The following is a 70663-nucleotide window of genomic DNA, read 5'->3' as shown; positions in this document are numbered from 1 at the left end:
ATTGTAAACGCCAGCCTCCTTTCACGTTATGCAAATAAAGCTTATGCACTCAGAGCAAATTTACACTATATTAAGGGCAACTTTTTTTAAAAAAAAATAAAAATAAAAATGTGTCAGAGAAATTAGTCAGGTTGTCAGGATCCTTTTACGAGTTGCAAATTTTGGGAGGAGGCGGGGTTTAAGTCAAGAGACGTCTTTTTCTCTGGGCCTGTCAGCAAGCTTCATGTGCGCCCTCGCTGGAAAATGAACCTTTTAGGAGCAGAAATGGAACATTCCACAGCCTCACTGGATGCGACGCAGCTGAGGAAAGCGCCGTCAGTTGCAAAGAGGGTAAGAAACGGGGGTCATTCCATAGAAAAAGAGGTGCCAGAGCTCATTAGCACAACTCATTTGCATGTGTCACATACCCCTGAAGTCACCGGAAGGCATACTCAATTATATCAGCTCAGCATCTACCTTAAAAGGCTCCTTGGATTAGAATTGTCAGAAGAAAACCTTACTCCCATCCAATGTTCCCTCTAAGCTGAGTTAGTGTGAGCTAGCTCACAATCTTTTAGCCTCCAGCTCACACATTTTTGTCTCAGCTCAGGAAAAATGGCCCTATAGCAAATGAATTTATGCAGCAGCTCACAAACGTTAATGCCAGGAGCTCATAACTTTAATGCCAGGAGCTCACAAAAGAGAATTTTTGCTCCACAGGGAACATTGCTCCCATCCAGGGTTCCCTCTAAGCTGTGGAGTCTTGTGAGCAGAAATTCTACTTTGTGAGCTACTAGCATTAAAGTTGTGAGGTACTAGCATTAATGTTGTGAGCTACTGCATCAATTAGTTTGCTCCGGGACCATTTTTTGTGAGCGAAGACAAAAATGTGTGAGCTGCAGTCTAAAAACCTGTGAGCCAGCTAGGCTTCCCAAACCCCCCCCCCCCCGCCCTGCCGGGGGACCCCTGGAATAGCAGCCTAATCCCCCGCTAGCCAAAAATGTGGAAGCGGGGGGCTGGGGGGTGGGGAAACGGCGCAGTGTCTCTTTCCTTGCCTGCCTTCCTCCCTTCTCCCTTCCTCCGGAAAACAAAGACCTGCCCACCGCCGGCCTGCTATTCGCTCCAGTCCGGCCTCCCTTCACGAGGTGCATGCTGGGACTCGTAGTCCTTGCGTCCTCTCCGGCTGCCACAGGCGTCTCCTCGGGGAGTCTGGCCGGCGGAGGGGGGGGAGCTCCGCCCCCAGAGGACCATGTGTATTTCTACCTCCGGAGGCTTCAGTCGCTGATTGAAAGGCTTCCTCTTAGGCTTCCCAATCCCCAGGTCCCAGAGGGGGATCCCCCGGTTTTACAGGCTTCCCTCCTTCCCCAGCCAGCTGGCCGGCGGGGGAAGCCCCGCCCCCACAACCATCATGCACCTCCCATAGGGAATGATGGGGAATTGATTCGCGGGTATCGGGGGCTCTGGGAGGGCTGTTTTTTGAGATAGAGGCACCAAATTTTCAGTATAGCATCTAGTGCCTCTCCCCAAAATACCTCCCAAGTTTCAAAAAGATTGGACCAAGGGGTCCAATTCTATGAACCCCAAAAGAAGGTGTCCCTATCCTTCATTATTTCCTATGGAAGGAAGGCATTTAAAAAGATGTGCAGTCCCTTTAAATGTGATGGCCAGAACTCCCTTGAAGTTCAATTATGCTTGTCACACCCTTGCTTTTGGCTCCGCCCCCAATGTCTCCTGGCTCCACTCCCAAAGTCTCCTGACTCCACCCCCAAAGTCCCCAGATATTTCTTGAATTGGACTTGGCAACCCTACTTGGGATGGGGTGTCTGTGTTACTTTGAAAAAGTTGGCAGCAACTCGTGAGTCCCCCTTTAGTGCTGCCAGAAATGGGGTGGGGGGTAGTCTGCTGAGTACTTCATTATTCTCTAAGTGGAGATCGATTCTCATAGGGTATAATGGGGAATTGATCTGGAGGTTTCAGGGGCTCTGGGGGCGCTGTTTTTTTGAGGTAGAGGCACCAAATTTTCAGTATAGTATCTAGTGACTCTCTCCAAAGTATTCCCCAAGTTTCAAAATGATTGGACCATGGGGTCCAATTCTATGAGCCCCAAAAGAAGGTGCCCCTATCCTTCATTATTTCCTATGGAAGGAAGACATTTAAAAAGGTGTGCGGTCCCTTTAAATGTGATGGCCAGAACTCCCTTGGAGTTTAATTATGCTTGTCACACCCTTGTTCCTGGCTCCGCCCCGATGCCTCTTGGCTCCACCCCCAAAGTCTCCTGGCTCCACCCCCAAAGTCCCCAGATATTTCTTGAATTGGACTTGGCAACCCTAGAACCAGCTCACGCTAACTCAGCTTAGAGGAGACCCTGACCACCGCCCCCCTTCAAAAAAGGCTGCAAAAGGGCATTTGATCAGGGCCCTCACACTAACTCAGTTTAGAGGGAACGCTGTTCCCATCAGACTTTTTAAATTCCTTTCTCCTATGTTGCCACAGTGGCATGGTGAAGATTTCCATCTGTCTGCTTTATAAATTTTGGCTCTTTTTCTATTTTTTTGTGGGAAAGAATATTAGAAAGTTTGTCAAATCTTAGAGTTCAGAAAAATTCTCACAGGGGGTTTGAAGAATGGAGCCCAGAAGCAAGAGGGGGTTTTTTTGGGGGGGCGGGGGGAGTAAAATAGAAAGGTCACAATAAAATTTAGGATTCGGAGCTCCGCTCCTGTGAGCTCCTGCCCCAAATGAGGCCCGCTAAGAAAAAAACAACAACCCTGGCGCAGCGTTGTGGAATAAGACCACATCCTCTTCTGCTTTGGAGACTCGGGGTTCAAATCTTAGCTCAGCTGTGAATCTCTTGGGAATCTTATCAAAACACCATTGGATCACTTCCCTCCACCCAGATTATACCACAATAATCCGGGATGTCTGCCTTGAACGATAAAGGAATAGCATTTTTTTTTTTACGCTAAAGAAACGGCGATATCTTTTTTTCAAGAACTTTATCGAAAGTTGAATACAAAATGAATACAAAAAGAATGTTCGAAACAAGAACATTAGCATATACAAAAGTAGAATATTACAAAAATAATAATTCCCCCCTTCTCTTCTGGTAAATAATATTACTAAAAATGTTTGCAAGTCAGTAATCATCATCTTAACAGATGGCATTAGTAGCTTAGAGTAACATCTGAACACTGAAACTGCTATATAAATTCATCTCCGAATCAACAGTCAAAAGGATGACTATTTACATATTTCATTGCAAATCCTTTCAATTTACGTAGTTTTATTCTAGTCAGCGTTGGGAACGTCTAAAAGACAGATAATCCTTTTTTATGAACAAACAGTAAGAAATAGGATTTTAGTCCTAATGGCCCACTTAGAATGAACATATGAAGCTAAAACGTGTAGCTCGGACCTGTCTGCATAGTTCTAGGGTCTCCAGTAGAGAAAGGTCTTTCCCGGGGTGGCCAAACTTGCTTAACATAAGAGCCGCATAGAATAAACGTCAGATGTTTGAGAGCCATAAGATGTGAGCATCAGATGCTTGAGAGAAGGAAGGAAGGAAGGAAGGAAGGAAGGAAGGAAGGAAGGAAGGAAGGAAGGAAGGAAGGAAGGAAGGAAGGAAGGAAGGAAGGAAGGAAGGAAGGAAGGAAGGAAGGAAGGAAATGGAGGGCAGGGAGGAGGGAAGAAGAGGGAAAAGAAAGCAGCTTTAACTTTAAATGCATTCTCCAAGCTGCTGGCTGGCTTGCCTTGGAGAAGTGATTTAAAGAAACAAATGGCTTCTCCAAGCTGGTCGATAGGGTGGGGGTGGGGGGCTTTGAGAGCCACACAATATGTGTGAAAGAGCAACATGTGACTCCGGAGTCACAGTTTGGCCACCCCGGGGCTTTTCTAACATTTGAAGTTACCTGAGATCTTTCAGATGGAGAAGCCAGGGACTGAACTAAGGAGCTTCTGCATGCAAAGCAAATGCTTTGCCACTGAGCCATTCCCCTCCCCACCCCCACCCCGGTGCAGGGTTTGAGCTCGTTTTCGACTCTGGGGTGATGTCGTATCATGATGTTTTGGGGGGGGGGGGTTGCATTTATTTATTTATAGACTTTAATTTTTTTACGGGGTGGTTTGCCATTGCTTTCCCCAGTCAGAAAGCCAGTTTGGTGTAGTGGTTAAGTGTGCAGACTCTTATCTGGGAGAACCGGGTTTGATTCCCTACTCCTTTCCCCTGCATCTGCTGGAATGACCTTGGGTCAGCCATAGCTCTCCCAGAGGTTGTCCTTGAAAGGCAGCTGCTGTGAGACCCCTCTCAGCCCCACCCACCTCACAGGGTGTCTGTTGTGCGGGAGGAAGGTAAAGGAGATTGTGAGCGGCTCTGAGATTCGGAGTGGAGGGCAGGCTATAAATCCAATATCATCATCATCAGTCATCCACGCTTACCCATTTTATCAACCTCGGAAGGATGGAAGGCTGAGTCAACCTCAAGCCGGCTCCGTGAACCCAGCTTCCACCGGGATCGAACTCAGGTTGCGAGCAGAGCTTGGACTGCAGTACCGCAGCTTTACCACTCCGTGCCACGGGGCTGCTCTTTCCCCTCCCCTAACTGTCTGCAAATAATTTCTCTACACCCCTAGCAACTCATGTCAGCGAAAGAGCCTCCCTCGACTCGACTCTCCTGCAGATTGATTTAATAGATGGATGAATTGATCAATCGGCTGGAAAGCATGACAATCAATCGGGGGGGGGGGAGAAGCTTCTTAATCAGTGGATGGTTCTGTCTGGGGGGAGGGGAATCACAACTTTCCCAGGATCAATATTTCAAAGCAATAATAACGCTGCCCAAATTAATGAATTGAAGGGGGGGGGTGAAATGGAAATGGACTTTGTGTGTGTGTGTGTGCGTTAATTGCAAAATCCACGTGAACACCTCGAACGAACAGCCTGCAGTCTGTGAAATCTCATGGCCAAATTGGTCTGGAGAATAAAGTTTGACTCGAGCATTCAATGCAAAGATCAAGGGTGGCCAAACAATGGCTCAGGAGCCACATGTGGCTCTTTTACACACATCGTGTGACTATCGAAGCCCTCACCGCCCCATCGGTTAGCTTGGAGAAGGCACATCACTTCTCCAAGCCAAGCCAACTGGTGGCTTGGGGAAGGCATTGAAAGTTAAAGTTGCTTTCTTTCCACCTTTCCCTCCCTCCCCATCTCCCAGAGGTTGTCTGCTCATGACCTGAGTTCGGTCCCGGTGGAAGCTGGGTTCACGTAGCCGGCTCGAGGTTGCCTTCCTTCCTTCCCACCTTCCTTCCTGTCTTGCAGCTCTCAAACTTCTGATATTTATTCTATGTGGCTCTTTCATTAAACACGTCTGGCCACCCCTGGCAGAGATGTTCGATGGGAAGGTCTTCAGAGTGGACCAAGTGCTGTCTGGGCCTCTCGGATTCCTTTCGAAAAGCTTCCATTCAACATCACCTAGGTTCAAAATTGGAGAAAGGGAAAATGATGTATCCTTCTCTGAATTCCTCAGTGGAAGGACAACCGGTGAGGGTGAAGCAGCTTGCTAGACTAGAGAGACCAGTAGTCCAATCCAGCAAGGATGGTTCTCTTCTGTTATGAATGAGAGCCCGTTTGGTGTAGTGGTTAAGTGCGCGGACTCTTATCTGGGAGAACTGGGTTTGATTCCCCACTCCTCCACTTGCACCTGCTGGCATGGCCTTGGGTTAGCCATAGTTCTAGTAGGTGTTGTCCTTGAAAGGGCAGCTTCTGGGAGAGCTCTCTCGGTACCACCGACCTCACAGGGTGTCTGTTGTGGGGAGGAAAGTAAAGGAGATTGTGAGCTGCTCTGAGATGATTCAGAGTGGAGGGTGGGGTATAAATACAATATCTTATCCAATATCATCTTCTTCATAGCATGATGAAAGAGACCAAAGAAGGTGAGGCCCTTTTCTTGGACCTACCTATTTGGTATCTATGAGCCCTGTGGCACAGAGTGGTAAAGTTGCAGTACTGCAGTCTGAGCTCTCTGCTCATGACCCGAGTTCAATCCCAGCGGAAGCTGGGTTCAGGTAGCCGGCTCAAGGTCGACTCCACCTTCCATCCTTCCAAGGTCGGTAAAATGAGTACCCAGCTTGGTGGGGGGGGAAGTGTAGATGACTGGGGAAGGCATGGCAAGGAAAAGAAAGGTCCCCTGTGCAAGCACCAGTCGTTTCCGACTCTGGGGTGACGTTGCTTTCACGTTTTCATGGCAGACTTTTTACAGGGTAGTTTGCCATTGCCTTCCTCAGTCTTTTACACTTCCCCGCCAGCAAGCTGGGTACTCATTTTACCGACCTCGGAAGGATGGAAGGCTAAGTCAACCTTGGGCCGGCTACCTGAATCCAGCTTCCGCCGGAATCGAACTCAGGTCGTGAGCAGAGAATTCAGACCACAGTACTGCTGCTTTGCCACTCTGCACCACGGGGCAATGGCAAACCACTCCATAAAAAAGTCTGCCGTGAAAAAGTCACGATGCGACGTCACCCCAGAATCGGAAACGACTGGTGCTTGCACAGGGGGCTACCTTTTTTATTATTATTTGGTATCTAGAATGGTACCATGATGGAATAGCACAGGAGATGATATTTAAAAAGGACAATGTTGGAGCCGATTGCAATACTCATTGCATTGCTTCCCTTTTCTCACTACGGTATTCTCCACCTTTGTCCCTTCTGCTGTATCCTGCCTTTGACGGACACTGTTGGTTGCCTGAGGCGGCTTTCCATTTCCCTTGCTTTGCAAATCCTGTAATCCTCCTGCGTTGTTGAAGGGAAGCCCTTGCTATCTGGTTGACTTGCTTTTCCTTCTTTTGTAGCCCGTCTTGAGCCTCAGTGAGAAGAAGAAGAAGATATTGGATTTATATCCCGCCCTCCACTCCGAAGAGTCTCAGAGCAGCTCACAATCTCCTTTACCTCCCCCCCCCACAACAGACACTCTGTGAGGTGGGTGGGGCTGAGAGGGCTCTCACAGCAGCTGCCCTTTCAAGGACAACCTCTTCCAGAGCTATGGCTGACCCAAGGCCATTCCAGCAGCTGCAAGTGGAGGAGTGGGGAATCAAACCCAGTTCTCCCAGATAAGAGTCCGCACACTTAACCACTACACCAAACTGGCTCTGGAACAAGAGCAATGATAGCTATAACGATAACAGCGATGGTTTCAGATTTCACTCTGCAGACTACAGGACTGTTCGTTGGGTGGCGGGAAGGGCCATTGTTGAGTCACAGCTAACTTGTGGGGACAACATCGGGTTTTCAAGGCGATCTAGCAATAGTGATCCATGCTACGGTCACCTTGAGGTTGGACTACTGCAATGCCCTCTACATGGGGCTGCCCCTGTGCCGAACTCGGAAATTGCAGTTGGTGCAGAATGCCGCGGCCCGGCTGTTATTGGGGCTTCCAAGACGGGAGCACATTCGGCCGGGTCTTCAGGTTCTGCACTGGCTGCCAATAATATACCGAGTCCGGTACCAGGTGCTGGTCATTACCTTTAAAGCCCTATATGGCCTAGGACCTGCCTACCTGAAGGACCGTCTCTCCCCACATGTTCCCCAGAGAGTACTTAGATCGGGAGCCCAAAATCTTCTCGTTATCCCTGGGCCAAAAGAAGCCCGCTTAAAATCTACTAGGGACAGGGCCTTCTCTGTTATGGCCCCTTCATGGTGGAACCAGCTGCCGGAGGAGGTGAGGGCCCTGCGGGACCTTTCTCAGTTCCGCAGGGCCTGTAAGACAACCCTCTTCTAACTGGCATAGGAAACTAAGTGTAGTTCTATCAGATTCTTGTTATGCATACTGCCGCAATGCTTAAATGTTTTAAATGTTTAAATGTCTTAAATACCTAATTTAAAATGTTATGTTTGATTTATCTGTTGTAATCCACCCTGAGCCACCTTGGTGGGAAGGGCGGGATATAAATCATAAATAAATTAAATAAATAAATAACAGCAGAGGTGCTTTGCCATGGCCTGCCTCTGCATAGCAACCCTAGGTGGTCTCCCAGGGTTGCCTCTGCATAGCAACTCCTTGGTGGTCTCCCAGGGTTGGATCGACTTAGACCTGATGACATTGGGCCAGCCTGGGCCAGCAAAGTCAGGGCGCTGGTTAGTTTGTGGGTATAAAGTGTAAAGACTTACGGAGACCCCGGCAAGGGATTTTCAAGGCAAGTGAGAAGCAGAGGTAGTTGGCCATTGCCTTCCTCTGCAGAGCCTTCCTTGGTGGTCTCCCTCGGAAGTACCGATCCCAACAAGGGGGCTTCCAAGGCAAGTGAGAAGCAGAGGTGGTTGGCCATTGCCTTCCTCTGTAGAGCCTTCCTTGGTGGTCTCCCTCGGAAGTACCGATCCCAACAAGGGGGCTTCCAAGGCAAGTGAGAAGCAGAGGTGGTTGGCCATTGCCTTCCTCTGCAGAGCCTTCCTTGGTGGTCTCCCTCGGAAGTACCGATCCCAACAAGGGGGCTTCCAAGGCAAGTGAGAAGCAGAGGTGGTTGGCCATTGCCTTCCTCTGCAGAGCCTTCCTTGGTGGTCCCCCTCGGAAGTACCGATCCCAACAAGGGGGCTTTCAAGGCAAGTGAGAAGCAGAGATGGTTGGCCATTGCCTTCCTCTGCAGAGCCTTCCTTGGTGGTCCCCCTCGGAAGTACCGATCCCAACAAGGGGGCTTTCAAGGCAAGTGAGAAGCAGAGATGGTTGGCTATTGCCTTCCTCTGCAGAGCCTTCCTTGGTGGTCTCCCATCCAAGTACCAACCCTGCATAGCTTCCAAGATCTGATGATACCATGCTGCTTTTCTCTGCCTCTAAGCTATTATGCAGCCTCAAAAGTATTAATATCCATGATGCAATGTAACTGTGATATTCCTAGTGATAAGAAATATGACATCTATAAGCTACTGCAGAAAAGTGTAAGAGTTCAAGAGCACCTTAAAGAGTAACTAAATTTGGGGTAGATAATGAGTCTTTGTGAGTCACTGCTCACTTCTTCAGATATCTGGAGCTCATACCCTACCACGATTTTTCTTAGTCTTTAAGGTGCTGCTGGGCTCTTACTCTTTTCTGTTGCTGCAGACAGACTAGCATGGCTCCCCATTTGATCTGTATAAAATGTCATCAAGTTGCAGCTTGTGGCGACCCCAGCAAGGGGCTTTTAAGGCAAGTGAGTAGCAGAGGTGGTTGGCCATTGCCTTCCTCTGCAGAGCCATCCTTGGTGGTCTCTCATCCAAGAACTGACTCCAGCAAGGGGCTTTTGAGGCAAGGGAGAAGCAGAGGTGGTTGGCCATCGCTTTCCTCTGCAGAGTCTTCCTTGGTGTTCTCCCTGCCAAGTACCAACCCCAGCAAGGGGCTTTTGAGGCAAGGGAGAAGCAGAGGGGGTTGGCCATCACTTTCCTCTGCAGAGTCTTCCTTGGTGTTCTCCCTGCCAAGTACCAACCCCAGCAAGGGGCTTTTGAGGCAAGGGAGAAGCAGAGGGGGTTGGCCATCGCTTTCCTCTGCAGAGTCTTCCTTGGTGTTCTCCCTGCCAAGTACCAACCCCAGCAAGGGGCTTTTGAGGCAAGGGAGAAGCAGAGGGGGTTGGCCATCGCTTTCCTCTGCAGAGTCTTCCTTGGTGGTCTCCTTTCCAAGTACCGATGCTTCTTAGCTGCTGACATATTACAATCGTGGGCTATACCATGCTGCCTTCCCTCCCTAAATGGAGCTGGCTACCAAAAAATTGTTCTTAAGCTTGAAGTCTTACTGTGCTATCCTAAGCAGAGTTATACCCTTCTAAGCCCATTGAATCCAATGGACTTTGAATGGTGTAACTCCGTTTAAGATGGTGCTAAAGTTCAGCAAGGCCAAGATGTTGTCCTGGAAACAGCAGACGCTCTGTGCCACAGTTCAGGGTGCAGATTAGAGAGCCCAACTAGGGAGAAAGGAGACCTGAGTTCTAATCTCTGTGTTGCCCTGATGCACACTTGGTGGCATGAGGGGAGAATTACTCTTGCTTAACCCAACCTACCTCACAGGATTGTTGTGACGGTCAAAAGGGAGCCCCAGAAAGACCTGTCTGCTTGAAAACTGAGCATGATAAACATCTCAGAGCCAGGTTGGTGTCATGGTTAAGTGTGGGGACTCTTATCTGAGAGAACCAGGTTTGATTCTCTACTCCTCCGCTTGCAGCTGCTGGAATGGCCTTGGGTCAGCCATAGCTCTGGCAGAGGTTGTCCTTGAAAGGGCAGCGTTCTGGGAGAGCCCTCTCAGCCCCACCCGTCTCACAGGGTGTCTGTTGTGGGGGAGGAAGGGAAAGGAGATTGTGAGACGCTCTGAGATTCAGAGTAGAGGGTGAGATATAAATCCAATATCATCATCATCATCAGGGCTCTTTTTCTAGCAGGGGCTCCTCTGTATATTAGGCCACTCACCCTGATGTAGCCAATCCTCCTGGAGCTTACAGTAGGCCCCGTACGAAGAGCCCTCTAAGCTCTTGGAGGATTGGCTACATCAGGGGGCGTGGCCTAACATGCAGAGGAGCCCCTGCTAGAAAAAGAGCCATCATCGTATGGTTTTTCAGATGGAAGAGAGGGGTTCCAAAAGTAGCTTGTGGTCCGAGAGAGAGGGAGAGAGTGGTATGTGGAGAAGTTTGAAGAGACGGAGATTGTACACAAAAGGACCCTGCCAAGAGCATCCTCTGGAAAGCAACTGTCCTGTCTTAGCACTGCTTTGTTGTATTTTTTTCTGGCAACTAAACAAGATTTCTTTGCAACACAGATGTGTAAATATATGCTGCCGGTTTCAGCAGCCCCCCACCCCCGCTGGTATCTGCCCTCTTAAATTTCAGTCTTCCTATTCACAGCAAGTTTGAATGTCATGCAGTAATGGTGAAGTTAACAACCTACCTGAGAAACAGATCCGTTTCAAAATCGGAGGAGAGACGGAGTGCTTATTATACAAGCAGGAGATAAATTTAAAAAAATAGCTTTTAAAAAATGTATTTATATGCATTTTTTAAAAAGTATTTCTCATTTTAAGTGTGTGAGGAAGTGGATTTTTGAACAAAACGTCTATTTTGTTTTTTATCTTACACGTGAGAGATGTGAGAGACTTCCCTTTAAGACTTGGCATATTAAAAGTTATAGCTAGTATGCGGAAATGATAAAACATGTAACACCGAATATGCAATAACGACGAAATGAATAATATCGCTGCAAAATAATCGCCTCTGAAATGTAAAGTGTTCGGAGCAAGGATCATTGTATCCTATAGAAAATGTCTTAAACATTATAATGAAGGGCGTACTGGGGGGAAATACTTGCTTTTTCTGCTCTGTCTATAATGCCTCACAATCTTGATATACAATGTGTGATATAATCCTTTTTTTCCTTCTGCAACCCGTCTACGTTATTCCCTGTGTAGGGCCCGGAAGACCAAAAGGTTTCCACCAGGTATACAGCTGAGGCTGCGATCACTTAGTCTGAATCGGCCTCCCCGACTCTTCCCAGGCCACCAACTCTGCCCCAGCAGCAGCTGTAACATCTGCTGACTCCCAGGATGCACCGTCTTTACCTAGGCAGGATGTGCTATATGGTGCTTGATGTGCCGTCCGCTTGGTTTCTTAGCTGCATCAGAATGTGCAGGCGTATCGATTGCATCGGAATGAATTCTAACAAAAACTGTATTTATTGTTTCAATCGTTGTTACCCAAGGGAGGGGCTGGTTGGAAACCAAATAAAACAAGTCAGTAAGTAAATTAAATAAATAAATGCATTCTATGTTAGAACAAAGCCGTTCTGTTGCCCACGCGGATCTATCTATGTTGCTTTCCAAACTTCTGTTCCCAGCAAGTTGCGATGCCTGCAATGTTCTTCGATCAGCAGGGCTTTTTTGGAGCGGGAATGCAGTTCCGGCTGGCTTGGCACCAGGGGGTGCGGCCTAATATGCAGATGAGCTCCTGCTGGGCTTTTCCTACAAACAAGCCCTGCGTGAAACAATGGTGACATTAGGGGTGTGGCCTAATATGCAAATGTGTCCCTGCTGGGCTTTTTCTACCAAAAGAGCCCTGAGCAAACTTCAGCTCTCATGTTTGTTTTATTTATTTATTTATTTGACTCCACTTGTTTCCCCATCTTCCTCCCCAAGGGAAACCCAAAGTGACTCCTTTCCTCCATTTTATCCTCACAACACCCCTGTGAGGGAGGATAAGTAGAGAGTGCGTGACTGGCCCAAGGTCAATCACTAGTCCATCCCTCTAGCCCAGGGTTGGCCAATGGTAGCTCTCCAGATGTTTTTTTTGCCTACAACTCCCATCAGCCCCAGCCATTGGCCATGTTGGCTGGGGCTGATGGGAGTTGTAGGCTAGAGCAGGGGTGGCCAAACTTGCTTAATGTAAGAGTCACATTGAATAAACATCAGATGTCTGAGAGCCGCAAGGAAGGAAGGAAGGAAGGAAGGAAGGAAGGAAGGAAGGAAGGAAGGAAGGAAGGAAGGAAAATTGATGGGGAAGGAGAGGTGGAAAGAAAGCAACTTTATCTTTGTATGCATTATCCAAGATGCTCGCTGGAGAAGTTATTTAAAGAGACAAATGCCTTCTCCAAGATGGCCGACAGAGCATCATGGCTAATTCCCATAAGAAACAGTGGAACGTGCTTTTTACAGTGTAATTCTGCAGATGTTGATTCAGGGATCCAACTGTGTCCACCTGGGCTTACTCCTAAGTAAATGCCCAGGACTATAGGCTCAGTCATGACAGAATTGTCTCATGATTTGCGTGGGACGTATGACTATTCCCTCCCCCCTTGATTATGCCCCACATTCTATCCCACAATCTACCCACACGCAGTATTATATCACAAACATTCCCTCTAAGCTGTGGAGTCTTGTGAGCAGGAATTCTACTTTGTGAGCTACTAACATTAAAGTTGTGAGCAACTAGCATTAAAGTCGTGAGCTACTGCATCAATCAGAAGCACTGTTCCCTTTAAACTGGCATTCTCACATTCTGACATGTTACTGTTTTATTGGTTTCCCATGCTTATGCAACCCAGATCAAAAGTTTTCTGAATGTGTTCATTTTACTACTCTGCTATTGGATTAGAGCCCCGTGGCGCAGAGTGTTAAAGCTGCAGTACTGCAGTCCTAAGCTCTGCTCATGACTTGAGTTCGATCCCCGGCGGAAGCTGGGTTTTCAGGTAACCAGCTCAAGGCATATATGGGGGTGGGAGAGAGTCTGATTGATCGGGCATGCGTGATTTGATTGCTTTTCCTGCAGGTTAAGAGTTGGGGCTGTAAATCTGGAGGCGATCAGGTGGGAAAAAAGCAAATAGATGGGGGGGGGGAGAGGGAAGAAGAAGGCAGAGGTGGAAAGAAAGCCACTTTAACTTGAAATGCATTCTCTAAGCCACCAGCTGGCTTGGCTTTGAGAAGCGATTTCAAGAGACAAATGCAAGTGAGCAGCCGGGTTGGTCTGAAGCCGTTGAACAAAGCAGGAGTCAAGTGGCACCTTTAGAGCCAACCCATTTTTATTTAGAGCGTAAGCTTCCGTGTGCTCTTCAGCACACTCCATCGGACGAGTGCTGGATTCCTCGTCCAATGAAGTGTGCTTAAGAGCACACGAAAGCTTAGGGTTTGTAGAATCTTTCGGGCTCAAGCGCCGTGCTCTACTGGAGAAAGTTTTCCTTCCAGACGTTTCGTTCTCAGCTGCGGAGAACATCCTCAGTGGCGTTGCAGCCGGAGCAGGCACTCTGACCTTCTTGGCTGCTGTGCATTGAGTGGGTAAAGAAGCCAAGAACGTCAGCAGCCAAGAAGGTCAGAGCGCCTGCTCCGGCTGCAACGCCACTGAGGATGTTCTCCGCAGCTGAGAGCGAAACGTCCGGAAGGAAAACTTTCTCCAGTAGAACACGGCGCTCGAGCCCGAAAGATTCTACAAACCCTAATGATGTTACCAGCCCTGAAAAACTGAAACCTTTGATAAATAAAAATTGGTTGGTCTTCAAGGTGCGACCTTGACTCCTGCTTTGTTAAAGAGACAAAGGGGGCAGGGGGGGGAGCTCTGAGAGCCACACAATGTGCTTGAAAGAGCATATAGGGAATGTATAAGCGCAGTTTGGCCACCCCTGCCTTCGATGTTTCCCCCGCACTCCCACCCACCCACCCACCTTGATCAACTGGCATTGCTTATGATTCAATTATAGGCCTAAAAGCTGAGCTGGGCAGACCAAGGATCAATTATTAGTTGTCAGTAATAATGGCGAAGCATTCGATTGGGGTCCTCCGCCTTCCACAGGACGATCATTAGGAAATAAATCAAAAACGCGGCGGGGAGGGGGTCGGCGTTGGAGAGAGGGGGGGGGGGACCACAGAGATGCGGCTGGCGCGGCTTCCCCTCCCCCCTTTCCTCCAGCCCAGGGGGTGGTCGCCAATCGCTCGATCCCGCTCTATTGATAGGGAAACAGAAACCCACCCCCCACCCTTTCCTTGCTGGGGGCGAATTGCAGACAACTTGTAGCCAGCCTGAGAACTTGGGCCAATGGCGCCTTTGGGGTAGCTTCAAGCCAAGCGGAGATGTCTTCTTTTAAAAATGGTGTGGAAACTTCTTTTTTTTTTGACCCGGGGAGGGGGGGGGGTCTCTGCATGAATCAGGTGCAGAAATTGCTCCCGAAGCTTCAGGCGTTTGAGACGATTAAGCAGTTCAGAAAAGCAAATTAGTACAGTGTGGGGAGGGGGGGTTGGGGGGGGGAGAGAAAACTGTTTAAAAGCTGGAAGAGGCGGTGGGGGAACAGTCCGCAGATCTTACAGGCAAGTGTTCCCTCGAAGCTGAGTTCCTGTGAGTTAGCGCACAGGTTTTTTTAACCTCCTGCTCACCCATTTCTGTCTTAGCTCAGGAAAAATGGCCCCCCGAGCAAACTCGTGGATGCAGGAGCTCACAACTTGAATGCCAGCAGGAGCTCACCAAGCAGAATTTCTGCTCCCCAGACTGTCTACAGCTTAGAGGGAACATTGCTTCTAAGCAATGTTTTCTTTAGGCGGCAGAGTCTTGCGAGCAAAAATTCTACTTGGTGAGCTCCTGCTAGCATTCAAGTTGTGAGCTACTGCATCAGCTAGTGTGGTCTGGGGCTGTTTTTCCTGAGCTAAGACAAATCAAAAGGTGCCAGCCAGAGGTTGACAAATCTGTGAGCCAGCTCAGGCGAGCTCAGCTTATAGGCGATCATATGAACATATGAAGCTGCCTTCTATTGAATCAGACCCTGGGTCCATCAAAGTCAGTATTGTCTACTCAGACTGGCAGCGGCTCTCCAGGGTCTCAAGCGGAGGTTTTTTCACACCTATTTGCCTGGACCCTTTTTTGGAGATGCCAGGGATTGAGCCTGGGACCTTCTGCTTCCCAAGCAGATGCTCTACCACCGAGCCACCGTCCCTGCCCCCAAATATCTCAGAGGATATGACAGGGAAGCGATGTTGAATAAAAGCAGAAATCTCTGGATACGCATCGAATAGAACAGAGCAAGGTCATCATTTCGATTGGCAGAAAAAGGCGACTCTTGCCTTTTCTTTTCTTTTTTTCCCCCCTCCTTGCCGTCAACGCGGAACGTTACCAGGAACCAAAGGACAAAATCTGATAAATAAACAAACCAAAAACTCGATTTTTAATGTTAATTTAATTTTATTTTTTTCACATCGAGAAAACGTCTCTGATCGCTGCCTGGGAAGTCGAATTCTTCTCTAGATAACCCCTGGACGCCAGGCTGCTGAGTTTCCAGACTCTAAATGCGAGGGGGGGGGGGGAGAGAGAACTGTTTCATGGAAGCATTTGAAAAATAACATTTATTATTATTATTATTATTATTATTATTATTATTATTATTATTATTATTATTATTATTATTATTATTATTATTATTATTATTATTCAATCCAGCTTCTACCGGGAGGGACGAAAAAAAAGTGTGGCTTGCTTAGAAGACCTGAATAAATTTTGGATCAAAGGTAAGTGGCGGCGGCGATTTGCAGCAACTCGACGGGGTTTGAGGGAGGATCCGACCGCGCTGTTCTGCCTGCCTCGGGCGGTGTTCCCTGAAAGCTGAGTTAGCGTGAGCTGCCTCACCGGTTTTTAGCTTCCAGCTCACCCATATATGTCCCAGCTCAGGAAAAAGGACCCCAGACCCAGAGCAAACGAATGGATGCAGCCGCTCACAACTTTATTGGCAGCAGCTCACAAAGTACAAAGTTTACTCGCAAGACTCGGCAGCTTAGAGGGAACCCGGGTGTTGGAAGTCCTTTGTTCTCCCGCAAGCCGTCGCGGGTGGCTTCTTCCAATCCGGAGCGATCTCAAGGTTGTTGTTACGTCTCACCCTCCAACCAAGTCACAAGCATCCCGGGCTCCGCTGCTTCGCCTGGCCCGGAATGAATTGCAAATTCTCTCTCTCCTCTCCTCCCCGCCCCTGTTTACCATCATCTCCCTCCAACGCTTCCTGCGCGATCGATCCCCCGGCGCGGATGTCTCCCAACCAGCCGCTGATTTGCATTGAGAAGAACAGAAGGGAGATTCCTTCTCTTCCTTCCCCCCCCCCCCCACCTCCGGCACTTTTGCAAAACAGAGAATCGTCCCCGCAAGGGGGGGAGGGAGGAATCTACCTGGAGGAGGAGGAGAAGAAGAAGAAGAAGAAGAAGAGGAAGGAAGAAGGAAGGAAGGAAGGAAGGAAGGAAGGAAGGAAGGAAGGAAGAAAGAAAGAAAGAAAGAAAGAAAGAAAGAAAGAAAGAAAGAAAGAAAGAAAGAAAGAAAGAAAGAAAGAAAGAAAGAAAGAAAGAAAGAAAGAAAGAAAGAAAGAAAGAAAAAGAAAGAAAGAAAGAAAAGAGGAAGGAAGGAAGAAGAGAAGAAGATTGCAGATTTATACCCCGCCTTTCTCTCTGGATCAGAGTCTCAGAGCTGCTTACAATCTCCTTTAACTTCTCCCCCCACAACAGACACCCTGTGAGGTGAGTGGGGCTGAGAGAGCTCTCACAGCAGCTGCCCTTTCAAAGACAACTCCCGCGAGAGCTATGGCTAACCCAAGGCCATTCCAGCAGGTGCAAATGAAGGAGTGGGGAATCAAACCCGTTTCTCCCAGATACGAGTCCGCGCACTTCACCACTACACCAAACCAGCTAGAGGGGAGGGGTGGAGGGGGGGGAGTGAGAAAGAGACGGCGATCAGACCCTCGCGTTTTGTGGCCTGCGCTTTCTCGCTGGAGTGGAGAAGGCGGGGGTGCCGGATCGCGGCGATTTCCGGTGTAAACGCTTCCAAACCAATTAGGAGGAAGGGAAGGAGGCTCGCCGTCCTCGATCCCGAGCGATTCTCCCCCAAACTCGCCTTGGAAAAGACGTCGTTTTCCGCCCCCCTTTCAACCCGCTCCCCTAGGCGACCCCCTCCCGCCACCCTCTGACCCCCCCCCACACACACACACACACAGCGAAGGGGGGAAAGGAAATCACACAATAAAGAATCCATCGAAAGGCTCTTGGACACATCGTGGGCAGGTTTACCCAGGGCTCCCGCGCGCTCAGTTCAAGCGGACTTCTTCGTCCCAAGTCGACCCGTTGGGGGGTCGGGTCTCGCTTTCCGAGCAATACAACCCAAGCTGCCCCAACTTCCTCCCAAAATATTTTCGCCCTCCCTCCGCGCTTGCATCGGCTTCACTTTGTCCAGACCCGCCTTTTTTCTCTTTCTCCCACAACTTTCTTTTGCTTTCTTTTGAGCTTTCTGCAAGATGTCCCCGCGCTGCACTTTAATTTGCTCCACCCCACCCATCCCGTCTCTTATTTGTTTTAACCGAAGAAGAAGAAGAGCGCAGATTTATACCCCGCCCTTCTCTCTGGATCAAGAGACTCAGAGCGGTTTACAAAAGGCAGTCTCACAATTCGAATCACATGGGAATCACTCAGAAGGGGAGGGGGAGAGGCGATCCGTCCAATTAACAACAAGCCCAAAAAAAAAAAAAACGGGAGGGGGAGGGGAGCGCTCCTGTCTAATGAGCATGTAAATACGAATTAATTTCCAGCGCATAACTCGATTGCAAGACATCGGGGGAGAAATCTAAGGCTGCGATCACACACGTTCTGTAGTGCACTTTCAATTAACTTTCTAACACGCTTTCCAACTGGATTTGGTCAGCTCACAGAGTCAAATACAGTCGAAAAGTGCCTTGAAAGTGGATTGAAAGTAGCATTAGTGTGTGTGTGTGTGCGTGTGTGTGTGAGATCGCATCCTAAGGGCTCGAGACCGGGATCCGAAGTGGGCCTGCGAGTGGACAAGAAGGAGAATAGGAGCCGTCTCGGCTGCCCCGTCGACTTTCCCAGCGTTTGCAAACGGCCCGATCGTTCAGCGCCGGCGAACCCAACAGCGTGTCAGTTTCTCCGCAGGTTGAAATTGACACGAGCTCGCCTTGTTTCTTGTCTCGGTCTCCCGCGCGAGCCGAGAAAGGCGGCTAGGGGCGGGCCGCCCACATTAGTCTCTCCACCGAAGGGATGTCTTTTAAACATTTAGTGCCAAATCATGACATCCGAAGCGACGTTATGAGCTTCATTTTTCAAACCTCTTTTCTCCCTCAACGTCGAGGGGCTCCGTTTGTCTCTGGATCTTGACTGTACTCAAAAAATACTGCTGGCAGAAAAGGCAGATAAGTCGCAAACTGGGAGGGGGGTTGTTAACCATCCATTCAGTTGTAGATCAGGACGACGATGGTGGATTTCTGGATCCCCGCCCCTCGTGGTCTTGGTAGATCCGAGGTGCGTTTGGCTTCGAATTTAGTTCTTAATTTTTTTTTTAAGAGGAAACGGGCCCAGAGAGGTGTAGGAAAGGCGGGAAAAGTTTTAACAATTTAAGATCTTTTTTTTCCTCGCCCCCCCCCTCTCTCTCTCTCAAACCGGCTCATTTGAAATTGAAATGAGTCGTATCTGATCAGCGCCCTTGCTTTTTTACTGAGAGTTTGTTAATATTGATACCAGCAGGGAAGAGGGAGTCGTTTCAATGGCAGAGTAAATAAACCAGGCAAGAGGGTTGGGAAGGAGAGAGAGAAGAGAGACGCCGGTAGAGAGAAGCCAAGGAGGAACCCGAGAACTCTTTCAGACCCGGATTCCCGGCTCCGTGTAAACGCCAAAGGCCAGCTTAAACCGGATCAAGGCGACTCCTCTTAAATCTCCACACGAGAACCCGGTTTCGTGAGTGCCAGAGAGCGAGCTGCTTTCTCACGCGCCGAGCGATGCAGTTTCAATCCGGTTTGCAAGTGGATTTGGCCGATTCACAGGGTCCAACCCAGTTGCAAAGTGCACGGAGAGCAAATAGAGGCTACGGTCACACACCCTTAACCAGGCCGTTTCAATCCACTTCCCAACTGGATTTTACTGCGTGAACTGGCAAAAACCAAGTTTGAAAGTGCATTGGAAATGGATTGAAAGTGCGTTATTCAGCATGTGTGACTGAAGCCAGTAAGCGCCTCTCGTGCGGTGTGAAAGTGCTGCAAATCTCTGGCTTCTTGCCTCTTGCCATAGATACTGAGGCTGCCCAAGTTTGGGGAGTCTTGCGAAAGGGACGCTCTTGCTGGCCAGTTCTGCAGGCTTGGGGATGGCGGTGTGATGCAGGCTGGGGAAAGAGAAATTAGGGGGCAGAACGGTGTGGGGAGGGGGAGGGAATCAACAGCCTGCAAAGCGATGCGCACGCATGGATGCGCCCGGCCCGTTGGTGTTATGTGCGTAAGTGGGCCACGATTAGATAGAAGAAGACTGCAGATTCATACCCCGCCCTTCTCTCTGGATCAGAGTCTCAGAGCAGTTTACAATCTCCCATATCTTCTCCCCCCACAACAGACACTCTGTGAGGTGGGTGGGGCTGAGAGAGCTCTGACAAAAACTGCCCTTTCAAGGACAACCTCTGCCAGCGCTATGGCTGACCCAAGGCCATTCCAGCAGCTACAAGTGGAAGAGTGGGGAATCAAACCTGTTCTCCCAGATAAGCGTCCGCGCACTTAACCACTGCACCAAATAGGCCAAAACGAGAAGCGTCAGGTGTAAAGCGCGGTTGCCAACAGCCCCCTAAGGACTCTGAGAACTCAGCAAAGCGCGGCTGGACTCAATCAGATCTCCGCCTAGAACGAGATCTCCCAAATTCTCCATCCCGACGCCTGGTCAGATTGGCCCGCGGCGCTTGCCTATCGCCGGGTCCGATTCTCCCAAATTGATCCGGCGCATTCGTTCGGGCGGTGATCCGAACCGGCCTTCCTAAAATAAACTCGGGGAAACTCTCTTTACCTGAATTGGTCCAACTCAGTTTCCCTGCGCGCCCAACCCCGCTCGCTCCGGAGTCAATCCAGTTGCCATCCTTAGCGGAGGGGAAAACGGTTTCGGTCCTAAACTTTGGGATGAAACCGGTTCCGCGGGTGGGCAAACCGGAGCCCGCGTCCGCAGTCCCGGACGGGCTTTCGGATTCCGCCTGGAACACACGCCGGAGTCAAAGGACACGCCAAAAAAGGAAAAAAGAAAAAGCAACTGTTGGCAAGAGAAGCGAGAAAGTGTCGCCAAGTGGGGCGGGAGGGGGAAGGAGGAGACGGCGCCCCCCCACACACACACACCCCGACTGGGCTCTTCCTTTCTCCTCCGCCCCCCACCCCCCCCCCCCCCAAATAATGCAGGGCTGGAGAGCCCAGGCAGACATGCATTTCTTTTTCTTTTTAAACTTAAATCCTGGGGAAAAGAAAGAAAAATCCGATCTGGAAACAGAAGGGGGGGGAGGGAGGGGGGAACAGCATTCAGCCGGGGGGGGGGGAGTTGAAGAAATAAAAAGAATGTTCCAAAAGGGCAAAGAATGAAAGAAATGTTATGGGGGGGGGGAGGGGACAGAGCGCCAGAGGGGGGGTGATGAAGAAGCCTGCTAAAGCGAGCCCCGGACTGGAAGTGGGCGGTGGCCTTCCCCCGCGCAGGCCCCTCCTCCTCCCCCCTCCCTTCGCCCCGCCCCCTGCCTGTCCCAAGGATCCGGGAGCCCCCACCTTCTGCCAAGCGCCCGCTGGCGCCGACTGACTGAGCGCTCAGCCAACCGGGCGCCGCCGCCTGCCAGAGTCCCGCCCTCTCCTCCCCCACTGCCTTCTCGGGGTTGGCCCCGCGGGGCGAGAAAGTTTGCAGCCAGGGTCCCGGGAGTTGGCAGGCAGGGGGTCGGGTGAGGGATGGATGTTTTCAGCGCCCGGCTGGATGGGTGATGGATGGAGTGTGTGTGCTGGGGGAGGGGGGGGGAGAGAAAAGGTGAACTGTTGGGGGTGGGGGAGGGGATCTCAGAAGCAGCCAAGATCTGGCGCGGTGGCCGCTGGAGAAAGGTCGCTTGTGCGCCCTAGCAAAGGGTACCCAAGGATAGCCCGGCCTGAGAGAGGGAAGCCCGGAGATCCGGGGGGGGGGCGGGGGCTTGGGGGAAAAGCCCCTCCTTCCTAACGCGTAATGTTGGGGGAAGCATGAGTGGAGAACGTTTGCCTGAGCTTTCTCATCTTTGCCCCCCGATTCCAAACTTTTCTGGAATCGAAAGTCGTCCCGCGGAGTCCTCAAGCTCAGAGCTAGCCTTGCGGAGAGACCCAACAAGCGCACTTCATGAAACAGGAGACTTTGGGACAAACGCGTTCAGATGGGTTCTCTTTCCTCCCCCCGCCCTGCCCCATACGCCCAGTCCTTTGGGGAAACCGGACTGCCGATTTACTCGGAAGTAAAGCGCCACGGGCATCGCCGCTTTTAATCCCCTCCCTTCCGTGCGCGTTTGGGGGGGGGGCAGAGAGAGAGGCTGCCGGCAGCCTCAGGACAAAGTTTGCAGTTTACTCTTCTTTAAAAAAAATAATTTGCAAGGGGAAGCGGGAGAGCCCCTCTGCCCTCAGCCAAACTTAAAAAAAAAACAACAACAGCGTGAAGTGGGGGGGGGGGGGGATCACCATTGCCAACCCAAAAAGAATCAGAAATGCACGGGGGGGGGGGGGGAATAAAACCACAAGTGCAAAAAAAACCAAACCACCCCAACCAAAGAGAAAATAAGACTCACAAATGCAAAAGAGAGAGAGCGTATCGCGAATGCAAAAAGAGAAGAGCGGGAATCACAAATGCAAAGACGGAGCGAATCACCAATGCAAAAACAAAGCAGGAGTCAAGTCGTACCTCTAAGACCAACCAATTTTTATTTAGAACGTAAGCTTTCGTGTGCTCTTAAGCACACTTCATCAGACGATGAATCCAGCACAGCGAGCAAAGCCATACATAGCTAATGCAAAAGAGAGAGAGCGGCTCACCGATGCTCAAAGAAAAAGAGAATCACAAAAGCAAAGTGAGAGAGATGCAAAAAAAAAAAAGATATGCAATGCAAAAAAGAGCGAGAGCGAATCGCAAACGCAACAAAAAAGAGCCAATCGCAAATGCAAAAAAGCGAGCGAATCACCAATGCAAAAAAAGAGCGAATCGCAGATGCAAAAAAAGAGAGCGCATCGCAAATGCAAAAGAGAGAGCGACTCACCAATGCTCAAAGAAAAGAGAATCACAAAAGCAAAGTGTGTGTGTGAGAGAGAAATGCATATGCAAAAAAAGGCCCCAAACAAACACAAGAAAAGAGACTCAGAAGCGCAAACAAGCAAAGCAGAAGAAAACCGAAGCACAAATGCAAAGGGAGGAGGGCGGGAGGGGGAAAGCAACAACGACAAGAGACCGGGGCAGGGGGGGGCGGGGGGTCGGAAGAAGAAGATCCCAGCTAAGCCGCTCGGCCGTCCGGGTCTGCGTGCAAGTTTGCAAACCGGGCCCAAAGTTCCCCGGGTCGCACCATCCCTCCATATCCTCCCCGGGCCGGCGTGCCTGACGCCCAGCTGGTTGCTACGCGGGTGGAAAAAAAAGTGTATCCAAACAGCTCGGCCTGGGGAAGGGGTGGGAGGGAGAGAGGGAGAGAGATGGGGGGGCGGGCCTCGGTCCCCTTCTCGGGCCTTCGGATTGGGCGGGCGGGCGGGAGAGACAGGGCCGGGGAGCCAATGGGGGCCTGGCCGAGGCCAGGCGAGCAGGGTTTGAATCGGGCTGGCCGCCTGCCAGGGGCCTTTCAAAGCGCCCCCTGTATGATTAATCGCAATGCATTATTGATCATCACAATTAGAGGCAGACACATGCGCGGTGGATCGGGGGAGGGGGGAGGGCAGAGGAGGAGGAGGGAGGGGGAGGGCAGGGGAGGGGGGAGGGAGGGAGCCGGGAGCTCGATTTCCGTAATTTTGAGCAGATTTTTTTTCTCGCAATTTTTTATTCTGCCCCAGCTGATGCGGGAGCCAGCATGTCGCGCAGGAAGCAAGCGAAGCCGCAGCATTTCCAATCCGAGCCCGAGCTGGCCTCCACAGCCCCGCTCAATGGTGAGTTTGGAGGTTGTTGGGTTTGTTTTTTTTTAAAAAAAGGGAGGGGGTTCTGGAGGGGGGGTCTCGCTTACCCGGTTTGGGGGGGGAGGGGGGCAAAAAAAGCCCCCAGCTGCCAGACCTCCCCCCCCCAACCTTTTGCACGACGAAGGCAACAAACTTACCTCTCTCTCTCTCTCCGGGGCGAGATGGAGAGAGAAGGAAAAAGTCCGCTCGGGGGATTCTCTGGTTTGTTGTTGTTTGCGCTTGTTCTTGCTTCGGCTTGCGAGTGGAGCGGCCGGCTGCCGGTTCGAGTCCCGGGAGGGGGGTTGTGTCCTCTCCTTTTTGCCCCTCGGGGGCTCTTTTCTCCCCGTGGCTGGATCTCTTTCGATCTGACGAGCCGGGACCGGATCTCTCTCTCTCGGTTCTTCACCCTCCCCAACCTCTTCTCTTCTCTTCTCCCTCCTCCTCTTCCTCCGCTGCTCTGAACACGCAGGCGACCCGCTCGCACGTTCTCAGGCCGGGGACGGCGCGCGGGACCCGGGAGCTGCGGGAGGGGGGCGGCTTTGCCCGGCCGAGATCCCGGGACGCGGCGGGCCGGGCCTCCCTCTTCCAGTCCTGGTCACTTGGAGGAGGGTTGGGGGGGGGGGGTTCTTCTCCTTGCTTGGAGAGGGGGGGGGTCTCTCGCTGCCGGGCCCTGGGGAGCTTCGCGGGAGGACTGCGCTGGAGGTCTCCAAACGACGCCCCCTTGAAACGGCAGAGGGGGTGGGCGTCCGAGCCGTGCGACCCCCTCCGCCTCCCCCGGCCGTCGCCTCTTCGCTCTCGGCCGGCCCCGATGGGTGAGTGGGGATCCCTTCGGAGCGCTGCTCGCTCCTCGCCTGCCTTCGCGTGGGAGGGGGGGGGGAGAGCACTTGGCTCAGTCCTCTCTCGCGTCCTCGGCCGGCCTGGCCCACCCCCCCCTCTCTCTTGGAGTGGGGGGGGGTCCCTTGCAGCAGCCGCCACCGCAGATCCAGTTCCGGGCCCAGGACCGTGTTTGCCCACCGCGGGTACCCTTTGGACTTTGCGCGGGTCTAGGAGCGCGGCGGGGACTTGGGCTCTCGTGGGAGATTTCCAGCTTTGCGGACCAGGGAGGGGGGGTTACTTTGCAGTGGACGGCGATCTGCCTTTGGGGGGGGGGACTTCTGATAACGGGGGGGGGTCACAAGGGTCACTGAGCCTATTCAAAAGCCTGTCAAAAAGCCCCAGGAGTTGCAATATGGAGGATTATTTTTTTTGGGGGGGGGAGTTTGGCAAGTTTGCAAAGGCCTTATGACCTGGGGAGGGCGAGGATCTCGGAAGAAGGGAGACGCCGCGAAGGCAAGGCGGCCGGTGGCCCGTGTCAATTTCACCAGAGGAAATTGACCAGCTCTTGGGAAGGAAGTGGAACGGACCGCGCGGGCTTTTAGGGGAGCCCCGCGGTTCTTTTAGGGAAGCCAAGTCCCCGGCTGGCGAAAGGTGAAGAGTTTATGCCTGGGGGGTGGGGAGGAAGAAGGGGGGGGGGGTCAGAGAGAAAGCAAAAGCGAACGATCGGCCTTTCTCACTGAGCCCGGGGGGCTAGAATCTAAAGTTTGGGCACTTTGTGGCTCTTTCTGTTTCAAGTAAATCGGCTCAAGTGGAGGGGGGATCGCCGCCTCTTTATGCGTTGGGGGGAGGAGGAAATGGGGGGGGGGGTCAGAGGGAAAGCAAAAGCGAACGAGCGGCCTTTCTCACCGGGCCCGGGGTGGGGGTGGGCGAGAATCTAAAACTTTGGGCACTTCGTGGCTCTTTCCATCTCCAGTCAATCGGCTCAAGTGGAGGGGAAGAGAGGGGGGGGCGGATCGCGGCCCCTTCGGTAACTTCTCAGCCTCCTCCGGGTTTCTCTTTCCCCGACTCTCCTTCGGGACGCTTTTCCCCTACCGATTGTCCGGCCTGCGAGTTTCAGCCGGCGCGGTTATATAAAAGGGCAATAAGCGAAGGTTATACGGAGATAGAAACTTTAGCTTTTGCGAGAGATCATTTGTGCTCCGGCTGATTTAGGAAGAGCGGTGGGTCGGCTCGTGGGTTGAGGTGAGGGGCAGAGAACTTGATCTGAAAGACACACACACCCCCAAGTAAACTCAGGCGGGACCCTTCTCCCCCCCCCCCGTCCCCACCTTTGGTTGTGGGTCTCAAGGCGACCCAGGATCTGCCCCCTAGAATTTCTGCAAGGAAAGGACCGAACAGCTCCAAAACTATCTCTTTCCATAGCCTTTCCCCCGATCTCTGGAGTGGCGCCACAACCCCCCAGCAAAGGTCTCCTAGAGGGACATACTTTGGCCTGCCTGGGGGGGGGGGTGTGATTTGGCCGAACCACTCTTCGCTGTGAGTCATCACCACTACAAGCTCTGCCTCTCTGGCTGTCCCATTTTAGTCCCCCCACCCCAAACAATTTAGTCATTAAAGTAGCAGCCAACAAACAATCCCTCTCTAACTCCCCAATTTGTTTTTGAAAAACCCACCAGGCGAATCGGAATAGGCAGGTTGGGGGGCCACGGGAATGCTTTGAGCTGTCCTTTTACACGCCGGCTTTAAACGCCGCCACCCCCCCATTTTTTTTTTGCACTTTTCACCAGCTCTTGGGTCTCTTCCCTGGCCTTCCTTCCTCTCCTCCCCCCCTTCCGTGGGGCGGAGGAGGCTTCAGAAAGTTTGGGAACAAACGGAGCTACCCCAAGGAACTGTTCCCTTGATGCTACATATCTCTCTCTTGGTGACTTTGTCCCAAGTCATATTTTTTTTTAAAGAAATGCTTTGCTTAGAAGGTTTTTTTTCCATGGGGGGTTTTTTTTGGGGGGGGACACAAATATTAGGGTTGTTGTACAAAATCTTTTAACCGCGGATTTTTAAAAAGTGTCCTTCAAAAAGAAAAGGAGGTATAATATAGATTTGTAATGTCTCGCTTGCCTCCCAGTGTGGACAAAAGTCTTGCTAGTGCACTTGAAATGGGTTTTCTTTTTTGTTCTGCTTTTCCCCCCTTTCTCCCTGGGAGATCTCTGATTTTCAAAAAAGAAGAGGAAATAAACGCACCCCCCCCCTCCTTTCTTTGCCTTGTTAGAGTAATTCTGCCATCCATGTTTCTAATTTTTCCTCTAAATTTCCCAAATTGAATTTTTCTTTTCCTCCAATCCCCATTGGAAGGGTCCAAGTGCCGACAGTTTCTTTGCAGAAGACCTAGCCGTATTATTTCGGATACATTTTAAATTTTGAACTTTTTTGGTCGTTTCTCGATGTTGAACTGACAGCAGAATTTTATTCAGTGTCTTCAAGCCTGTTGCTCTCTCTCTCAATGGGTTTTTTTTTAAATAACCGAATATTAGCCAAACCTGATGTCATCAAGTCAGTTTTCAGCTTGGCCAAGATCTTCCTTGAATTAACAAAATAATTCCAGCCTGTTTGTGTGTAAGTGTGTGTGTGTGTGTGTGTTAATATTTGTTTCTTTATGGTAAGGGAAGCAGTCAGGCACAGTGCAGCATACTACTGGAGTCTTTCCCTTTCTCTCTCCCCCCCCTCCTCCTTCTTCTCTAGTAATGGATTTCAGTTATGACTCCTTTTACGTGCTTGGACAATAAGTTGGACTAAGTTGCCCGCAGGCGCTGTTCTGTAATAGCGTTAACAGGATCGAGTATGTTGTAATAATATCGGTACACAGCAGATCTTGCAAAGCCTTCGGTCGGAAGACGGCTTACCTGTTGGATCTATACGTTTGGCTTGCCTTTATATGCCCTGCCCGTTGTATGCAGTACTCCGACGCTCCTATTTAGACAATAAACATTAAAACAAATTATGTAGGGCAGTTAAAAACTCCAGGATCCAAGAGGTTTCCTTTTGCTGTTAATCTAACACAGCACACTGTGGGGAAAAAAATCAGAAAACTATCTCACATAGGGCTTTAAAGAATTATCACATTTTTTTTGGTTAGGGGTATTGCTTTTTAATATCTTTCTGATATTCTATTCCATCAAACTTCCTGGGCCTGTAATTTAAGGTTCTAAAGAGAATCTTTGCTCCCTCGGTGTATCTTTTAGGCAAGTCTTGGGGAAATGACAAAAGATTCATTGCACAATCATGATTTTTATACTGGTTTTTCTTTGCCCCAAGGATGTGTTAAGAAACCTTGGGGTTTTCTTCTCCTTCTTTCTGAAGACCTGTGCCAGTGAACATTTTGGATTTCAGACACAAAGTTACTTATTTTGGTGGTGGTGGGGGATACAGCAGCCAAAACCAGCCACCCTTTGTAATTTAAATATAAGATTCTCAGATTTCGTAATTTTTTTTTTGTTTGAGTTGGCTGTGCCTCTTTTTTCTGCATATTCAGGTTGAACGTACATTTCTGCTTTGTAAGGATTGTAGCAGAAGAGAAACTGAGACAGAATCAGGAGCACAGAATTGTCCTTTGGTAGAGAAAAATGTGAATCCAACAACAGCTCTAACTGAAACATTTGCCCACGTTGATTGCCCAGACTGTTGACATGCCTTGTCCGCGCTCTAATTAATTATGCTTTCAATTAACACCTCGAAATCAAGCTTGTTTAACCAGGTCATCTTTAGCTTAATCCATAAGCCAACCTTTCTTCTAAAGAAGAATCCATGGGTATTTTGGGGTTTTTTTTGTTTTTTGTTTTTAAAGAAATACATATTTCTATTTGTGGAACTTGTTGTCTATTAGCGTCTTCGATGCTGGTGCTGGAGTCAGGAGTAAACCTGTGACTGCCTCAAGCAGTTCTACTTCGAAGTAAATAAATCTCTTTGAAACAAAAACGGGACTTGCTTAGGTATAAACACATTTAAGGTTGCACTTCTCCACCTCCTGCGCCTTTCGGCGAGCTGCATTCGGTGCTCTCTCTCGCAAGTCCTTGTGCAAATGGTGCTCCGTCATCTCCTGATGAGATATGTGAACAGATTTTTTTTTTTTTTCTATTTACACTCCTGGCTTGTTTGGCTGATAAGATTCTTTGGAGAAGAGTGGACTCTGTTGCGTGTAAAAACATCAGGCCTTTTTTTTTCCCCCCTTTTAATCTCTGTGGCAAATCCTGTCAGCTGGAGAAAAGAGGGGGAGGAGAAGAAGAAATGCAGCTGAAGGAAGAGCCAGGCAGAAGTCCCGGAAAAGCTGCTAGTAGAAAAAGCCCTCTCCGGGGAAGGCCCTGATCAAATGCCCTTTTGCAGCCTTTTTTTGAAGAGGGGGCGTTGGTCAGGATTCCCTCTAAGCTGAGTTAGCGTGAGCTGGCTCACAGGGTTTTTTAGCCTCCCGCTCGCCCGTTTTTGTCCTCGCTCAGGAAAAATGGCCCCACAGCACACTCACCGATGCGCTAGCTCACAACTTGAATGCCAGGAGCTCACAAATAGCACAAAGCAGTAGACAAGTGCGCCTTTAAGACCAGCTAAGTTTTATTCAGAACGTAAGCTTTCGGATGCTCTTAAGCAGACTTCCATCAAGTCCGATAAAGTCTGCTCAAGAGCATACGAAAGCTTACGTTCGGAATAAAACTTTGTTGGTCTTAAAGGCGCACTTGTCTACTGCTTCGTTCTGTTGCTTCTGCCTACTGGGATCTCTCTACAAGGAGCTCACAAAGTAGAATTTTTGCTCCCAAGGCTCTGCAGCTTAGAGGGGAACATTGGCAGTGTTGCCTCTCTGCCTTCACCTTTTGAAGGGGTGGGGGGGGGTGGGAGAAGCCAAGCTCTCCAAAGTGAAATGGGTTTTTTTTGGGGGGGGGAGAGGGTCTAACAGCCCTGCCAACTTGGACTGATTGGCCGCTGTGCAAAAAAAAACCCCAACCCCAAAGTGTTTCGGATGTTTTAACCTTTGCTTGCCTCCCCCCTGTCAAAGGTGACCGGAGTTCAGATCACAATATGCCCCATTCAATATCTCGCCGGTGACCCCCAAATAGAGTCTTCCCAGTCGCCTAGCAGGAAGCTGGTAGTTTATTTTAGCTTCCCCTTATCAGCTTGGCTTCTTTTGCTAACCCTTATTCCCTTGTCGCCCCCTCGGATACCAGACCCCCAAAGAGGTGATTGACAGCCAGTTGCCATAGCGCCTTCTCTCTCTCTCTCCACCCGCCCCCCCTCCAAACAACAGGGATTTGGTTTCTTGTTCCTTTGCCAATATTTATGTAGCCAAAGTTTAGGTTTTGCTCTCCCCCCTTCCCTCTCTCTCTTCCCTTTGGCTTGACACGAGAAGAGGGAAACTGCACTCGGCTTCTTGGGAGAGTTTGAAACTGGCACCCCACCTAGTGTTCAGTTTTTGATTCATCTGTAGGCCAAGGGGGGAAAAAAGTTTGGAAGTCACTGCTTGGGAGGTTGGTCTCTGGTTCGTCGAGGGATCTTTATTTCCATTCGGCGAAGAGGACGGGTTGATAGGTTCAGGCGGGTAGCCGCACTGGTCCGAAGTAGCCGAACTGAGTTGAGTCCTCTAAGACCAACACAGTTTGATGCTGGGTATATATAAGCTTTCGTGTGCCTGCACACTTCAGATAATCGATGAATGTGCAGAGCCTCCGGTAGAGCCTGTCCCCTTTTGCGAAGGCCCTGAAAGCGTGTTGGTAAACTGATTTGATTTTACACACAGATTCTTGCTGAGTGGGAAACTGAGAACCATCTTTGGAAACTGGGATACACGAGGGAGGCGTCATCGTGCGTTTTTTTTTTCTTTCTGAAATCGCAGCCCAGGGATTCTAGAAGCTCCTTTTAACAATTTGTAGGTGCGTTACGTTAAAAAGTCTGCCGCAAAAAACGTTGCGAAAGCAATGTCACCTCAGAGTCGAAAACGACTAGCGCTTGCACGGGGGACTACCTTTACCTTTACCTACGTTTGTGGGGGAAATGTGTCTTGGCCTAAGTAGGCATCTGCAAGGGTTGGCACATGTAATGCCACCCTTGTGTGGGAATCGACAGCAAATAAAAAATAAAAAAGAATATATTGTGGGCATGGAAAGAAAATTATTTCAAAATATATTAATCCAGTCGTTCCGAGAATGAAAGCCCTGGCCCGCTAGCCAGCTTGACCCCTTTGGGGTGAAGTTGCGGAGGATTTTTAAAATCCTCTGTCTGGAAAGAGAAGTGCAGTCAGCAGCAATAACTTAAAAGAGCATCAGAACAGTCCCTGACATTCAGGGACTGGTATTTGGAGAAACCAACAGCTGATTGGCACCGCCAGCCTGGCAGGGCTCCTTGGGTGGAGTTTACAACCCATCCTCCCCTCCAAGATCGTTTTATTATAAACACAACTCTTTTTTTTTAATCTCAAAAAGTGCAGGTAGAAGACGAATTTGAGGCTCAAGTGTTTGTTTTCTTACAAGATTCGAGAAAGACGAAATCTTGCCACCGTGCAGGAGAGAACAGTTCGGCTAGGTTAATCGCATTGCCAGTTAGTCTAATTAAAAGACTGTTAAGGACACGGCATCCGAACGAATCTTGCTGAAACCTAGCGGGGCCTGTTTGGGGCTTGCTCCATTGCATCTTTTGGCAATATCTGGGGTATCCCCCCGTATATGTGTCTATATCCCCTTGAAAGCATTTATAATTTGGGGGGTCAAGCCTCAGTAGTCTGTTTTGGCTTTCCTGCTTGCTCCACCAAGAGAGGAAAGGAGGTATTTCTCAAAGCAATCCTACACAGAGTTGCACTGAAGTCAATGGGTGCAGAAACACTGTTTAGGATTTCACTTTAGGGTATCAAATTTGAAAAGGAAAAGTTCTTCCCCATTGTTATAGGTCTGCTGGGAGGGGGGGGGGTGCGCAAAATCTTGCAACAGTATCTCGTCTTCCCATGTGTATCGCTTTCATTGGCCCTTCGTGAAATCTAGGGTGTATAAATTTATATTAAAATGCCTGCTAGCTACTACAAAATCCCATCTCACGCCTTGTGCCCGGCTGTTTCCCGCCCAACGTTGCAGTATTAGAAAAGCTAGCAAAGTAGGCCCCGGATTATAAGGTTCTATTATATCTAAACCCAGGATTATAAGGTTCTATTATAAGAGAGAGAGAATTAGATCAGGTTTTAATTTTGGTACAGGCGTGCTTCAATATTTGAAGCAAACCGATTGCAACATGTACAATTTTTCAGTGGGCTTGTTTTTTTCCCCCTTGCTAGTTATTTAGTTTTGAATCTGTCATTATTTATCTAAGCACAGCTGACCAAGCAAAACCGGTGTTTTAGAGTGGGCTTTATGTTTTGATAAATGTGATCTGGTTGAAAAGTATTTTCGACTGAATGCGGAGCTTAATAGAACATGCTGACATAATAGTTTTAATGCATTTTGTCGAAAATATGTGAGCAAACAGAATAGCTTTTGTTCCTTTCATAATTGGCTGTAAAAGTAGATGGAGACATAACCATTACGTATGGAAATGGGAAGAGGAGAAAAAGGAATAACTGGGCTTCTCTCTCTTTCTCTCTCTCTCTCTCTGCTATATTGAGAATTGGATTCCCTAGCGTTTTAAAAATAAGTCTCTAAAATAGATGCATCCTTTGAAATGGGTTGTCAAAATAACAATGGTCCCAAATGGAACGTTTGTCATATTATATATATTTTCCCCTGTCTCCTGAGTTAAAGAATGAAATAGCTGCAACAGCGTCATGCAAATGGATTGTATTTAATATTTTTTGCCCTTACCTTTTAAGCCTATGAGCCAAAGTGCTAAAATTGCAGCTGTATCTACTAGGATGTGACAGGAGGTTGGGTGATACAGTAAAAAAAAAAATTAAATGGAATCTTGTTTGTACAACATAGCATATGATATGGGAGCATTCTCCTGTTCTGGTTAAAAAGTTTGGAAGGGGACATTTCTCTCTCTCTCTCTCTCTCTTTTTAATGCATGCTACATGTTGGGCAAAGTTGTTGAATAGACTCTCTTGAAAGGAATTCATCTTCTGTATACATTTGGAAGAGACTTCTCTAAGAAGTACTTATTGGCTAAGAAACGTGAGTGAGATCCAGCAGGTTTGGAAAACTTGGCTGGGTTTTTAATCTGCAAAAAAGCCACGCAAAATCCTTCTCCTCGGTGCGCCTGTGTGTGTTTGTGTTGTTGTTTCGCAGGAACTTTTTAATGTTCGCTTTCTTCAGAAATTTAATTTGGAAGTCATGGAAACTACCTATTATCTGATTTTAGTGTGCAGCGGAACAGGCAGGGAGGTAATCCTTGAATTAAACGGGCTTTCTTTCTCTTCTCCCTCCCCCCCCCCCCACTCCATGGCTTTCCAAGCTGACCACACACCATTTGTACAACAGAATTCTGTGTCATCCTGCTGTGAGAGCAATAGGGAGCCGTCCTTCCCTTTGAATCAGATCAGCTAGTTTGGAGTCAAAGGCAGTTTCTTCTCTCTCTCTCTCTTTTTGTAACGTTTAATTTACAAATGGATTTCTGGCCGATAAGAAAAGGGAGCAGCCAGTGATAACAAGAAATGAAAAGGGGTTCTCTCCCCGCCCCACCCCCCTTTTTTCTCTTTTTTTCCAATGAAAGGTCCAGAGCTATCTGTTAAACAATTGACGACAGTTAAAAGCAAATAGTTTTGATATGCAATTCAGACAAGGGAGATCGGGCTGGGCTATCTATCTTAACAACCCAGATTGATTTCTTATTATATAGGAACATTTCTCTCTCTCTCTCTCTCTCTCTTAATGGCTCATCTTTCCCCCCCCCCTTTCTTTTGATGGGTTTTATCTTTTCCAGAAATATAAAAAGTTTTTTTTAATGTTGCTTTTATAGATATGAGGTCATACTCTGATCTAATCTTCACGGTTGTAAAACTTACAGGGGTTGCCAGGGCCTGGGAGATCTTTTGTGTTCGTAATGGAGCTTCCCACCAGTTTATGCTGCAGCAACTGAGGTTAGAATTGGCATCATTTAAAAAAGAAAGAAAGAAAAAAGAACCAACAACTCAAACCCCAGACCTTAACTCCCAGATCCTAAACAGAAAAGAGTGGGAAGTGAATCCTCTGATCCATGGGACGCAAGGCCCAACGGTTGGGGCAATTCTGAACCAGAGTGGGGGGCAGTAAGTGGAATCCAGTAGGACTTGCTTATGAACAGGCCTCATTGGGGGGAGGAGCTCACAGGAGCAGAGTTCCAGAACCTCTAAATTTTATTGTGTTCTTTCTTTCCTACACCACCCCCCACCCACCCAATACTTGTTTCTGGGTTCCATTGTTCATCCCCCCTGTGAGAATTTGGCTGAACTCTTAAGATTCAACAAACTTTCTAATAGTTCCCCCCCACACACACACAAAAATGGGGAAAGAACCAAAACATACAAAGCAGACAGATGGAAATCTTCGTCACGCCGCTGTGGCCACAGAGGAGAAAGGGACTTTAAAAGTATGATGGGAGCTGCGGAGCCTTGTGAGCAGAAATTGTACTTGGCATTAAAGCTGTGAGCTGCTGCATCGATCAGTTTGCTCCGGGGCCATTTTTCGTGAGCGAAGACAAAAATGTGTGAGCCGGGGGGGCTAAAAAACTGAGCTAGCTCACACTAACTCAGCTTCGAGGGAATGCTGGATGGGCTTAAGGTTTGATTAGGAAAATTGTAATTCAAGAAGCATTGTAAGATAGAATCTGAGCTGATATCATTGAGTCCACCTTCCGGCGATGTCCGGGATGCATGGCATATGCAAATGAGTTGTGCTAGTGAGCTCCAGCATCTCTTTTTCTACAAAATGACCCCTGCTTATGAGTAAGCAAAGTTTAGGTGAAGGTTGGGAGGAGGGGGGAACGTGATGAAGGTCTGCAGGTCTTGGATGAGATTTGTCTTTTTTTTTTTTTTTTCCACCAGCAGAAATTCATCTTGCATTGAGAGTGATTTAGCAATTCTGGAGGAACAGGGGAGTTCAAACAGCTCTCCAGCCTTCAACTAAGCGCTGCAAGAGGGATTAGACAACAAGCGCTTTATTGTGGAAATATGAATATTATTCTTTGACAGGGGATTTCTCTCCGTTTCTGAGTTGGTATTCAACAAAGCCCCTCGTTGCAGCGGAATGAACCGTTTGGAGTGAAAACCAATCTTAGTTGAAAGGTCAGAGTTAGCACAGCTTTCGCTGGGGCTGGAAAGCTGGTTAGGCTGTTTGTTCCTGTCAACCTGAAACTGGGGTGGTGCATTCTTGGGGGGGGGGGTTTGTTTAAAACACATCTTCCTCTACCTCCCACCCCCACCCCTTCATTCTTGTCAGCAACTGATTGGGACCTTGAATGGCTACAAATTAGAGCCCCGTGGTGCAGAGTGGCAAAGGTGCAGTACTGCAGTCGGAACCCTCTGCTCGCGACCTGAGTTCGATCCCAGCGGAAGCTGGGTTCAGGTAGCCGGCTCCAGGTTGACTCAGCCTCCTGTCCTTCCGAGGTCAGTAAAATGAGTCCCCAGCTTGCTGGGGGGAAAGTGTAGATGACTGGGGAAGGCAATGGCAAGCCACCCCGTAAAAAAGTCTACTGTGAAAACATTGTGAAGGCAACGTCACCCCAGAGTTGAAAACGACGGGTGCTTGCACAGAGGACTACCTTTACCTTTACTTTTTAGCTGGGGCTGGAATGCTTGTTAGGCTCTTTGTTCCTGTCAACCTGAAACTGGAGTGGTGCATTCTTGGGGTTGCTTTAAAAAAAAAACAAACCCGCATCTTCCTCCACCCCCCCCCACCCCTTCATTCTTGTCAGCAACTGATTGGGACCTTGAATGACTACAAATTAGTTTAGTGATAGGGTGACTGTCACCGATCTCTTTTGAATCCATTGAGGATGAACAAGGTTGATGGGCGGGGGGGTGGGCGGGGAGGAAACCTGAGGATCTAATGAGTCCTTCAAATAGTTGATTTGCCGTTCGGTGGACACCTCGACAATAAACAAGTATGAAGTATTGGAAATCGATACCTTGCTATGGGATTTCGTTATGCCCCCAATGTCTTTGGTTCGTACTGTTTTATATTTTGATGGATTATCCGAAGGAAATTATCTTCGAAGATGTGGGCATTCATAAAAACTTCCCCCCTTGCATAGCCTTAAAAATCAGTCATGGGCAACCTTTGTGAAGTTGTCGTATTGATCTTTGTCTTTTCTCCGTCCAGTTTTGGTCTCTCCCCCTCCCCCCGCCCCTCTGATGCAGTAGATGTAAAATAAAGAAAATGGGAGCTGGCAATACAAATGACCTGAAAATGTGTAACTAGGTGTAGAAAGAAAGCAGAAGGAAAAAACTTCGTATGTTGCCCTGAACTTCTTGGGAAAAGAGCTGGATAAAAAATGTAACCGTTTGGGTAGAGAAATATGTATCGATTTCCTACTATGTAAAAAAGATACGTATATATATATATATACATATATCCACCAAGCAATATCTATCTATCTATCTATCTATCTATCTATCTATCTATCTATCTATCTATCTATCTATCTATCTATCTATCTATCTATCTATCTATCTATCTATCTATCTATCTATCTATCTATCTATCTTTCTATCTATCTACCTATCTCAGGGATGGCGAAACTTACATAAGAGCCGCATAAAATAAATGCCAGATGTTTGAGAGCCACAAAACAGAAGGAAGGGAGGGAGGGATGTTGGAGGGAGGGAGGGAGAGGTGGAAAGGAAGCAATTGTAACTTTAAATGCATTCTCCAAGCCGCTGACTGGCTTGATTTGGAGAAGTGATTTTAAAAGCCAAATGCCTTCTCCACTTAGGGCGGTGGAGGCTTCAAGAGCCACACAATGTGTGTGAAGGAGCCACATGTGACTCCTGAGCCACAGTTTGGCCACCCTCTCTCTCTCTCTCTCTCTCTCTCTAACATTTATTGGAAGCCTCTCTACCTTGTAAGAGTCCCATGGCACAGAGTGTTAAAGTTGCAGTACTGCAGTCCTAAGCTCTGCTCACGACTTGAGTTTGATCCCCGGCAGAAGCTGAGTTTTCAGGTAGCCGGCTCGAGGTTGACTCAGTCTTCCATCCTTCCCCTTGCCAACTTCAGCGTGGGAAATCCCCAAGCTGGGATGGCTTAAGTGTTCATGCACCTACGCATGAACTAGAATAAAGAGACGGCTGCATTCCCACCCCCCACCCTGCCTATGTGTTTCATTTACAGACACCCTGGAGGAAGGAGCTGAAAAACCGACAGCTTTTAGACTGGATACATCAAGGGTGGCCAAACTGCGGCTCAGGAGCCACATGTGTCTCTTTCACACATATTTTGTGGCTCTCGAAGCCCCCACCGCCCCGTCGGCTGGCTTGGAGAAGGCATTTCTCACTTGAGATCGCTTCTCCAGCTCGGAGAATGCATTTAAAGTTGTTTTCTTTCTACCTCCCCTTTCCCCCCTCCCCATCTGTTTTCTTGCCTGCCTGCTTTCGTTAAGCAAGTTTGGCCACCTCTGGTATACATGTATGTATGCCTGCAAAGAAACGTAGACTCGCTTTAAAAAGCCATTGGGGGAAATAGGGAACTTGTGTACTCGGCACCAACAGCAGGAATTGGGAACGTCCAGCCCTTGAGAAGTGTTCAGAAGTTTCAGTTGGTACAGAATGCTGTAGCCAGGATATGATTGGAGTGGGTTTTAGGGACTGCTGTGGCCCATCTGCACTGGCTCCCCCAGTTCGTTTCCAGGCCCTATTCAAGGTGCTGGTCCTGACCTCCAAAGTCTGATACGATTTGGGACTAACATCTCTGAAGAACGCTTATGAACCTACTTGAGTACTACGGTCATCTTTGGAGGCCCTGTTTTGAGTGCCCCTTCCTTTTGAGTTTAGGTGGGTAGCAAGCCAGGAGAGGACCTTCTCGGTCATAGCACTGAAACTCTGGAACCTCTCACCCCGGAGAGATTTATCTATCCCCTTCTGTTACCACCTTCTGCCAGCAGGTGACGGATTTTTGGTCTGGTTTGGTGTCCCCACAGCAATCCCTCCCTCCTAACCAATGTTTTAATCTCTGGTTTTTTTAATGTCTTGTAGATATTTTAATAGTTTTTCCTTAGCTTTAATGAAGCGTGTCGTGCAGTGTTCCTTCTAAGCCGAGTTAGTGTGAGCTAACTCACAGTTTGTTTTAGCCTCTGGCTCATGCTTTTTTGTCTTTGCTCAGGAAGGAGGGCCCCAGAGCACACTAATGTATGCAGGAGCCAAATTGCTCGCTCACAACATTAATGCCAGTAGCTCACAAAGTAGGGGCAAGAGATGCTCTGTATTCTTGGTGCTTGGGAGGTGCAGCAGTGGGAGGACTTCTAGTGTCCTGGCCCCGCTGATGGACCTCCTGATGGCACCTGGGGGTTTTTTGGCCGCTGTGTGACACAGTGTTGGACTGGATGGGCCATTGGCCTGATCCAACATGGCTTCTCTTAGGTTCTTATGTTCTTAAGGTATAGATGGAACTCTCTGTCAGGGACAAGTAATGCTCTGTATTCTTGGTGCTTGGGGGGCAACAATGGGAGGGCTTCTAGAGTCCTGGCCCCACTGATGAACCTCCTGATGGCACCAGGGTTTTTGGCCACTGTGTGACACAGAGTGTTGGACTGGATGGGCCACTGGCCTGATCCAACATGGCTTCTCTTAGGTTCTTATGTTCTTAAGGTATAGATGGAACTCTCTGTCAGGGACAAGTAATGCTCTGTATTCTTGGTGCTTGGGGGGCAACAATGGGAGGGCTTCTAGTGTCCTGGCCCCACTGATGAACCTCCTGATGGCACCAGGGTTTGTGGCCACTGCGTGACACAGAGTGTTGGACTGGATGGGCCATTGGCCTGATCCAACATGGCTTCTCTTATGTTCTTATGTCCTTAGAATATTTGCTCAGAAGGCGCCACAGCTTAAAGGGAGCATCGGTGTTGGGGGGATGGATTTTAATAGTTTCAATGTGGTTTTTTTTTAATCACATGAGTTTTAAATTGTTAGCTGCCCCAATGACCTTTGTAAAGGGCAGAAAGGCAGGATATAAATTTTGTAAATAGATAATAAAAAATAAATAATACGGATATCCACAGTGGTAGGAAGTTTGGGAGAAGGGGAGCTTTTGCGAGTGAGGACTTTCAGTAAGCTTGATGTAGCCTGAGATTGCTCCATATTCCTGTTCAGTTTCTAACCTTTCTCTTTCCCCCACCCCTCTTTGCCTTGATGTCTTAGGAAACACACATAAGTGTCCAGCAAACCGCACCACCAAGGCAAAGGATCCCCATGTCTGTGGCAGATGCTGTGCAGAGTTTTTTGAACTATCAGATCTCTTACAACACAAGAAGAACTGCACTAAAAACCAGTTGGTTTTAATAGTGAACGAGAATCCCGTCTCTCTTTCCGAAGCCTTCCCTCCCAGCTCCCCTCCTGAGAATCCAGATGAACAGAGGAATGACACAGCTAAGAACACGGATCAAGTAGACCTTTCCGAGCATAACAAACTCGACAAGGAAGAATCCATGGACGCCGAAGTGTCCGGCATAAGTACGAGTGCCAGCGGTAGTTCCCAGAATGTCAGCGATAGTATTGCAAGCAGTAATGGCCCCACAATGGGTACCTCAGCTACGACAACCTCTCTACCTCAAACAGGGGAACTGACGACGCTAGACAACTTCTCGGTGATCAACAGCAATGTCATCATTGAGAACCTTCAGAGCACGAAAGTGGCGGTTGCACAGTTCTCCCAGGAGGCCCGGTGCAACGGCGCCTCGAGCAGCAAGCTGGCCATCCCAGCCCTCATGGAGCAGCTGTTGGCGTTGCAGCAGCAGCAGATTCACCAGCTGCAACTGATTGAACAGATCCGTCACCAAATATTATTGCTGGCTTCCCAGAGCACGGACCTGCAGACGTCTTCGAACCCATCTCCGAGCACATTACGGACGTCCGCAAACCCCTTGTCCACATTGAGTTCCCACTTATCCCAGCAGCTGGCCGCAGCGGCTGGATTGGCACAAAGCCTGGCGAGCCAGTCTGCCAGCATCAGTGGTGTGAAGCAACTGCCCCCTCTACAGCTACCTCAGAACAACCCCGGTAACGCTATGATTCCATCCAGTAGCGGCTCATCTCCAAATATTACCCTCTCGGCAGGAGCCATTACGACATCATCTTCCGAAAAAGTGGCTACAAACGCTGGCGGCCCGCAGCTCAGCAACCCACCAGCGCCCGTGTCCTCTTCTCCGGCTTTTGCAATAAGCAGCTTGTTAAATCCTGTTTCGAACCCTCTTCTACCTCAGCCCACCCCTAGCAACTCTGTGTTCCCCAGTCCTTTGTCGAATCTCGGGACACCTGCAGAGGATTTGAACTCCTTGGCTGCTCTGGCCCAGCAGAGGAAAAGCAAGCCACCCAATATAACAGCCTTTGAAGCAAAAAGTACTTCCGATGAAGCGTTCTTTAAGCATAAATGCAGGTTCTGTGCTAAAGTGTTTGGGAGCGACAGTGCCTTGCAGATCCATTTGCGTTCTCACACTGGGGAGAGGCCATTCAAATGCAACATCTGTGGAAACCGGTTTTCCACCAAGGGGAACTTAAAAGTCCATTTTCAGCGTCACAAAGAAAAATACCCGCACATTCAAATGAACCCCTACCCCGTGCCCGAGCATTTGGACAACATTCCCACCAGTACGGGAATTCCATATGGAATGTCAATACCGCCGGAAAAGCCCGTAACCAGCTGGCTGGACAGTAAGCCAGTCCTGTCAACACTGACCACATCCGTTGGCTTACCACTTCCACCCACAATTCCAAGCTTGGCCCCCTTTATCAAAACAGAGGAGCCTCAGCCTATACCCATCACTCATCCTTCTTCCAGTTCCCCATGTTCCATCAAAAGTGACTCCGGCTTAGTTGATCCTGCTGGGAAAAACTCAAATGGGCATCTCATTGAGAGGGAAGTAGGTGCTTTGCTATCCTCCACTGGCAAGCCAGAAGAGAACACTCAAACATCCAACACTGCCACGAGTCTTAACCATTCTGTAACCTCACCGGCCACAGATTTGGGTTCCAACAGTGTGGTTGCTTTTACCAACCCTCTTATGCCTCTCATGTCTGAACAATTTAAGGCCAAGTTTCCGTTTGGAGGGCTGTTGGATGTAACGTCGGCCTCTGAGACTTCCAAGTTGCAGCAGCTGGTAGAAAACATTGACAAAAAGGCAACTGATCCCAACGAGTGTATCATTTGCCACAGAGTTCTCAGTTGTCAGAGTGCATTAAAGATGCACTACCGCACACATACGGGCGAAAGGCCCTTCAAGTGCAAAATCTGTGGCCGTGCCTTCACAACAAAAGGCAATTTAAAGACCCACTATAGCGTTCACCGTGCCATGCCCCCGCTGAGAGTACAACATTCCTGCCCCATCTGCCAGAAGAAGTTCACCAACGCTGTTGTGCTACAGCAGCACATCAGAATGCATATGGGTGGCCAGATACCCAACACCCCCGTGACGGAGCACTATCCCGAGTCGATGGAATCAGACACGGGGTCTTTTGACGAGAAGAACTTTGACGACCTGGACAACTTCTCTGATGAGAACATGGAAGACTGTCCTGACAGTAGCGTGCCAGATACACCTAAATCAGTCGATGCATCTCAAGATAGTTTATCTTCTTCTCCGTTGCCACCGGAAATGTCAAGTATTGCTGCTTTAGAGAATCAGATGAAGATGATCAATGCAGGACTTGCTGAACAGCTCCAAGCCAGCTTAAAGTCTGTGGAGAATGGTTCGGTGGAAGGGGATATCATGACAAACGATTCGTCATCTGTTGGTGGCGATGTGGAAAGCCAAAGCGCTGGAAGTCCTGCTATCTCAGAGTCTACCTCTTCCATGCAGGCCTTGTCCCCATCCAACAGCACAACTGATTACCGCAAGTCGCCAGGCGTTGAAGAGAAACCACCAAGAACGTTATCCAGTGACTTTGCCAACGGTTGGCCTCCAGTCCTTGCAAATGGTGGTGCTTTGGATTTGACGTCAGGCAACCCAGAGAAAATTATAATTAAGGAAGAGTCCTTGAGTATGCTGTTCCCTTTCCGAGACAGAGGCAAACTTAAGAACACGGCGTGCGACATTTGTGGCAAAACATTTGCTTGTCAGAGTGCCTTGGACATTCATTACAGAAGTCATACCAAAGAGAGACCATTTATTTGCACAGTTTGCAATCGTGGCTTTTCCACGAAGGGTAATTTGAAGCAGCATATGTTGACACATCAAATGCGAGATCTACCATCACAGCTGTTTGAACCCAACTCAAATCTTGGCCCAAATCAGAACTCATCGACGATCCCGACAAACTCGCTCGCATCGCTTATCAAGACAGAGGTCAACGGTTTTGGACACGGCTCTCCTCAGGACAGCAAAGAGACTCCACCCTGCCTCATTGCTCCGGGGCCTTTGCCACCTTCAGCAACATCTCCCGTTTTGCTTCCCACCCTTCCCAGAAGAACGCCGAAGCAGCACTATTGCAACACCTGTGGGAAGACTTTTTCATCCTCCAGTGCATTGCAGATTCACGAAAGGACCCACACAGGAGAAAAGCCTTTTGCGTGCACTATATGTGGAAGAGCTTTCACAACAAAAGGCAACTTGAAGGTATTTTTTTAGAAAATCTCGTTTTATGGCTCACATGCTCTGTTTGTGTTTCATGCTGTGTTATATTAAGCAAAAATACCTGGCTTGGACAGTCTTCCCTGCTCTTTTTAGCATCACGGGTTGGATCCAGCTAGCTTTTCTGTTCAATCTTGCCTAATTTCCTATCTTATTACAGCATCTATTCCACGTGGCTTTTGTAAGTGCAGGTCTCATGACCTCTCGTAGTCATAAATGATGGGAATCTTATTTGCTTTTACATGTGCAGAAAAGCTGGCTAGATCCAATCCCACATCTGCATTTGCTGCAGAATCAAGGCAGTCCCTTGCTTTACACAGCCGTTTGCTACATGTGCACTGCAGATAATGCATACAGTGTGAATGGCACACTCCCATCTTTAACCTTGATTGAACTTGGGGTTGCCCAGAAGGGCTTAGGGGTGTGGCTAAGTGACTCACAACACTGTGTTGTCACTGCCGGTTGCATAACTGGATGTGGGCTTGCAGGGTTGCCAGGATGCTCTAGCAGTCTCCCAGATCTGTATGGTTTTACCATAGAGATTTGGGGGATTCCTAGAGTGTCATAGCAACAATGATGTCACGTTTGGTTATGTCATATGATGGCACTCCCTCCCCCAAGGGAGCAGGGCCAGGAGGCTGGTTTCCCTACCTGTGTTCCCACTTGGCGTTCCAAGACTTCGTAAAGTGTTCCAAGATGTTTTCTGCAGTTTTGGGAATCAGTAGTGTGAGAGCGCTAACATGCGGCAAGCAGTTGAGGGCACTGCATAAATCGCGTCCCTGTTCTTGCACTGCAGATGGTGTCATGATACGGATAAGTACTCCTAAGTAAAGTAACAACAAGTTCTGCGTATGCTTGTAGACAGGGCCGGCTCTGCCACTAGGGAAACTAGGCAATTGCCTAAGGCGCCAGCCTTCTGGGGGCACCAAATTGGCTGCTCCCCGCATGATTCAGTGACATTATCAGTGCTGGGGGGGGGGGGGGACAAAAAATTAGCCTTGCCTTGGGTGCCAGACAGTCTAGGGCCGCCCTGTGTGTAGAGTGATCATTAGAAGAAGAAAAAGAAGAAGAAGAATTGCAGATTTATACCCCGCCCTTCTCTCTGAATCGTAGACTCAGAGCGGCTGACAATCTCCTATGTCTTCTCTCCCCATCAGTCCTATGTGGGTTGGTGATCTCGCCGTGTGATTGTCCCATGCAGGTTTGTGCGTCTCTACCAGAGACCTTCCGCTGTCCTCTTTTGAAAGAAGGACTGGAGGAGTCTTTATTTCTCAAGGCAGCAAAGGTTATGTAGGGGGACATTTTATAGTGTGTTCTTGTACGAGCATCCCAACATGGGATGTTGAATTGGCCGTGGTCTCAGCCAGCTACAAGAAATGGGTTTCTTCATTTGGCTAACCTGCTTCTCCCAGCCTTCTCTTGGTCCTTCCTTATTTGCGTTATATTGCATGCTGATGTTTTATGCAACTTGCCTCTTACTTGCCGCGTTCTTTACTTGCAGTGTAATCAACAAAAAGGGATCAAAGTTAATAAGACAGGTAATGCAAGAAACAACTGCTGTGATGTGCTGGCTAAGAATATTTAATGAAATCATTTTTAAAACCTTTGTAAATATCTTTTTTCTACTTCGTATTAGAACGCAGACCCATTCTCACATTTCAGTATTACAAGAAAGAATTTTAGGAATGATTACTCCGGAGGAAGTCCGCTGACAAAACGAGCTTACCCCCGGGTGCTCATAGGATATTTCTTCTAATATTAAAATGTGAGAATGGATCTGTGTTATAATATGAAGTACAAAAAGATATTTAAAATGATTTTATTAAATATTGTTAGCCAGCGCATCACAGTAGTTGTTTCTTGCATTTCTTCTTTACTTGCAACATCCTTTTGCAAATCCTGGAAAAAAACATTGAGCAGGAATCTCACTCATGCAAGTGAGTTTTCCCCGCTTTGGCTTTTGTGTGAATCAGGAATTTCACAGATTTAAAGGCATTCACAAAGTGTCAGAGGCTGGCTAATAAATAAGGAACCCTCCTCTTTTTATTAGTGACGACTGTTCATATCCTCAGCACGGTAAAGCTGTAGTGGGGTCCTTGAGCAGATGCTCATTACTTTAATGGCTCGTTTAGCTAACGTTTCTTATTGGTGTGTGTTGATCAAGGAAATGGCCTTTTTTTTGGTTGGATACCTTCCTAATGTGCAGCTGTCTGTGGGCTGAGAGAGCCAGTTTGGTGTAGTGGTTAAGTGCATGGATTCTTATCTGGGAGAACCATGTTTGATTCCCCACTCCTCCACTTGCACCTGCTGAAATGGCCTTGGGTCAGCCATAGGTCTTGCCAGAGTTGTCCTTGAAAGGGCAGCTGCTGTGAGAGCCCTCTCAGCCCCACCCACCTTGCAGGGTGTCTGTTGTGGGGGGAGAAGATAAAGGAGATTGTAAGCCGTTCTGAGTCTCGGATTCAGAGAGAAGGGCGGGGTATAAAGCTGCAGTCTTCTTCTGAGGGCAAATGTAGTAGAAGCTGGACAACTATTTTCAGAACTTCTGTCTGCATGAATGAAACCCTCCAGTCAGCAGTTGCACTGCTTAGATTGTGGTTTCAGTGTGCAGCGGATGCTATCTCATTTTGCTCCTTAGAACAGCCTTGTAGGGTAGGCCAGTTTTAATCCCACGCTGAAGTTGGAGGAGTGTGGTCTTGCCTATGGACCCGTAGTGAGCTTGAGATAGAGGTGAAGAATTTTCCTGGATGGTGCTCAGTCGCTTAACTTTTATTTATTTATTTATTTATTTTATTCGATATTTAGTCTGCCCTTCCCGTAGAACAGGCTCAGGGTGGGTTACATCATAAAAACAATCAACAGTAAACAACCAATTTAAAATATATAAAATCTAAAATTACAGAGAGCAATAGGTACTAAAATGGCAAATTCTGCCTCGCAGACATGGCCTATTGTCCAGGTCCAGCAGGTCTTACAGCGGTGGGATGGAATGAAGGCGGGAGGCCGGTAACAAATGATGTCCACTGCCTCAACTAAAAGCCTGGTGAAAGAGCTCTGTTTTACAGACCCTTTAACCACACTCTGTGTCAGCTCCTTTATTTGGTTTCAGACGGGTGGTTTAAGGTGCCCCAGGGACGGCAGGCAAGTGCCCCTGAAAAGCACATCCAAATGTGCACATCTGTCCGCCGTCCTGCTCCCACCATCGACTCGTCCCTTACTTACTGGGAGCCGGCTCTAAAAGTGGTATCTAATCACTGGGGTGCTCCCCGGCCATCTGGATAGCCAGGAGGTGCCCAGAAAGCAGCTAGGAAGCTGTGGATGGGGTGCATGAGTGCTCTGGACGCTCCCCTGGGGTGCCCACATCCCATCTCTGTCTGCGGGCTGTCTGGACGCTCCGGACTGCTCCAGTTTCCACCGGCTCACTTCCGGGGCGGCACACTGCTGCCCTAAACTGGCAGTCTGAACTCAGCCAAATACCAGTTTTGACCTTGCCATGGAAATGAGTAGCTCCTAAAAGAGCTCTTTGCCATGGGTCCTAAAACAAAGTAGGCAAATGATTGAATATTTAAAGCATTGGTGATAATGCATAATGCATTCTTGATGTCAACCAGTTCTGTGGAATGGTTTAATGGGAGCGATGGATTCTCACTCTGGATTTGAAGCGGAGAAAGTGTGATCTGCAGACCATTCTCGAGAAGAGGGACAACCAACAACAGAGTTTTGGACGGTAACAAGGTGCTGTAACCTCCAGAGAGAAATTCGGAGCTGGGAGTATATTAAATAGATCAGCACTCATATAGGTGTGCTACAGGGCTTTTTTTGTAATAGGAACTCATTTGCATATTAGGCCACACCCCCTGATGTAGCCAATCCCCCAAGAGCTTGCAGGGCTCTTCTTACAGGGTCCACTGTAAGCCCTTGGAGGATTGGCTACATCAGGGGGTGTGGCCTAATATGCAAAAGAGTTCCTGCTACAAAAAAGTCCTGGTGTGCTATATAATAAAGGAGGTTCAACCAAGATCCAATAACACAGCATGTGTCCTGCACATGCAGATATTACATTAGCACACCCCACTTTTGCTGCATGCTCTATCCCACACAGGTGCATAACAGTGGGTTACTGCTCCTTCTTCCAGTCTGAAAAACATTAGCACTATATCATTTTTGGTTTACATTGACTTACGTTTTTGTAGACCTCCCAGGGACCAGCTGAAGCGAAGCTAGGTTGGGAAGGGAGGCGGTGGGCCGTTCCTTTTCCGGAGCGTGAAAACCCAACCGATAGAACTGCAGTTTTTGTTCGCCGCTCTCTTGACCGGCATAAAATCACGACTGCTGCCACTAACCAGTGTCTTTTGCAGGTTCACATGGGCACCCACATGTGGAACAGCACACCTGCCAGGCGAGGGCGACGGCTTTCTGTGGATGGCCCGGTGACTTTCCTTGGAAGCAATCCTGTCAAATTCCCAGACATGTTCCCAAAAGATTTGGCCGCAAGGTCAGGAAGCGGAGACCCTTCCAGCTTCTGGAATCAGTACGCGGCCGCTCTCTCCAACGGTTTGGCAATGAAGACAAACGAGATTTCGGTCATTCAGAACGGTGGCATTCCTCCAATTCCTGGAAGTATGGGAAATGGCAGCAGCTCTCCTATTAGCGGCTTGACGGGAAGCTTGGAGAAGCTCCAGAATTCTGAACCTAACGCGCCTCTAGCTGGTCTGGAGAAAATGGCAAGCAGCGAGAACGGGGCGAGCTTCCGTTTCACGCGTTTCGTGGAAGACGGCAAAGAGATTGTAACGAATTAGGGACACGTGTTAACGAACGATCCTGCAGCTATTGCAACCTGAGGTTGTGTTTCTCTCTCTCTCTCTCTCTCTCTTTTTTTATTTTGGCAAATCAACAAAACAACAACGTTAAAACGGACGTCCTTTTGTACCTGTTGACTTCTAGAGTTCTAAAACAAGCTTATTTATTAGTGATATAACCCCCCCTTTTTTTTTTGCTTTGCAAACATCTGCAGGCATTAACTTTGGTCTTCTGTATTTTGAACTAAACGCTAATTGACTAGAGTCCTGTAAACTTGCTGTAACGTTTTATGGCTACGCAAGTCTGTATGGCTAGGTGGTCTCATTCTGGCATTTAACTTAACTTATTTTCTATATCCCATTTAACATGAACTTTGGGGTGGTGAGATGCCTCTGTGATACATTTCTTCCCCCCCCCCACCCCCACCTCGCATAATGAAAGTCTGTATATGTGTATACTTAGATCCCACTGGAAATTTTTATGAACAAAACACATTGCTTAAATCTCCAAACAGATTGACAGACGATTCAAAACGGACCATGATAAAAATTGAACTGTGTGCATACTTCACAAAACAGGCTCGGTTTGTTTTTTGTTTTGTTTTAATTCTAAAATTAAAACGGCTTTAATTTTTTTTTTTTTTTGTAGATTTAACTTTTTCTGGGTTTCCTTTTTTTTCCCCTTCCTTTTGGAATTGTTCTTTGTATTGTGCTTTTTACTGGAGTTGTCTTAGATGTCGATAAGTTTCTGTACAGTAAATAAGCACGCAGATGATTAGAGGAGATCCGAAAAAGTGTTGTTTTTGGTAGTTGAAATCTTTTGCCTCGTAGGTATATTTGCTATAGAGAAGTGCTGGACTTTCAAAATGCTGCTATGAAACACATCTTGAACAACCTTCCATGGACATATTTAGACGCTCTTGTACATATCCCGAGTTCATTGAAAATGTACATACGTCCCCACCCCTCCGGCCCATGAGCTCAAGCCCTGGTTCTTGACCAAGAGAACAAGTATAGTGTTTGTTTATTTTGTATTAGGTATGGGAAAAGAATCCTTTGGACTGTTATATGCACTTTCTTGGAAAGTTGAAAGGAAAATAAGTCCAGTTTCTTTTAACATTTAATACTTACTAACAGCAGAGATACTGTAATTTTACGCGAGTAATCAAATACATTTTTTTTCCAACAGATAAAGCTGGATGTGTGTGTGTTTTAAGTGGAGTTCTTCCAGAACGCCTTAGTGCTCTTTCAGTGCCCGTTTGGTTAAGAAGATGGGCGTGCTTTATATGAGTACATAAAGGCACCGTTTGCACATGGCAATAAACTGAAGTTTGTCATTTCAGAGACGAGTCTAGGAGGATTCTTGGGTTTATACCATTCCTGCCTGTCCTTGGGCCCAGAGACAGTCCGTGAAGCCATAGTTTGTTGACATGTCTACTCCCATCAAGGCTTTTTTTGAGCAGGAGCTCACAGGAACGCAGTTCCGTCTGGCTTGGTGTCAGGGGGTGTGGCCTGATACGCAAATGAGCTCTTGCTGAGCTTTTTCTACAAAAAAAATCCCGGTGTGAAACAATGGTGAGGGTGTGGCCTAATATGCAAATGAATTCCTGCTGGGCCTTTTCTACCAAAAAGGCCCTGTAAACACTGCAAACTCTGGTTGGCATTTGCCCCCACCAATCAGGATTTCAACTCAATATTAAATCAAAGTTTGGGATTCTGGTTGCGAGAAAGAGGGCCCAGTCGTCCTTTGTGGGTCAGATATCACGTCAAAATATAGTTTCCACTTTTGCAAGAAGTATTTGAATGATCAAGGTGAATGTGGGAAGAGAAGTAGGGAGAACATGTGAGCCTCGAAATCATATCCCCCTGCACCTTGGATAATTGTTTTAATCAGGGGTGGAATTCTAGTAGGAGCTCCTTTGCATATTAGGCTACACACCCCTGATGTAGCCAGTCCTCCAAGAGCGTACAAAAAAGAGGCTTGTAAGCTCTTGGAGGATTGGCTACATCAGGGGTGTGTGGCCTAATATGCAAAGGAGCTCCTGCTAGAATTCCATCCCTGGTTTTAACAAACCACTGTTTGTTGCTGCACTGGAAGTATGATGCAGAGATGGATGCATAGAGCAAGCTTGTAAATAGCTACTCACCCAATTCTAGTTATGATAGTAGCAGGGCTTTTTTTGAGCAGGAATGCACAAGAAAGTAGTTCCAGCTGGCTTGGCATCAGGGGGTGTAGCGTAATACGCAAATAAGTTCCTACTGGGCTTTTTCTACAACCCTCCCTGTCTGGCATAATGATGATGTCATGGGTGTGGCCTAATATGCAAACAAATTCCTGCTGTTTTGTTTTTCTACAAACAAGCCCTGTGTGAAGCAATGGTGATGTCAGGGGGAGTGGCCTAATATGGAAATGAGTCTCTGCTGGGCTTTTTCTAAGGTAAAAGCCCTGGTAGTTAGGATTGCCTTGGACACAGAAAAGCTTTGCTAAAAAATTTCTCAGTCAAAGCACGAAGCTAACATAAGCATGTGTGAGCAAGGAGTCTTGTGTTGTTTTTTTAAAGTGGTGTTGGGTAATTTATTTGTGAGGCCCCTGTTGAGCAGACAGGGCTTATCCGTAATGTGTACTACAATATTGTAAGCCTTTTAAAGTGCACTCGCTATTTTGTGCTGTACTTCATGGATTGCATAAATTTCTATATTTTTAAGGCAGTTACTGCCTTGCAAAGTACCTTGAATTCTGGTAAAGAGGCATTTTCTCATTGGGATCTGCTATTTTGCTATTGAAAAAAAAAAATTCTCCCATCCTGCCGTCTGTTTCATACTATGTTTATTGTTTTAAAGAACCTGTTTCTACCTAACTTTAGTCAGGGTTTATTTGTAGCAGGAACTCCTTTGCCTATTAGGCCACACCCCCGCGATGTAGCCAATCCTCCAAGAACTTACAGGGCTCTTCGTACAGGGCCTACTGTAAGCTCCAGGAGGATTGGTTACATCGGGGAGGTGTGGCCTAATATGCAAAGGAGTTCCTCCTACAAACAAGCCCTGGCTTCAGTTGTTTCAGCTTCTCAGGGAAGGAGCTGTATGGGAGCACTTGGGTATGCCGAACGTCACAGTCTCAGTCCTAGCATCTTCAAATCAAATGAGAAGGTTGTTGGACTTATGAAAAAGCTCAGCTTGAGAGTTCAGAGAGCTGCTCGCCATCTTAGTAGACAACAGGAGGCCAGACTAGGCTTCCCAATCCCCAGGTCCCAGCGGGGGATCCCCTGGTTTTACAGGCTTCCACCCTCCCCCAGCCAGCTGGCCGGCGGTGGAAGCTCCACCCCCACAGCCATTATGCACCTCCAGGAACGATTCCCATAGGGAATGATGGGGAATTGATCCGCGGGTGTCAGGGGCTCTAGGAAGGCTGTTTTTTGAGGTAGAGGTGCCAAATTTTCTGTATAGCATCTAGTGCCTCTCCCCAAAATACCTCCCAAGTTTCAAAAGGATTGGACCAGGGGGTCCAATTCTATGAGCCCCAAAAGAAGGTGCCCCTATCTTTCATTATTTTCTATGGAAGGAAGGCATTCTAAAAGGTGTGCTGTCCCTTTAAATGTGATGGCCAGAACTCCCTTGGAGTTCAATTATGCTTGTCACACCCTTGCTCCTGGCTCCGCCCCCAAAGTCTCCTGGCTCCACCCCCAAAGTCCCCAGATATTTCTTGAATTGGACTTGGCAACCCTAGGCCAGACTGACCTTGGTAGGCTGACTTTGGCTCATAGAAAACAACTTCAAGTGCTCATACGGTGGTGGTAGACTCATTCTGTAGGCCTTTTTAAAAACAAGTCTTAGCCAGGGCTTTTTTTTGAGCAGAAACGCAGTTCCAGCTGACTTGGTGGCAAGGGGGTGTGGCCTCATATGCAAATGAGTTCTTGCTTGGCTTTTTCTACAAAAAGCCCCATGTGAAACAATGGTAACATCAGGGTGTGTGGCCTAATATGCAATGTGAGTTCCTGCTGGCCTTTTTCTACCAAAAAGGCCCTGGTCTTAGCATTTGGACAATGTGAATATTGGTAGTGTATGTGACATTTAGGCAAAGAAGTTCAATTGTAGTAGGGATTGGAATGGCTAGTATGGCTTGCTTTTCGGTTTACCTCAAGATTTTGTCATGCTTCATGGTCCAACTCAGAAATGCTAGTAATCAGGGCTTTTTCTGAACAGGAACACAGTTCCAGCTGACTTGGTATCAGGGGTGTGGCCTCATGTGCAAATGAGTTCCTGCTGGGCTTTTTCTACAAAAAAGCCCTGCGTGAAACAATGGTGGTATCAGGGGGTGTGGCCTCATATGCAAACGAGTTCCTGCTGGGCTTTTTTTTTTTTTAACAAAAAATGTCCTGCTAGTAATGATGTCCTTATTTTGGGCTTCCTTTCAGTAGAATGTTTGAATGGAAGCTTGATTTTACTTGGACTGCGAGCCACTTCAGACAAGCGTATTCCACGTAATCCTCGATTAACAGTGTATGCATTGGCACCATGGAGAAGAGGTGCCAATGCATGCAATGCATACGATGGTCCTTTCACGCATACCGATTGTCACTTGATGTTGCAATCAATGTTCCTTCTAAGCTGAGTTAGTGTGAGCTAGCTCACAGGTTTTTTTAGCTTCTGGCTCACACATTTTTTTGTCTTAGCTCAGAAAGGAGGGCCCCTGAGCAAACTATTGTATGCAGTAGCCAAATTGCTCGCTCACAACTTTAATGTCAGTAACTCAAGAAGTTGAAATTTTTGTTCAGAAGACTCCACAGCTTAGAGGGAGCATGGGTTGCAATCATCATGAAAATAGATCCAGGTGGGCAGCTGTGTTGGTCTGAAGCAAGAGAATAAAGTTACAGTCCTGCGGCACCTTAAAGACCAAAAAAGTTTTATTCAATGTGTAAGCTTTTGTGTGCACGCATCCTCCTTTGAGTAATATCAATAGAACATCAAAGAAAGCCAGTTTAGTGTAGTGGTTAAGTGTGCGGGCTTTAATCCGGGAGAACCAGGTTTGATTCCGCATTCTTCCACTTGCAGCTGTTGGAATGGCCCTGGGTTAGCCATAGCTATCACAGGAGTTGTCCTTGAAAGAGCAGCTTTTGTGAGAGCTTTCTCAGCCCCGCCCACCTCACAGGGTGTCGGTTGTGGGGGGAGAAGATATAGGAGCCACTTTGTAAGCCACTTTGAGTCTCTGATTCAGAGACAAGGGCAGGGTATAAATCTGCAGTCTTCTTCTTCTCCTTTAGATATAAAGAAACTGAAGGAAAAAATTTGCTGCCCAGCCTCTGGCCAATTCTGCACTAGACCGTGAATCCTGGTTCAGCTCTGTCCCCAAACTGACATTCTATGCTTGAATCATGGAATCATAGAAACCAGCTCTATGAATCACAGAATAATAGAGCTGGAAGGGACCTCCGGGGAGGTGTTTGTGAGCTTCCTGCACAATGCAGGAAGCTCACCAACACCTCCCCCTAAATTCACAGGATCCACAGTGCTGTCAGATGGCCATCTAGCCTCTGTTTAAAAACCTCCAAGGAAGGAGTTTGTGATTCTAGTGTAGAAAATCAGTTTGGGGACATGGCTGAACCAGGATTCAAGGTCTAGTGCAGAATTATAATCTGTCTGTAAATTTTCTTTCATGTTCATGAGCTGTTTGTCGTAATGCATCATTTCATCCTAGATAAAAAAAGGGAGAAAATGGATACTTTTTATTTCATTGCTATCACTCAAAGCACTTATGATTTTCTCTCTGTGTGTGTGCAGGGGTCACTTTGTAGAAAAATAGGTGGTGGAGCTCATTAGCATAACTCATTAGCATATGCTGCCCTCCCACCGGCCAAAACCAACCCAATGCAAGAAAAAAGAGCCCCAGGCGAGTGAGGCCTGTTTGGGCTGGCTAGAGATCCAGGCAGCCCAAGCAGGTCTCACTGTCCTGGGGCTCTCCTGGGCCACCCCCCACCCCAGGTGGCCAGAAAGCCATCCACTGCCCAAAATCACATAAGAAGTGGGAAAAGGCTGGCATGGGCTTCTCCTGGGGTTAATGAGGGCTGCTGGGGGCATGGCAAAGCCCCTGGGGGCTGGCTGGCTGGCCGCTCTCCTAATCCAGGGATTGCTATGCAGCTGCACCTACAATTCAATGGACAAGGTAGGTGGGGAGGAGGAGGGGGAACCCTCAGAAAGGTTCAGGAGCTGTGCTCCTGTGAGCTCCTGCTGAATCCGAGGCCTGCGTGTGCGTATTTTGGGTTTTTATCTTTTATTTTTTAAAATGGAGAGTTTATTTGTAAAGGGGATAGGAGGCACACATATTGATAGTGGTTAAAGCTTTTGCATTTACATAGGTCAGGCACTGGAACGCGATGAGTTTTTCATCCTCTTGTCCTTGCGTTAAGGGTACTAAAGAGGTTTTTTGGCTGCCTCCTTGCCAAGCTGGCTGGCAAAACTGGCTGTCGAAGGAATTCGGATGAGCCAAGTTGAAGCAAACACTTGTCACAGATGTGATGAAATGTTGTGGTAAACCTCCAGCTTCGTGTCAGGGCTTGGCACCAATACGAGCGTTCGGGATTGTCTTCCGTGCTCCGGTGTATGTGTGTTTAGTTTTTTAAGCCTTTGGTATGGAAACAATTACTCAATGCTGAGGGGAAAGGCTATGAAAATTACCCTTTTTCTCTGTGCCAGTGTGTCTGGATTGGATTGTCTTTTCCATAATTACCACTAGCTGATTTAAAAAAAAAAAAAACGGTTTGATTTGCATGAATGGGTTGCATTGCGGCTGCAGATGCAGTGGCTGAGAACTTGCTCTCTTTTTTTTTTGAGGTTGGCCATTGAGTTGGCTGTTGTACCTTTAAGCTGATGTGTTAAGATGGATGGGGAAGGGCTGCCTTCCCAAATGATGCTAAGAGGAACTTTCTTTTTGCCTCTAGGGTTGCCAATCCCCAAGTGGGAGCAGGAGATCCCCCGGTTTGGAAGCCCTCCCCCTGCTTCAGGGTCATCGGAAAGCAGGGGCAGGGAAGGGAAATGTCTGCTGGGCATTCCATTATTCCCTATGGAGACCGATTCCCACAGGGTATAATAGAGAATTGATCTGTGGGTATCTGGGGCTCTAGGGGGGCTATTTTTTGAGGCAGAGGCACCAAATTTTCAGCATAGCATCCAGTGCCTCTCCCCAAAATACCCTCCAAGCTTCAAAAAGATTGGAGCAGGGGGTCTAATTCTATCAGCCCCAAAAGAAGGTGCCCCTATCCTTCATTATTTCCAATGGAGGGAAGGCATTTAATAGGTGTGTGGTCCCTTGAAATGTGATGGTCAGAACTCCCTTTGAAGTTCAGTTATGCTCCACCTCCAATGTCTCCTGGCTCCACCCCCCAAAGTCCCCAAATATTTCTTGAATTGGACCTGGCAACCCTATTGGACTTTCATGTGTTGGTTTGAACTTGCTAATGTGGACCAGGATGCAAAGAGCTTCTCTGGAGTGCCCAAGGATTTTGGGCAATGCTCCCTCTAAGTTGTGGAGTCTTGTGAGCAAAACTTCTACTTTGTGAGCTATCGGCATTAAATTTGTGAGCTACTGCATCAATTAGTTGTTCTGAGGCCATTTTTCCTGAGCGAAGACAAAAATGTGTGAGCTGGAGGCTAAAAACTGTGAGCTAGCGCATACTAACTCAGCTTAGAGGGAACACTGGTTTTCAGCAAACCCCATTCAATTAATTTTCCCTGAGCAGAGTTAACCAGGACATTTGGATTCTGGTCATTTTTCTGAAGAACCTCCGCGGTCTCTTTTTGCAATGTGTCTGCTAGGGTTGCCAAGTTCGTCCGCTGCTGTGGCGAGGGCATGTTCTCTCACACGCAGCCCGATGGTGTCACCCAAAAGTGATGTCATTGCATCAGGGATGTTGTGCCAGGGATGCTTTAGAGTGGTACCATAGAGTTTTACTGCGAGTCCTAAGTTGTGCCAGGGATGCTCTAGGATTCACAATAAAGCTCTCTGGTGCCATAGAGTTTAACCATGAGTCCTAGAACGTCCCCAGCATGGCATCCCCGGCACAATGTTACTTCTGGGTGATGTCATCGCGCTTGGGATGGTGTACAGCGAAGAGACTCTTCGGGGGTGTGGATCCCCTTGGTGACCTGCTCCCTGCTGGCAGGTTGGGGCCCTCCAGACTGGGGGATCCCCCATCCCCGGTGGGAGCTTAGCAGCCCTAGTGTCTGCACAGCTGGTATGATACATTCTTGGTTGTCTGCGGGATTATTTTCCCATTGGCATGAAGAATCCAGTGACTTCTGTGGTGAGCTAAAAACTCATCTGGATTGTCCGTGGAGGGACGGTGGCTCAGTGGTAGAGCATCTGCTTGGGAAGCAGAAGGTCCCAGGTTCAATCCCCGGCATCTCCAATTGTCCATGCAAATTGGTGTGAAAAACCTCAGCTTGAGACCCTGGAGAACCGCTGCCAGTCTGAGAAGACAATACTGACTTTGATGGACCAAGGGTCTGATTCAATATAAGGCAGCTTCATATGTTCATATGTCCAGACTAGCCTGATCTCATCAGATCTTGGAACCTAAGCAAGGTCAGCCCTGGGTAGTACTTGGATTGGAGACAACCAAGGAAGCTCAAGGTTGCTACACAGAGGCAGGCAATGAAAAGCCTCCTCTGCAGGGGTGGAATTCTAGAAGGAGCCCATTTGCATATTAGGCCACACACCCCTGATGTAGCCAATCCTCCTGGAGCTTACAGGGCTCTTTTTTGTAAGCTCTTGGAGGATTGGCTACATCAGGGAGGTGTAGTCTAATACGTGAAAGGAGCTCCTGCTAGAATCTCACCCCTGCTCCTCTGTCCATCTCTTACCTTGAAAACCCTTCGGGGGTTGCCAACAATTGGCTGTGACTTGACAGCTAAACAAAACTGTTGGTTGCTATTTCATGGTATGTGGCCTGTCAAATTGTACAGGCAAGTTAGACAGGTCCTGAATGAATAGGGTTGCCAAGACTGACTCAAGAAATATCTGGGGACTTTGGGGGTTCAACCAGGAGACTGGGGAGGGGGGGCAGGGTGGAGCCAGGAGCAAGGTTGTGAGAAGCGTCATTGAACTCCAAAGAGAGTTCTGGCCACTACATTTAAAGGGACTACACGCCTTTTAAATGCCTTCCGTTCATTGGAAATAATGGAGGATGGAGCTCATAGAAACTTCCTTTGGGGCTCATAAAATTGGACCCCCTGGTCCAGTCTCTTTGAAACGTGGGGGTTGAGGAGGAAATTTGGTACCTCTACTTCAAAAAATACCCCCCTGAGTCCCAGATACCCACGGATCAATTCTTCATTCTACTCTCTGAGAATCGGTCTCCATAGGGCATAATGGAGTGCCCAGCAGATATTCAATTCCATCCCTGCTTTCTGATGACCCTGAAGCAGGGGGAGGGCCTCTAAACCAGGGGATCCCCTGCCCAACTGAGGAAATGGCAACCCTATGGCCAAGTCATTGAGTTAGGAGGGGTTTTAGAGGTCAAATATCGGATAAAATGAAGGTAATCCAAATCCAGAGCATCCCCAGTAAAAGATGGGGGAGGGAGACAGAGGTGGAAAGAAAGCAACTGTAACTTTAAATGCATTCTCCAAACCACTGGCTGGCTTGGCTTGGAGAAATGATTTAAAGATACAAATGCCTTCTCCAAGCTGGCCAATGGGGTACTGGGGGCTTTCAGAGCTACAGTTTGGGCACCCCTGAGATAGCATCAAGAGCTAGAGTGCTCAAAGATTTAATTTCATTTAACATAATTTTTAGGTTTACATCCCGCCCTATCCCACAAGCAGGCTCAGGGCGGCTTACAACAATAAAACCACAGAGTTAAAATAATCTCATAAAACAGACATTACAAAACAGGAGCAGCACAGAAGCAATCGTGCAAACATAGGCGGTAAACAGCATGCGGCTGATGGCTGACAGCATAATATAGCACCATAAGGGTGAAATGTTGGGGGAAGTGATGACTTTCAAGGAAACCTGCTGGATCAATTCAAAGCCTGGCGGAAGAGCTCCATCTTACAGGCCCTGCAAAACCTTGATAAGTCCCACAGGGCCTGGATCTCCAGCAGGAGCTCATTCCACCAGGTAGGGGCCCAGACCAAAAAGGTCCTGGCCCTCATTGAAGCCAGCCAGGCGTCCTTAGGACTATGGTCTATAAGAAGATGTTGGGCAGCAGACCTCAGAGTCCGGAGGGGGTTCATATGGGGAGAGGCGGAAGATCAAGGTTATAGGTGAGGTACAAGCTGTCTGGCTGACTCTCCCTCCCCTCCAACTATTTTCCTGCCTGCCTCCCTCCCTTCCTTCTTGCAGCTCCCAAACATCTGATGCCTGTGTCTGGTGGCTCTCAAACATCTGACGTTTATTCTATGTGGCTGTTAGGTTAGGCAAGTTTGGCCACCTCTGTGCTATCTTATAATTGCATGTTATGAAGGTAAATTGTTAATGGTGGACATCCTATCTCTTGGTCAGTTTCTCAGATTGAGAGCCAGTTTGGTGTGGTGGTTAAGTTCATGGACTCTTATCTGGGAGAACCAGGTTTGATTCCCCGCTCCTCCACTTGCAGTTGCTGGAATGGCCTTGGGTCAGCCATAGCTCTCGCAGGAGTTGTCCTTGAAAGGGCAGCTGCTGTAAGAGCTCTCTCAGCCCCACATACCTCACAGGGTGCCTTTTTTGGGGCGGGGGGGAGGTAAAGGAGATTGTGTCCGCTTTGAGACTGAGATTCAGAGTATAGGGCGGGATATAAATCCAATTTCTTCTTCTTCTTCAGCTTCTAAGGAACCCCAGGGACAAGTTTAAAAATTGTGGTACCAGAAGATTCTGCTTAAGATGAGCCTGTTTCTGTGTGTTGGCCATAGCATCTTTGAAGGTTGTGGTTACATAAGAACAGCCATAGCTTAGACTGGTTTTCAAAACCATTTGGAATGGGCATTCAGCAGGTTGCCCACAACTGCAATTATCTGTTATGGTCAGGTCTCACTTTGGGCAGGAGCTCACAGGAGCCGAGCTCCGGAACCTCTAAATTTTATTGTGCTTTTTCTTTCTCTCCCCCCCACAAAAAAAACCCCACACACAATTGCTTCTCGGCTTCATTGTTCAAACCCCCAGCGAGAATTTTGCTGAACTCTAAGATTTGACAAACTTTCTAATATTTTCCCCACACAAAAAAGGGGGGGAAATAACCAAAACATATAAAGCAGACAGACAGAAATCTTCCTCATGCCCCTGTGGCCACATAGGAGAAAGTAATTAAAAAGCATGATGGGAGTAAGGTTTTCTTGAATTCTAATTCAAGAAGCCTTTTAAGGTAGATGCTGAGCTGACATAATTTGGTACACCTTCCGGTCATGTCGGATCACGTCAGGGGGTGTGTGGCGTATGCAAATGAGTTGTACTAATGAGCACTGGCACCTCTTTTTCTATGAAATGACCCCTGGTTGTAGTCCACAGTCATTTTCTAAGGAAGGATTAACTTGGGTGAGTGGAGTTTGTATTTTGATTTTGGCGTTCTCTGCAGCATGTAATCTGTTTTACCGCCTTGAATAATCTGAATTGGTTCGGTTTGATTTGAAAGCTCCTATTGGCATTGTACCTGTGATTTGGCTTGCAGAGGGTGACTTTGGAGTAGCCTTTCCCACTAGGTATCAGATGTCGTATAATTAAGCGGGCAGTGCGGTTTCATTGAAACCATCCAGAGTTCAGATCCTGAACACGAGAACTCCTGCCAGAGCACCAAAATGTTGTTTATGGACATCTCTTGGTTAGATGCGTTTCATAATAGTTCAAAATTTGATGTCAGAGTTCGGCAGTGTCAGGGCTTTTGTTTTGTTTTGTAGCAGGAACTCCTTCGCATATTAGACCACACCCTAATGATGTAGCCAATCCTCCAAGAGTTTACAGGGCTCTTGGTTACAGGGCCTACTGTAAGCTCCAGGAGGATTGGCTGTATCTTGGGGTGTGGCCTAATATGCAAAGGAGTTCCTGCTACAAAAAATAAAAGCCCCGGGCAGTGTAATATTTTTGAAATCATTAATTGGAGGCTATCTTCCACTACTTGCTTTGTGTGTGTAAAGCGCTGGCCTATGACAGCCCTCTGGGTTTTCAAGGCAAGACACAAACAAAGGTGGTTTGCCATAGCCTGCCTCTGCATTGCGACCCTGGTCTTCCTTGGAGGTCTCCCATCCAGATCCTAAACAGGGTTGACCCTGCTTAGTTTCCGAGATCTGTTGAGATCAGGCTAGCCTGGGCCAGCCAGGTCAGGTACGACTGGCTTTAGGCAAGAGTTAATAGCTGGTTTTTACAGCATCTTTCAAGGATCTGAGATGCTTCACATCTGTTATCAACCACTCTTTCACTAGCCTCTTTTCCATCTCCAAAATGTCCATTTTAGACAAATTCTGCATGGAGTTTCTCCTTTGTAGCTGGGTCAGGGAAAGAATCCCTGGCTGAGTTTCAATCGAATCATCCTAGGACTCCGTTTTTTTAAACTTTGTACCCTTCAGGGACTCCCATCAGCTGATAGGAAAGATTCCCTGAAGGCATCCCTGCCTTCATTATTGGACTGATTTCTTTTTTCAAGTCCTGACCAAGTAGCTGGATGGAATTCAAGGCTTGATAAACCTAAGCCTTGATATTCATGGCCATGTAGATACAATTGCTTTTCCTTCCTTCCTTCCTTCCTTCCTTCCTTCCTTCCTTCCTTCCTTCCTTCCTTCCTTCCTTCCTTCCTTCCTTCCTTCCTTCCTTCCTTCCTTCCTCCTTCCTTCCTTCCTTCCTTCCTTCCTTCCTTCCTTCCTTCCTTCCTTCCTTCCTTCCTTCCTTCCTTCCTTCCTTCCTCCCTCCCTCCCTTTCCTCCCTTCCTCCCTTCCCTTCCCTTCTTTTCCCTTCCTCCCTCCCTCCCTTCTTATCTTGTGGTTTTTAAACTTCCGACATTCATGTTTTGAGGCTCTCAGACATCTGACATTTATTCTAAGCAAGTTTCGCCATCCCTGGTCTAGAGACTTGGGGGAGGAATGGGAACCCAGCATGCCAATGCTAGCGACTCCCACTAGCAATAACTTATCAATATCTCCCTGCCAAAACAAAAAACAAAAATAGAGAAGAAAATAGGCCTCGCTTTGGGCAGTAGCTTGCAATCTCTAAATTTTATTGTGCTATTTCTTTCTTAACGCCCCCTCCCCACAAAAAAAAGTGCTTCTGGGCTCCATTGTTTAAACCTTCTGTGAGAATTTGACAACATTTCTAATATTTCCTCCCTCAGAAAATGGGAAAAGAACCAAAGCATACAAAATAGACAGATGGAAATCTTCATCATGCCCCTGTGGCCACATAGGAAAAAGCAATTTAAGAAATACGACGGGAGTAAGGTTTTCTTATGACAATTCTAATTCAAGAAACATTATAAAGCAGATGCTGAGCTGATCTAATTGAGCACCCCTTCCGGTGAGTCAGGGGCGTGTGGCCTAGGCAAATGAGTTGTGCAAATGAGCTCCAGCACCTCTTTTTCTACAAAAGGACCCCTGAAAATGGGAACGGTGTTTTCTCAGGGCCAGGTAACTAAAATTAGAGGCTGCCCCTGGTCTGATCATGTCTATGCAACTGATGTGCAAAGACTGTGCTACTTGAAGGCCTCCGCTTTTATTGTGCTGCGCTATAATTCTCTGCAGTGCATAGCGATGAAGTCAGCTGAGACGGGCCCTGCAGCTACAGGGGAAGTCTGAGATCAGGTGCCGTGTGTTGCAAAAGCTGCGAAAGGCCAGGGGGGCAGTCGAAAATAAGAAAGTGGAGGGTCAGGACTGGAGATAACATGAGGCTCAACTGCGCATTAGCCTGTGCCTTTTATACTAGCAAGGACAAACAGGTACCGATGCAGATCCGTTTAGATTCTTGTCACTCATTTTTTTTTTTGCCCCAGAGGACGGCATGGGACCACCTGGTCTGGTAGCATTGCCACAGCAATACAGGAAACTGGAATGCCAGCCTCCAGGTGGGGCCTGGTGTTCTCCTGCTTTTGCAACCGATCTCCAGCTGGCAGAGATCAGCTCCTCGGGGTGAAAATGTCTGCTTGGAAGGATGGGCTCTAGGGCATTGTACCATGCGGAGGCCCCTCCCTTCCCCAAACTCTGCCCTCTCCCAGATCCGCTCCCAAAGTCTTCAGGTATTCATCAACACATAGTGTTGCCAGCCTCCAGGCACGGCCTGGAGATCTCCTGCTTTTGCAACTGATCTCCAGCTGACAAGAGATCTGCTCCCCTGAAGAAAATGGCTGCTTGGGAGGGTGGACTCTATGGGCAGGGCTGTCGAATTCATTTGTTATGAGGACCGAATATAACATAAATGAGACCTTGTTGGGCCGGGCCGTAACACAATGAAAGATTTTTAAAAACTTAAAACATGCGGAGGCCCCTCCCTTCCCCAAACTCTGCCCTCTCCCAGATCCGCTCCCAAAGTCTTCAGGTATTCATCAACACATAGTGTTGCCAGCCTCCAGGCACGGCCTGGAGATCTCCTGCTTTTGCAACTGATCTCCAGCTGACAAGAGATCTGCTCCCCTGAAGAAAATGGCTGCTTGGGAGGGTGGACTCTATGGGCAGGGCTGTCGAATTCATTTGTTATGAGGACCGAATATAACATAAATGAGACCTTGTTGGGCCGGGCCGTAACACAATGAAAGATTTTTAAAAACTTAAAACATGCTTAAAATATTAGCAGTTGTTGGTCTTAATGGTGCTTTCTTTGTAACTCTCCTGTGCAATCCAGGGAACTGGGCAAAGGAAGCTCTGGCTCTTTCTTTCCTTCCCTAGGGTACCAGGTGGGGGAAGAGCCTCAGCCAATAGAAGGAAGAGAGGCTTGGCTCAGTAGCTCTGCTGTGTGATTGAGAGAGCCTGGCAATGCAAGCTATCCCTCCTTCCCTCTTCTTCCCCAAGACAGGAGCCTCACCAATGGAGGAAATAGAGGTTTTGCTCTGTAGCTCCTGTGTGATTGAGGCAGCCAGGCAAAGCAAGCTGTGATGCAGAAGGAAGCAAGCAAGAGAGAGGGAGAAGGAAGGCCTGATAGGATCCCTCTGGGGGCCTGATTCGGTCCCCAGGCCGCATGTTTGGCACCCCTGCTCTATGGCATCGTACGATGCTAAGGCACCTCCCCTCCCCAAGCCCCACCCTCTCCCGGATCCACTCCCAAAGTCTCCAGGTATTTTCAACCATAAACCTGGCAACCCTAGCAGGAACTAATTTGATAGATATCTGGATGAGAATTTGCTGAGGATCAATGAAGCTGGGTTTGAATTTAGGCAGGCTGCAGAAGTAAAACAGCTGCTTAAGCTAGTGGTAGAGTAGACCCATAAGAACATGTGGTTCCTTAGGAGGAGGTACCATTGGTTTTGCTCTTGTCAATGAAAGATGCGTTTGAGGCTTGGGGAAAAGGCTTGGATACAAGACGAAGGATTGCATACAGAAATAAAGACGTCTAGAGCAGGGGTGTCAAATATGTGGCCCGGGGGCCAAATCAGGCCCCCAAGCAACCAGCTGCTTCCTTCTCCCTCTCTCTTGCTTCCTTCTGCATCTCAGCTTGCTTTGCCAGGCTTGCTCAATTGCACAGGAGCTACACAGCAAAACCCCTGAAGACTGTAACTATACACATGCAACGCTCCAGACTCTTCCCTTTAAAAGTTCAACAGTTCAGGAAAAGGTAAAATAACAATACAGATTATAGTTGCACTTTATTGGGCAGTACAGAGACGTCTGTTATGAGCACTTGGTTGGTGGTCTATTGTTCACTGTAGAAAATGGCAGCTTTGGAGGGCGGGCCCCTGTGGCCTCACATCCTTCCCTGAACTCCACCCTCCCCAGACTTCACCCCTTGACTTCCAGGACTATCCCTGTCTGGAGTTCCCAACCATCATAGCAGGTCACAGGTCACAGGTACAAGTCACAGCACTCTGCATAAGAATCTGGAAATGTTCCTCCAACTCGAATGGCTCTTATTGGAGGAAGAACAATCAAGGCCGGCTCGCCCACTAGGCAAACTCAGCGGTTGCCTAGGGCGCCAGAAGGGGGCACCAAATTTGGCTCCCCCCTCCCAGTGCCCAAGACAAACGCCTAAATTTGTCTCTTCCCCCCACTGCCACCTCCAGCCCACTCCCTTCCCTTCTGCCCTGCCATGCTCTGCCTGCCCCCTCCCCCCCCCCCGTGTGATCAGAGGAGCGTGATGTGACGAGGCCTCTGAGTGTTCTTTGAAGAGAGAGCTGATGGAGGCTTGGCTCCCCCCTCACTTTTGGTTCCGGAAAGGAGGGAGGAGAAGCCTCCTCCAGCTCTGTCTTCAAAAAAATGCTCAGATGTCGGCCGCCTCAAAGCTGGTGGGGCCCAGCTTCGTCGTGGCACACTCTTCTGATCAATCTTCTTATCAATGGGGGGAGGCCGCGATGGATCACGGCACAGTGGAGGATCTCCCATCCTCCACTGTGCCGTGCTCCATCGTGCCCTCCCCCCATTGATAAGAAGAAGAAGATTGATCAGAAAAGTGTGCCACGACGAAGCTGAGCCCCACCAGCTTTGAGGCTGGCAGGGAGCCTGCTTGGGATGCCATGTGCCCTAGGGCCGGCAATGAGAACCACTTAAGTTGGGGGGGGGACGCTGGGCACAGTGGCAGGCTCAGGACTCGTTTTGGGCTCACAGGAGTGGAGCTCCAGAACCTCTAAATTTTATTGTGCTCTTTCTTTCTTACCCCTCCCCCCCCCAAAAAAAACCTTGCTTCTGGGCTCCATTGTTCAAACCCCCTGTGAGGATTTTGCCAACAAACTTCCTAATGCTTTCCCCCACAAAAGAAAAAAAAGAATGGGGAAATAACCCAAACATAGAAAGCAGACAGATGGAAATCTTCCTCACGCCACTGTGGCCACAGAGGAGAAAGGGATTTTAAAAGTGCGATGGGCGTAAGGTTTTGTTTGTTTCTACTTAATTCAATGTATATCCCGCCCCCGTGCTCATGACTATACCTGAGCATAGACGTCTGATAAGCATCAAACGATAAAAACAAACATAGAAATTGCTTTATTAGGACAATTCTATTTCAAGAAGCCTTTGAAGGCAGATGCTGAGCTGATGCCATTGAGTGCACCTTCCAATGATGTCAGGGGTGGGCGGCATATGAAAATACGTTATGCAAATGAGTTGTGCTAATGAGCTCTGGCTCCTCTTTTTCTATGAAATGACCCCTGGGTTGGATGCAGACCAGTATTAAGGGGACAGGAGATCCAGGCCCCCACCGGACATGTGTGAAGCCCTGCCCCGGAGGTCCTGGGTTCGTATTCTGTTTCCTCAGATTGCCTCTCTGCAACTGAAGGGTTTTGTTTTCGAAACATCTTTATTGAAGGTTGAAATTCTTTCTTTCGTTCTCTCTCTCTTCCGAAAAGCCAGGCTGGAGTCCTGCCCTTTCAGAGCCCGGTGCCAGACTTTCACCCACAGAGCCGAGGCGTTCGCTATTCCTGGATGACCTATACGCAACAATGGGCAGTGCTCCGGCTGTTGGCTTTGTCAAAGCAGTAATTAACCAAGTTTTCCTCCCCGGAGCTGTGCATATGCGCGCTGGCCCCACCGATAAAAGCCCGTGCGAAAACAAGAAAGCAAACACGGCGGTGGCGGGGACTTCGGAAGGCATTTAAGCAGAGGGGGGAAATCAATCGACATTTGTCAAATGGATAAAATAAAGGCAAAAAGGGTTTTTGGGGGGAGGGGGAGTGGATTTTGAATCAGGAAGGCTTTAAAAGCATTTAGGCTGAAAGGTGACAGAGTAGCAAAAATAGGGGTGTTTTTTTTCTTTTAGAGTTGCGAGTTGCAAACTCTCTTTATGTGCATCACTTTTTATATGGTCTAGTGTCAATGCATTTATTTATTAAACTATGTACGGTCCACCATTTTGCTTGGCTTTTAGGAAGGTTTGGACTGTTCTAGGGCATCCCACAGTTTGCTGGAAATGGGTCTCCCACGCTTTCTTGCCATAGTTTGCAACTGGATTGCATGGGACCACACAAGGAAATCCAGTTGGAGTTCAAGGCTTGGTAAACCTAAGCCTTGATTTTCATGGCCATGTAGATGCAATTGCTTTTCCTTCCTTCCTTCCTTCCTTCCTTCCTTCCTTCCTTCCTTCCTTCCTTCCTTCCTTCCTTCCTTCCTTCCTTCCTTCCTTTCTCTCTCTCTCTCTCTCTCTCTCTCTCTCTCTCTCTCTCTTTCTCTCTTTCTTTCTTTCTTTCTTTCTTTCTTTCTTTCTTTCTTTCTTTCTTTCTTTCAGTTTGGTGTAGTGGTTAAGTGTGCGGACTCTTATCTGGGAGAACCAGGTTTGATTCCCCACTCCTCCACTTGCACCTGCTGAGATGGCCTTGGGTCAGCCATAGCTCTGGCAGAGGTTGTCCTTGAAAGGGCAGCTGCTGTGAGAGCCCTCTCCAGCCCCACCCACCTCACAGGGTGTCTGTTGTGGGGGAGGAAGGTAAAGGAGATTGTGAGCCGCTCTGAGACTCTTCGGAGTGGAGGGCGGGATAGAAATCCAATATCATCATCTTCTTCTTCTTCTTCTTCTTCTTCTTCTTCTTCTTCTTCTTCTTCTTCTTCTTCTTCTTCTTCTTCTTCTTCTCTTTCTTTCTTTCTTTCTTTCTTTCTTTCTTTCTTTCTTTCTTTCTTTCTTTCTTTCTCTTTTTCCCTCTCTCCCTTCCTTCCTCTCTTGCTTCCTCCCTCCCTCCCTTCCTTTAGAGTAGGGGTGTTGAACATCCGTAGAGCTGACTATAGCATAAGGATTGCCACCCTGCAGGTGGTAGCTGTAGAACTCCTAGGATTACAGTTGATCTCCTGGTGACGGATCAGTTCACCTGGAGAAAATGACTGCTTTGGAAAGAAAGTAGCCTCTGTGGCATTATACCCCATTGAAGTCCTTCCCCTTTCCCAAGCCCCGCCCTCCTCAGGCTCCACCCCCAAAATAGCAAGTATTTCCCAACCCAGAGCTGGCTGCCCTCCATTCCATAATACTCAAGCAGATATGATTTAGTCTTTTGCACGAATATTCGGATATGTGTTCATTCTCCTTTCCTATTACATGCACAGTATTCTGAAAAATCCAAGATGCACATGGCACTTCTGGTGTCCATGTGTTGGGTGTGCGTACTTATAATCAGGGGTGGAATTCTAGCAGGAGCTCCCTTGCATATTAGGCCCTGATGTAGCTAATCCTCCAAGAGCTTACAAAAAAGAGCCTTGTAAGCTCTTGGAGGATTGGCTACATCAGGGGTGTGTAGCTTAATATGCAAAGGAGCTCCTGCTAGAATTCCACCTCTGCTTATAATGTGATTTCTCTCCCTATCTGTTTTTTTTTTTTTCTTTTCAATGAGCGAAGAAAGTGGGTGAGGGCAGAGGCAACTAGCGGGATGCCACGGGGTGGTCTGTTGGCAATGTCATTCCAGTTTGGTGTAGTGGTTAAGTGTGCAGACTCTTATCTGGGAGAACCGGGTTTGATTCCCCACTCTTCCGCATGCACCTGATGATGTGATCTTGAGTCAATCACAAGTTCTTGCAGAGCTGTTCCTCTCAAGAACAGTTTCTGTCAGAGCTCTCTGAGCTCCACCTACCCCACAGAGTGTTGTGGGGAGGGGAAGGGAAAGGAGATTGTAAGCCAATCGGAGACTCTTTCAGGTAGCGAAGGGTGGGGTATAATTCCAATCTCTTCTTCTAGGAATCACCATAAATTCTATGATAAAACCATAGTTTCTGGTAATTCCTAGAAAGGACTGCCATCACTTCTGGATTCCACCCCTCCAAAGTCACATCACGTCATTTCTTTAGACTTTTCTCCCGCTTTTCTGAGGAGTGGTGCAAAATGAGAGCTGAGAGTGAGAGAGAGTTTCCCGACCAGGGCTTTGGCAATATTGACAGACATTTTATTTACAGTCACAGAACAATTAAAATACAAGAATTTAAAAGCTTCAACACAAAAGATAAAATCTATGCTATAGTAAGTATTAGGATAGACAATTGTCTTAATATGTTTGGTATAAGACATCAAGATGCAAGTTAAAACAGAACATCTTAAAACTGAGAAGTAGTAAAATGAGTCTTTTGGATGCTATAGCAGGCAGCGCAGAAGTTGACAAGGGCTTCGGAAATGAGCTGGTTTCCATCCAATAGCATGAGATTAAGACATTCTAATTCCAGCAGCTTAGAATTTGCCCTTAATATTTTGTTTGTTGTTCAGTTGCACAGTCGAGTCCAACTATTTGCGACCCCGTGGACAAAGTCCTCCTATCTTCCACAATCCTCCAAAGTCTGCTCAAATTAATGTTAGTTACATCAGCAACGCTGTCCAGCCATCTCATCTTTTGCCGTCCCCTTCTTTTGCCTTCTGTCTTTCCCAGCATCAGGATCTTCTCCAGGGAGTGCTCCCTTCTCACTTGGTGGCTAAAATATTTGAGCTTCAGCTTCAGCTTCAGCATCTGACCTTCCAGGGAACAGTCAGGGTTGATTTCCCTTAGGACTGACTGACTTGATCTTCTTGCAGTCCAAGGGACTCTCAAGATTCTTCTCCAGCACCACATCTAAAAAGCATCTATTTTTTCTGCGCCCTTAATATAGACTCTACATATTTCATACGAGCCTGTTTATACCAGGAACACCTAAGAATTATGTACATAGTAGATTCAACTTCCCCTAAGCTACAGTGGCAAAGCCTTGGCGCAAAAGGGATCCCGTTGTACCTGCCCTCAAGAACCGCTGAGGTCTTGGATTGAAATACTATGACATTTCATGATAGACTGGGGATCGGAAGTTGGATCTGACCATTTTCATGGCCCCTGATAAATATCCACTCACGTGACTGTATGAAGAGCTCAAAGCCTAAATGGGCTTTTCTGGGCTTGCCAACTTGGGTTGGGAAATTCCTGGAGATTTGGGGGTAGAGCAAGGGGAGGGATTTCAGCAGGGTTTAATGCCATCAAGGCAACCCTCTGAAGAAGTTGTTTTCTCTAGGTGAACTGCCGCCTGGAGATTAGCTGAAATTCCAGGAGATCTTCAGAGAGCCAGTTGGGTGTAGTGGTTAAGTGTGCGGACTCTTATCTGGTAGAACTGGGTTTGATTCTCCACTCCTCCACTTGCACCTGCTGGAATAGGCTTGGGTTAGCCATAGTTATCGCAGAGCTTGTCCCTGAAAGGGCAGCTGCTGTGAGAGCTCTCTCAGCCCCACCCACCTCACAGGGTGTTGTGGGGGAGGAAGAAAAAGGAGATTCTGAGCCGCTCTGAGACTCTTGAGTGGAGGGAGGAATATAAATCCAATGTCGTCGTCGTCTTCTTCTGGCACCACCTGGAGGATAACAAAACCAGAGGGCCGGCCCACAGTGTTTAAGGATATCTAGAATAACTAAAGCACCGTGTATAACCAGGTTCTAAACTTTGTCTATGAACATTTATTAACAATAAAGGATGCTGGTACTTTCAAAAACTGAAATGGTGTCACATGAGGAGAAGCTAAGCCAGCTGTGAATTTCTGTAGGTTTAGTACCATGCACATATGTGATAGGCGATTCCCTCAGCACTGTAAATGATATTAGTTTAACGACATTTGTTGGAATCGAAGTAGAAAAGCTGTACCTCTTTCTGTATTAGTTCATGGAGTTGACTTTCGTCATTGTAATCTTTGACGTGTGTAGCTTTAAGACCTTAAGAAGACACGTGAAATGGGTTTTCTTACCGGTCCCTGTCGTCTTTCAGGCCTCCGTTTGTCTCGGCGTCCCGTGCACTTTAACATACAAACTGGTGTAGCCCATGAGCTGGGCTTGTGCGTATTTTGTACTTTGTATATTTGAGTTATATTGTGCAATGTGTGTTAGGCTTCTGCAGCCTCTTTTTAGTTGTTGAAGCATAATATAGAGTTTGCCATTCATTTTGTTCAAATCACGAGTGGCCAAACTTACTTAACGTAAGAGCCACATAGAATAAATGTCAGATGTTTGAGAGCTGCAAGCTATGAGTGTCAGGGAAGGGAGGAAGGGGTGGAAAGAAAGCAACTTTAAATGCATTTTCCAAGCCACCACATGGTGGCTCTTTAGCTTGGGGAAACGTCGATTGCAGGGTGACATGACAGAGGTTTACAAGATTATGCGCAGGATAAAGAAGGTAGAAAAAGAAGTACTTTTCTCCCTTTCTCACAATACGAGAACTCATGGGCATTCAATGAAATTGCTGAGCAGTCGGGTTAGAACTGATCAAAGGAAGTACTTCTTCACCCAAAGGGTGATTAATACATGGAATTCACTGCCACGGGAGGTGGCAGCGGCTACAAGCATAGACAGCTTCAAGAGGGGATTGGATAAGCATAAGGAGCAGAGGTCCATCAGTGGCTATTAGCCACAGCTTATTGTTGGAACTCTCTGTCTGGGGCAGTGATGCTCTGTATTCTTGTGCTTGGGGGGAGGGGCACAGTGGGTGGGCTTCTAGCCCCACTAATGGACCTCCTGATGGTACTTGGGTTTTTTGGTCACTGTGTGACACAGAGTGTTGGACTGGATGGGCCGTTGGCCTGATCCAACATGGTTTCTTTTATGTTCTTAAATGATTTAAAGAGACAAATGCCTTCTCTAAGCCAGCTGATGGGGTGGTGGGGGCTTCAAGCACCACACAATATGTGTGCAAGAGCCGCATGTAGTTCCTGAGCCACAGTTTGGCCAACCCTGGTTTAAATAATACACCATTTCAATTTTTGGAAGTACTAGCATCCTTTGTTGTTAATGAGTGTTCGTATACAACTATAAGAATTTGGAACCTGGTTATCCATGTTGTATTAGTTATTCCAGATACCATTTGGAGGATAGCAACCCCTCCCCTCTTTGTTCTTTAGGTCAGTGGTCCCCAACCTTTTTGGCTCTGGAGACCGCCCCAAGGCCAGCCTGCCAACCACGACCCCAGGGCCAGCAGGGTCAAGGCACCCAATTCGGCCTCCTCCCTCCTTCGCCCCTCCTTGCAGCCTCGCCTCCTCCTCCTCCCATTTTCCTCCCGCAGTTTCCTCCTCCCTCCTTCACCCCCCCGCACAGCCTCTCTGCCTCCTTCTCCCCCTGTTTTCCTCCCCCATTTCCTTCTCCGTCCTTTGCCACCACTCCCTGTGCAGCCTTGCCGCCTCCTCCCCACCACCATTTCCTCCTCCCTCCTTCACCGCTGCCCCCCACGCAGCTTCACTGCCTCCTCCTCCCCCCCCCCATTTTCACCATTTTAAGGCTGGGGAAAGGGCCATGAAGTGCCTCCCAGGCTGACCCCCCCCCCGATCAGCTGGTGGGCGGGAAAACCGCCGCAGCAGCAGTGAGCAATGCTGCCCTTGTCTCCTTCCCTTCCCCAGCCTTAAAATCATGAAAACGGGGGGAAGAGGAGGCGCTGTGGGGGGGCAGCAAGGCTGCATGGCCCATTTCAAACAGGCCACAGCCCGGTACCGGTCCTCGGCCCGGGGGGTTGGGGACCCCTGCTTTAGGTGCTCCAATTTTCACTTTTCTAAACAAAAATGGGGAGATTGTTATATGTGCATGCCACATAACAACTGCTGCTGATAGAACACAGGTCACTGACCTTTCGTGCGATGCACAACTTCTTTTCCTTTGTCTTGCAATGTTATTGCCCATCAGTCGATGTAGCGGGATAAGCAAGGAGGAGCAAAATATGTGTAATCTGGGGCCCGTTCTCCTGAAACGTTGGTGTGATAGAGACAGGCGGAAAGCCTGCGAATGTCCGCCTGAAAGAAACAATTTAGCACTTTGCCTGAGATGCTTTTAAAAGAAAAAGAGGACGAGCACCTGAATGCCTGACAAGCCTCGCTAGCCGCTGGTATTAATCTTTATTTCAAAATTAGAAAGGGCTACTTGCTTTTAGCCCACTAATAACCCCACCAGGAGCCCATCCCCGTGATGTTGCGGCAAAGGCCTCTTATGGACCGGCGTCATCGATTAAACTTTGAAGTAATACAACAAGCCC

General features: G+C 48.1%; 1 protein-coding gene across 1 annotated transcript; it reads left to right on the top strand.

Annotated features, from left to right (window-relative positions):
• Positions 1-23166: 23166 nt before the first annotated feature.
• Positions 23167-47848, top strand: SALL1 (spalt like transcription factor 1). The gene is made up of 3 exons (XM_060253615.1): positions 23167-23333; positions 38434-41843; positions 46214-47848. Exons 1-3 carry the CDS (start codon positions 23258-23260, stop codon positions 46652-46654), a joined length of 3927 nt encoding a protein of 1308 aa, XP_060109598.1. The 5' UTR covers positions 23167-23257; the 3' UTR covers positions 46655-47848.
• Positions 47849-70663: the final 22815 nt, after the last annotated feature.

The sequence above is a fragment of the Heteronotia binoei genome, chromosome 14 (genome assembly GCF_032191835.1).
Source record: "Heteronotia binoei isolate CCM8104 ecotype False Entrance Well chromosome 14, APGP_CSIRO_Hbin_v1, whole genome shotgun sequence".
NCBI classification, from domain to species: Eukaryota; Metazoa; Chordata; class Lepidosauria; order Squamata; family Gekkonidae; genus Heteronotia; species Heteronotia binoei.
Note: the sequence above shows the minus strand (reverse complement) of the source record. Positions and strands in the feature narration are given on the sequence as shown.

What these genes read in the sequence shown, in the direction of transcription:
- SALL1 (XM_060253615.1), top strand. Translation starts at nt 23,258, where the DNA reads ATGTCGCGCAGGAAGCAAGCGAAGCCGCAGCATTTCCAATCCGAGCCC. An exon ending in CTCCACAGCCCCGCTCAATG is followed by an intron (nt 23,334 to 38,433) that starts GTGAGTTTGGAG and finishes TTGATGTCTTAG; the next exon opens with GAAACACACATAAGTGTCCA. An exon ending in CAACAAAAGGCAACTTGAAG is followed by an intron (nt 41,844 to 46,213) that starts GTATTTTTTTAG and finishes TGTCTTTTGCAG; the next exon opens with GTTCACATGGGCACCCACAT.